This window comes from Neofelis nebulosa, chromosome 3 (genome assembly GCF_028018385.1).
Source record: "Neofelis nebulosa isolate mNeoNeb1 chromosome 3, mNeoNeb1.pri, whole genome shotgun sequence".
Lineage (NCBI taxonomy): Eukaryota > Metazoa > Chordata > Mammalia > Carnivora > Felidae > Neofelis > Neofelis nebulosa.
Window position 1 is genome coordinate 49,811,742 of NC_080784.1, and position 65,073 is coordinate 49,876,814.

At 43.3% G+C, this 65,073-nt stretch overlaps 1 protein-coding gene across 4 annotated transcripts; it reads right to left on the reverse strand.

The window, feature by feature from the left end:
- Positions 1–35,250: 35,250 nt before the first annotated feature.
- On the reverse strand, positions 35,251–57,792 carry STMN4 (stathmin 4). 4 transcript variants are annotated; one of them, XM_058720733.1, is made up of 8 exons: positions 57,661–57,792; positions 43,154–43,245; positions 41,524–41,619; positions 40,777–40,857; positions 40,155–40,363; positions 38,856–39,047; positions 38,116–38,169; positions 35,251–35,853 (listed from the first exon to the last, which is right to left on the reverse strand). In XM_058720733.1, the coding sequence occupies exons 2-7, from the start codon at positions 43,164–43,166 to the stop codon at positions 38,149–38,151; spliced, it is 612 nt and encodes a 203-aa protein (XP_058576716.1). In that variant the 5' UTR covers positions 43,167–43,245; positions 57,661–57,792; the 3' UTR covers positions 35,251–35,853; positions 38,116–38,148. The 4 variants fall into 4 exon arrangements, with proteins under 4 accessions (XP_058576716.1, XP_058576718.1, XP_058576715.1 ...); XM_058720735.1 differs by lacking the exon at positions 40,777–40,857; XM_058720732.1 differs by lacking the exon at positions 38,116–38,169.
- Positions 57,793–65,073: the final 7,281 nt, after the last annotated feature.

Here is a 65,073-nt window from a genome sequence, read left to right on the forward strand (position 1 = left end):
ACTTAACTGACTTAGCCGCCCAGGTGCCCCTGTTTTGTATTTAATTTAGAGAAGAGTAAAGAGAAGGGAAAAAAAAAAAAAAACCAGTCTTTATGTAATCTCCAAAGTGTTAGAGCTTAGAGGGTTTTTCTAGTTTTATGAGAATTTGTAGTACTGATTTTCATATATCCCTGTTTTATTATTTTTCTTAATTTTCTTTTAAGTTTATTAATTTATTTTTGAGGGAGAGAACAAGTGGAGGAGGGGCAGGGAGAGAGGGGAACAGAGGATCTGAAGTGGGCTCTCAGCAGAGATCCTGATGTGGAGCTCAAACTCACAAGGTGTGAGACCACGACCTGAGCCAAAGTCAGATGCTTAACCAACTGAGCTACCCAGGTGCCCCATATATACCCCTGTTTTAGAGATGAACAGATCTCTGGGGACACTGGTGCATTACAATGATGTTTCACTGTGACCCCTTTCATGTTCAAATCTGTTCTCTAAGCCAAGTGACAGTTTGTCGCTTTGGTTTGCTGTCCTGCAAAAAGTCAGCTCCAGTTTCCCATAAGTTGTGTGTTCATGATGAATCACTGCTTTTCCTCAGTGCAAAAGTTGTCAGCCCTCTTGATTTGGTTATACATGCTTAATGCAAAGTATCTAAATCTGTAGTCTAATCTGTACATGCTCTCCTGTTCATTGTTATTGACTGTTTTGATTATCTTGCTTGAAGAATGTTTCCTACTTTTTAAATTGATAGAAATGAAAGGTTTTTTCCCTGCCTTAAAAAAAAAAAGAAGAAGAAGGTGGCTGAGTGGCTGATATTCTCTAAGACACAAAGAGAATCTATGATGACTTTAAATGTACGATACAGGGGTGTGTGTGTGGCTCAGTCTGTTGAGCATCTGACTCTTGATTTTGGCTCAGGTCATAATCCCAGGGTCATGAGATCGAGCCCCACATCAGGGGGCTTAAGATTCTCTCTCTTAAGATTCTCTCTCTCCCTCTCCCCTGCTCATGCCCTCCCTCTCCCTCCTTCTCCCTCCCCCAAATAAAAAAGATAAATTGAAAAAATGAATTAAACAAATAAAGGCATGATGCTATATGAGAGGGGCCACTACACCCAAAACCAAAAGAAGGAAACAACAGGTTTACTTCAGCTGACAGAAACTGATCTGGAAGCACAGTGGATGTCAAGGTGGGCATTAGTAAAAATCCCAATAAATCCAAAATGCAATAGCGTGTCTATACTCAGCATCCTCTCCACTTTCTTCAATGTTCTTCAGTATTGACCAAACCTCTATTGAATAACTTTATTCAGATTTTTATGTCTGCGAAAAAACAGAGAGGCTATAAAAAGTCCCATGAGGAAGAAACTGGCGTATCTTAAATCTGCATGGGTAAAGACATAGGGGCAAGCAACTTAATGGTGGTCTTCAAAATTATGTTGTAAGCATGAATCTCCATGACAAACTCAGTCACTCCGGAAATATATTATTTTCTTCCCTTCAAATTGCCTTCGACCCTGAGCCACCAACTTTCTCCTCATCTTTCCGTACACACCGTGCTTGTCTTCCTCCCCGAATTATTCGGGAGTCTTAGAGTCTTATGCAGATCAACCCTCTAACCCCATCCTCTGTACACCCAATGAAACCACTGATTCGTCTGTTTTCTGGGTTCTGAGACTCCATATCTATCATTCCCGGTGCCCAGTTTGCAGTCTGAGAGGTCTGCTGAGGCGTTAAGGGCCCAACCCACACAGCTTCCTCCACTGACACCATCTCAGGCTAAGGTGCCAGCCCCCATTAACCTCAGGACCTGCCACCATTTTCCTTTTCAGGTTGAAGAATTACAGCGTGAACCACCTGTATTCCACAATCAACATTTTGTTATATTTGTTTTTATCCTGTATCTATCCATTTATCCACAATCCATGTATTGTTTTCAATGCATTTGAAAGCAAACTTCAGATTCCAGTACACTTCTTATATTACACTTGACAGTTAGCTTCTCTGTTTCCAACTGAATGGAGAATGACCAGAAATCTGCCTTGAATATGATGAGATGCACTTTTTGATAACTTGCAGATAAATTTTGAAGGGAAGCTCTGACTTCAGGGTGGTTTTAGAAGCGACTCAGGTCATTTTATATTTAAAATGGGGTGAGTAAAGAATTTTTCACTGCCCCTGGTAACTTTTAACCCTGCTCAACGTTATGCTGGTGTCGAGGAAAAAAGAAGGGGCAAGGAAGGGGAGAAATACATCCAGAGTGTAGGATATCCTCCTCTTACTGCTCATACTAACATTTCTTGCACAATTACCCCCGGAATATTCTCATTTTGGACTTTTTCCACACCCTAAATTTAGCAAGCTAGAATTATCTTTTAAGTACTACTTTAAGCAACCTTTTTGAAAAGAAAAATGCCAAAGAGGGGGAAATCTGCATTTCTTTGTGCTTAGAATTAGAATATAATGTCCTCAAACTATTCTGCAAAGCAGCAGATTATTCCTTTATTACATGCTGAAGAGAGAGTAAAGACAGTAACCCCAGCAAATTCATTACAGGTCTGTAAGAGCAGAATCTTCTACATTCAGACTCAGAACAAGGCAATGCATGACAGGCATCTTGTATGTTCTGGTGAGGATGCCCACAGGATTGAATAGTTGCCTTGAATGTGTCAAGCCTATTTCATTACTTAAGGGAATTCTACCTTTGAGTCTACCGAGGACTAAAAAAAGCCTTTAAAAAGATGTTTAAGGACTTTTTCACTTTTTAATTCCTGGAATTTGAAACACTAAAATCTTCATGTAAAATCAGGTTTTCTTAAAGCAAGGGCTACCCATAGAATGCAACAGAATTTCCTTAAGTCTGGTTTGCAAAGAGAAATGCATGAAGTCAGCACAAATGAAGAGAGCAAAGTTTTGAATGAATGCTTTTTGTTCATTATAGTGTTACAGTGGGGGAAGGGCTCAGTATTGGAGAAGCAAAAGGTTTACAGCAATGAACTGTGGTTTTTTAGGAGATCAGGAGCACCTTCTGTGCAGCTCCTCATTAGGAGGCTACTTACATTGTGTAGTGGAACAAAAAATGGGTTTTAAACCCAGCTCTGTCTCTAATTAGCTGGGAGACCTGGCTAATCTAAGTAATCTAAGCGTTACTTTTCTCCTCTGTAAGATGGAGATAATCATACCGCCTCCAGACTGTGGTTAAGAAGAATACATAAAAGAATGTATAACACAGGCTCAAAGTCAGATTCAAATATAAGCTATTTTTGTTTCTAAAGTAATAGGGATTTAGACCCCCAAGTAAGGGGACTAAATGAAAAGTCTGCAAGAAATAAGAAAGCTTGTGTATTTCCTCTAACAGTCCAGTAGTCCTTCATCAAGCGTTTACGATGTCACAGGTGCCACACCCAGGATTTGCTTTACTTGACTGGGCATAGCTGATAGACAATGAATCTGCTGTTTGTAGAGAAGTCTGATATGGGTCCTTGTACTTAGAGCCAAATATTGAGGAATATGTATTCCAAACTCTTAAATTTATTCATCGGCCAACATATATTAACTGATAAACAAAAACCAAATGGCCCCTACTCCCAAGATGTTTATGGTCTTATGGGAGAGACAGATACTAAATAAATATAATGTATACATGTGCCAAACGTGATAAAGTATGCAGCGCCCACATAAATTAAACGTAGGGTGGGTGTTAGCGCAGGCAGGAAAGACCTCTCAGAGCAAGAGGTATTTAAGCAGAAACAGGAAGAATGACAAGAACTGAGGAAAGACCAGACAGGAGAGCATACATGAGAACGTGGCGGCAAGACAGGTTCCGGATGACTGGGGAATGAATCCAGTGTGGTTGGAGCTCAGCAAGAGAAGAAGAGAGGTACAAGATGAGATTGAAGGGACACTGGGGCACACCATGTAGGTCCAAGCAGCGACAGTAAGGGGTTTTAAGTTATGATAACAGGGTTTAAAGAGAAGTGACATTATTTGAGTTGAGTTTTTAAAGGAGATGGGATGGTGGACAAGAATGGAAGCAAGAGGCCAACTGGAAGGCTACCAAAACGGATCAGGTGAGGTAAACCTGGACTGAGATGGGGCTAGCAGCAGCAAAGAAAAATTGATGAATTCAACGTACATTTTTGGAGAGAAAATCAACAGAATTGCCAACAGATTGCGTGTGGGGAGGGAGGGAATAGGAAGGGTGACAGGTTTCTGGCTAAACGACTTGGTGAATGGAAGGGTCATTCAGTCAGAATGAGAATATAGAAAGAAAAGTTTTCGAGGGGAAGATTCTAATTTCGGTTTAGAAATATTAAATTTACTCATGAGACATACCAATGGAAATGCTAGATAGGAATCTGAATGCATGATTTTGTTTGTTTGTTTATGTCTTTTTTAAAGTTTATTTTTTGGAGAGAGAGAGTGATCAGGGGCAGAGAGACAAAGAGACACAGAATCTCAAGCAGGCTCCAGGCTCTGAGCTATCAGCACAGAGCCCAACACAGAGCCCGACACGGGGCTTGAACTCACAAACTGAGATCATGACCTGAGTTGAAGTCGGAAGCTTAACTGACTGAGCCACTGAGGAGCTCCTGTTTGTTTGTTTTTTAAAGTTTATTTATTTATTTTGAGAGAGGGAGAGAGAGAGAGAGAGACAGAGAGATAGAGAGAGAGAGAGGGAGAGAAGCCCAAGCAGGCCCCACTCGGGACTTGATCTCACAACTGTGAGATCATGACCTGAACCGAAATCAATCGGACACTTAACTGACTGAGCCCCCCAGGTGTCCCCTGAATGCACAATTCTGAAGCTCAGTGGCAAGAGTGGGCTACATGTCCACAGTGGGGATTGAACTTACAGGTGGGACTGAAGGCTGCAGGAAGCATGGGCTCACCTCAGGAGAGAAGGCTGGCAATGAGGAAGGGGTCTGTGACAAGCCCTGAGGCACTACAGCCTTTCAAGACCAGGAAGAGGCAGAGGATCCAGGAAAGGAGGAGTGACAGAAGGGGAAGGAGAACCAGGAGAGGTGAGCTCTGCACAAGCTGGAGAAGAGAAGGCTTTAAAGAGAGAAAGATCAAGAGTCAAATGTTCCTTAGCCATCAAACAAGAGATGTATGAAAGCGGCCGCTGGCTTTGGCAACGAGGGGACCATCGGTGGCCCGAGAGCAGTTTTGCTAGATTCGGGGTGGGTGGGTAGTGAAGGTGGAGTTGAGGGTGTCGAAAAGTCAATGAGGAGAAAGAAGCCATTCCTACAAAACTGAAAAGAAACAAAAGTAAGTGAATCGAGTACATGTATACCAGGTTGGTCCCAGAGCCATAAAGACAGGAAAAACATTTTTCAGGTGGCTTGACACACATTTGATTGTGATTATTCACTGGCATATCCTAAACACAAAAAAGAACAGCAAAGAAATCTTAAATCATGTTCAATAACCTTATGTTTAGTGATAACACTTTTTAAATATCTTTATGTGTATATTTAGGGTAAAGCAAATAATTGTTAATGTTTTTAGAAAATAAGATTTTCAGTGAAAGAGAAATATGTCTTATACTTCAAAAGCATAAACCTAATACCTTATTTTGAATTGGGAATATCAATATGAATTCGTGATTTATTTTCTTTTTCTGAGAAGAAATATTTCAGACGTGCTGAAATATTTCCTAGATGTGTCTGCTGAGGCTGGAAACCTAAAGTCAATGTTTATTTCTTTATTTTGAGAAAGAGAGAGAGAGAGTGAGCAGGGGAGGGAAAGAGAGACAGGGAGAGAGAATCCCAAGCAGGCTCTGCACTGTTGGCACAGAGCCTGACGTGGGGTTGGAACTCACTAACCGTGAGATCATAACCTGAGTTGAAATAAGTGTCAGACACTTAGCTGACTGAGCCACCCAGGCATCCCCTGGAAACCTAAAATCAATAAAAACTCAGGAGGAATGGTATCCCACTGTTTGGATTATAGCCTTTATTTATTTTAAAGCTTATTTATTTTGAGGGAGAAAGAGAGTGTGCAAGCGGGAGAGGGGCAGAGAGAGAGGGGGAGAGAGAGAATCCCAAGCAGGTTCCGTGCTGTCAGCACAGAGCCTGATGCAGGGCTCGATCTCACAAACCGGGAGATATGACCTGAGCTGAAATCAAGAGTCAGACACTCAACTGACTAAGCCATGCAGGAGACCCTGGATTATAGCCTTTAAATAACATTTCCTTTTAGAAGGAGCCCAGGCTCCCGAATGGTTAATTCAATCTTACTATTCTAGAAAGCAAGGAAGAAATCCAAGATTTCTGGTCATGTCAAAAAGACACAGGAGCCAACATGAAAAGACTCCCATTGGCCTCAAAAGTGTGTGTGTGTGTGTGTGTGTGTGTGTGTGTGTGTGTGTGTATGTGTGTGAGTGGGGGTGGGGTGGGGGAGTATACAGGAAATCTGTACATTTCCCTCCGTTTTGGTGTGAATCTAAAACTGCTCGAAAAATTACTGTATTTTTAAAGATATTTTCAAGACTCCCTTTGGCAAGAGATAGGATAATGTGAGTATGAAAAGAATAATGACAATGGAATAAAACTCATCAAATATATAAAATTCCTTGAGATCATATGAAACTAACAACAGCAAAATATCAGGTATTCACTGAAGGCTGGTAGGACGCTGGACTCATCCTTAAACTTGGTAAGTAAAGGAGAAGAACCAAGCATTTGCCATGCTTTTCCTGTACAAACTGTATTGAAATATCAAGGGAAAGGTTGATGGGGAACTTTATACCAGATAGATCTCTCATCAATGTAAAGGGGAAGTCACGTGCCTCCAGTGATACAATCAGAAGTACACAACCCTGCCCCTGAGGCTGACCCTGCATTTAATTGTGCCTCTAGATCTAACAATCACTCTATAGGAAATGGGGGAGATAAAGGGGAAAAGTCAATGACACCAAGAAGCAGCAATCTGCTAAATCCAGAGTTTCAGTCCTTTTCCAAGACAAATAGCCTTGTTTCTTCAATGGCATTTTTTTAAAAATTTATTTATTTTGAGAGAGAGAGAAAGCACTCTTTCAGAGAGAAGGGCAGAGAGGAGAGACAGATTCCCAAGCAGGCTGGACACCATCAGCACAGAGCCCGATTTGGGGCTCGAACTCCTGTACTGCGAGATCATGACCTGAGCTAGGACCAAGAGTCTGACACTAACCCAACGGTGCCACCCAGGCGCCCCTTCGATGGCACTTTTTAAAAAATAGGGAAGCTATTATACAGATTTCAAAACTCAAGAGAGATAACCAGGAGGAAAATTTCCATGATAAAAAAAATTCTAGGGGCGCCTGGGTAGCTCAGTCAGTTGGTCATCTGACTCTTGGTTTCAGCTCAGGTTTGTGGGTTCAAGCCCCACATCAGGCTCTGCGCTGACAATGTGGGGCCTGCTTGGGATTCTCTCTCCCTCTCTCTCTGCCCCTCCCCTGCTCTGGCTCTAAACCTCTCCCTCTCTCTTTCTCTCTCTCAGAATAAATAAACATTCGAAAAAAAATTTTCTAAGCTAATGATAGAGATGGGGAGTGGGTTTGCTATTTTGTTTTCTGGTTTGAGACATTTTGCTGAGCAGACAAATAGGGTGGTGGCCGCAGAGGGGCTTGGCATCAGGAAGGACATTTGAACGGTGGAATGGAGGGAGCCCTTTGGGGCACTAAGGGGAATGATTAGAACACAGGAAGGGAATGCCGTTGGAATGAAGTCCTCAAGGAAACACAAGTGAGCAGGATCCTAGCCCCCATAGAAGGAGCAGCCCCTGGGTAAGGTGTTCTTAGAGCCTACGCTACCTTAATAAGAAACGCATATAGAAATATTAAGCTGACGGCACAGATCTGAAAAAGGAGCTAAGCAAACCTAGCGTTTAGGAGGGAGAAAGGCATATTGGAGATGCAGTGGATTTATAGCATAGCGAAAGCGGGCTCATGTAGTCAGATTTTCAACACAGGTATGGCTTTTGTTATTCTGGTGGATATTCGGTGTTTACGGGATTCTTTTGTTTTATAGCTCTCTTGACACTGTTTCAAAGAATTCTGGCTCATTAAAAGCCATTTGGTGCTTACCCTGCAAATCTTATGCACGTGTGAACCTTCCAAATAATTCGTATACTCTTTACGCCCAAACCAGCCTTCATTAGGTTAAAAATTTTGTAGCCTCATACGCAAAACGATATAGTGGCCGCCTCGCTCTCCACAGGCATTCAAGGGCTGTAAATTGTCCTCTCCTTTTCCCATTTGGCCAGCAATCAGAAAAGTGGCTCTGCCACGAGCAGTAATGACCTTCAGTGTGTTCCAAACCCTATTATTAACCACGCTGAGACCGCGGGAACCCTGAGAGGCATAGCTGCAATGCTGTCACGCTCTGAACACATCAGCTTTTTACTCTTCGTAGCATGCAGGGGAGCGGACCCTTGTCTGTTTGACTTTCTCATTTTTGTTTCTCCTTAGGAAAAAGTCTTCTCCTCAAATCGTTAATTATATGGCCTTGGAGAAACCGAGAGGCACTGCTAAATGTTCAGCCACCAAATCTCTGGAATTTATTGCATTCTTCCATGTCTCCTTAAAGGAAATATTTAACAATTTAATCCCTTTACATATAACCACATCCATACGTAATTTTCCGGAAGTCACCTATATGCTTTGTGAAGCGGTGTGGCCAGTCTTTCCATGTTTTTGGCATGCTGTTGTTCTAGCAGCTTCCTCTCTTCCTCCTTTGCCCTACCAGAACGTCCAAGGCCATCTGTGCCAAGAACCTGGGATGTATCCTTCCGTGTTTTCTCACCCAGGTATTCTTCGACCTTGACACATATTCATGTATCTTACTTATAGAAGCATGCATTGTTTTTTAGGTTATACTGAGTTTTATTGTTTTATTTTTTATTTTTTTTAATATATGAAATTTATTGTCAAATCAGTTTCCATACAACACCCAGTGTTCATCCCAAAAGATGCCCTCTTCAATACCCATCACCTCCCCTCCCCTCCCTCCCACCCCCCCATCAACCCTCAGTTTGTTCTCAGTTTTTAAGAGTCTCTTATGCTTTGGCTGTCTCCCACTCTAACCTCTTTTTTTTTTCCTTCCCCTCCCCCATGGTTTCTGTTAAGTTTCTCAGGATCCACATAAAAGTGAAAACATAGTATCTGTCTTTCTCTGTATGGCTTATTTCACTTAGCATCACACTCTCCGGTTCCATCCACATTGCTGCAAAAGGCCAGATTTCATTCTTTCTCATTGCCACGTAGTACTCCATTGTGTATATAAACCACAATTTCTTTGTCCATTCATCAGTTGATGGACATTTAGGCTCTTTCCGTAATTTGGCTACTGTTGAGAGTGCTGCTATAAACATTGGGGTACAAGTGCCCCTATGCATCAGCACTCCTGTATCCCTTGGGTAAATTCCTAGCAGTGCTACTGCTGGGTCATAGGGTAGATCTATTTTTAATTTTTTGAGGAACCTCCACACTGTTTTCCAGAGTGGCTGCACCAGTTTGCATTCCCACCAACAGTGCGAGAGGGCTCCCATTTCTCCACATCCTCTCCTGATTTGTTCATTTTGGCCACTCTGACTGGCGTAAGGTGATATCTGAGTGTGGTTTTTTATTTCCCTGATGAGGAGCGATGTTGAGCATCTTTTCATGTGCCTGTTGGCCATCTGGATGTCTTCTTTAGAGAAGTGTCTATTCATGTTTTCAGCCCATTTCTTCACTGGATTATTTGTTTTTTGGGTGTGGAGTTTGGTGAGCTCTTTATAGATTTTGGATACTAGCCCTTTGTCCGATATGTCATTTGCAAATATCTTTTCCCATTCCGTTGGTTGCCTTTTAGTTTTGTTGGTTGTTTCCTTTGCTGGGCAGAAGCTTTTTATCTTCATGAGGTCCCAATAGTTCATTTTTGCTTTTAATTCCCTTGCCTTTGGGGATGTGTCAAGTAAGAAATTGCTGCGGCTGAGGTCAGAGAGGTCTTTTCCTGCAGAAGCATGCATTTTTAAAAGCATTGTTTTATAAAACGGTGGTCATAGCGTCTCTCTTGCATCCTGTGATCACCACTGCACAACACCTTATGGAGAACCCTCCCAGTATTCTGGTTGAGCTCCACTTCATTCTTTTAGTAAATGGTGGAAGAATTCCCCAGTGCGGAGGTGCCACTGATGAGCCTTCACTTTGTGTTCAGCTTTTTGCCCTGTGAAGTCACACAATGAACCTACTTGTTTACCCTTGTGGTCTTAAACCCATATCCTTACATATGGATGTCTGTACCTGACAGGGTCTCAGGAGTCCAGCTACCAGTGAATTCATTCATTCTTTTTTTTTAATTTCTTTTAATGTTTATTTATTTTTGAGAGAGACAGAGAGAGAGAAAACATAAGCAAAGGAGGGGCAGAGAGAGAGGGGGACACAGAATCTGAAGCAGGCTCCAGGCTCCAAGCTGTCAGCACAGAGCCCGACGTGGGGCTCGAACCCACAAAATGTGAGATCATGACCTAAGCCAAAGTCGGTTGCTTAATTGAGCCACCCAGGTTCCCCTACTCATTCATTCTTTTAAGAGGTGTTGCCAGATTTCTTTCCAAAAAAGTGGAAGAGGAAGGAAGCATCAAGGAGAGGACAGCAAGTGTGGACAAGATGCTTGCCCTGTGAATTTAAATTGTGTGGATTGTTGGGACCTCATCAAAACAAAAAGCTTCTGCACAGTGAAGGAAACAATCAGCAAAACTAAAAGGCAACTGATGGAATGGGAGAAGATATTTGCAAACGACATATCCGATAAAGGGCTAGCATCCAAAATCTATAAAGAACTTATCAAACTCAACACCCAAAAAACCAAATAATCCAGTGAGGAAATGGGCAAACGACATGAATAGACACTTCTCCAAAGAAGATATCCAGATGGCCAACCGACACATGAAAAAAAATGCTCAACATCACTCATCATCAGGGAAATACAAACAAGACCACAATAAGATATCACGTCACACCTGTCAGAATGGCTAATATTAACAAGCAACAACTGATGTTGGTGAGGATGCAGAGAAAGAGGATCTCTTTTGCATTGCTGGTGGGAATGCAAACTGGTGCAGCCACTCTGGAAAACAGTATGGAGGTTCCTCAAAAAACTAAAAATAGAACTACCCTACGACCCAGCAATTACACTACTAGGCATTTACCCAGGGGATACAGGTGTGCTGTTTCAAAGGGACTCATGCACCCCCATGTTTATAGCAGCACTATCAACAATAGCTAAAGTATGGAAAGAGCCCAAATGTCCATCGATGGATGAATGGATAAAGAAGATGTAGTATACACACAGTAGAGTATTACTCGGCAATCAAAAAGAATGAAATCTTGCCATTGGCAACTACATGGATGGAACTAGAGGGTATTATGCTAAGTGAAATTAGTCAGAGACAGACAAATATCATATGACTTCACTCATATGAGGACTTTAAGACACAGAACAGATGAACACAAGGGAAGGGAAGCAAAAATAATATAAAAACAGGGAGGGGGACAAAACATTGGAGACTTTTAAATATGGAGAACAAACAGAGGGTTACTGGAGGGGTTGTGGGAGGGGGGATGGGCTAAATAGGGAAGGGGCATTAAGGAATCTACCCCTGAAATTGTTGTTGCACTATCTGCTAACTAACTTGGATGTAAAATAAAATAAAATAAAATAAAATAAAATAAATTGTGTGGATTGAATGAGGGCACAGATACAGGGTAATGACCAACCCAGTTTATATTATTATTACTTCTTCTAAAGACTGGAGGCACCCCAGGTGACCGTCTGGGCCTCTGCGGAGGGACTCTATTCACAAGGTGTGCAAAGTAATCCTCCATGATTGTGCACCTGGGGGTTTAGAAAGGAAGGTCAGAGCCGTGAAGAGTACAGACTTGGGGGTCAAACCGACCTCACCTCAAGTCCCCACTTTACCCCTTCCACTGTGGGATCTTGGGCAAGTTACCCGACTTCTCAGCTTTAGTTCCCTCATCTGCAGAATGGAGATAATGGTGTCAGCCTCGGAGGGTGGCTGTGAGGAGGAAACATCTAGAAGGCCCTGAGCAGAGTGCCTGATGCTCGGTATAGGTGACACTCTTTCTCAAATGCCTTCCCCACAGCCTCCTCTCCATGTGTGCCCCTGCGGATGAAAGCCTGCTGAAGCAAGGATTGTATCGGACTCACCTTTGCATCTTTACGTGTCTAACCCCTAACTTGGTTTTCCTTCCTACCAATGACCACAAGGCCTTTTGCACAGTTAAACCAGCACTGATGAAAAGTAAGAGCAATGACAATTTGTTACTATGGAGAATTACGGGCTCACACCAAAGTAGAAAGACTAACAGAACGAATACCCGTGGTCCACCACCAAAATTCAACGTTGTCACCACGGCCAAGATAACCTTTGGCCGTCCATCTCTCAATCACTCATTCTCTCCACCCCCTCCAGGGAGTGAATGTTAAAGTGAATCCCAGATATCGTATCATGTCAACTGTGAATATTTGTGTATGCTCCAGATAGCAGTTCTCCAAGTGTGATCTGGAGACCCCTGAGGGTTTTCTTATCAGGAGGGTTTTCTTACCAGGTCAAAACTATTATTACAATAATATTAATACACTGTTCGTCTTTTCACTCTCATTTCCTCACGAAGGTACATTGGAGTTTTCTGACACGGACTGAACGCAGTGGCAGATCTGACAAGCCAGCTGTCTTGAACTAAACCCACATGAAAGAGAGTTGCAAATTTTGATGAATCTGTTCATAAAAATATAAGACAATGCCACTCTACTTTTTTTGTCTTCGAATATATACTTCTTTTCTATAAAAATAAGTTTGGAAACATATTTATTTAAACATGTATGCTTATGTTGTTGCTTTCTTAAAAGAATCAAATGGATATTTTAAAAATTTGTCAGTTTTGGGGCACCTGGGTGGCTCAGTTAATTAAGTGTCTGACTTTGGCTCAGGTCATGATCTCACGGTTCGTGAGTTTGAGCCGCACGTTGGGCTCTCTGCTGTCAGTGCGGAGCCTGTTTTGGATCCTCTAACCTCTCTCTGCCTCTCCCTGCTCATGTGCGCTCGTTCTCTCTCTCTCTCTCTCTCTCTCTCTCTCTCTCAAAAATAAGTAAACATAAAAAAGTGATTTAAAAATATTTTCAGTTTTAATTTCTACTATAGAGAAACATCTATTTCACATAAAGAAAAGCTCTGGGGGGGTCCTCAATACTTTTTTAATGTTTTAATTGAGATTTAATCCACATACCAAAAGATTCACCTTTTTAAAGTATATAATTCAGTAGGTTTTAGTATATTTATGAGGTTAGGCAATGGTCACCAACCAGTAGCTAATTCTAGAACATTCTTACCATGCTATAAAGAAACTCCATTAACTGTTACCAGTGAGCCTCCATTCTCCCCTCTCCCCATCATCCCCTTTCTGACTCCAACTTGTTTCTTCTAGACATTTGATATAAATGAAATCTTTTGTGTCTGGCTAATTTCACTTAGCATGTCTTCAAGGTTCATCCATATTGTAGCGTGGGTGCGAACCTCATTCCTTTTTATACCTGAATAATATTCCACTGCACGTATATACCACATTTTGTTCATTTATTTATCAGTTTATGGACTTTGGGGTTGTTTCCTCTTCTGGCTATCGGGAATAATAATGCCACCGTGAACATCTGTGTCCAAGTTCTTGTAAGAATGCTTGTTGTTAGTTCTCCGGGCTCTACACCCAGGAACAGGATTGCTGAGTCATGTGTTGAACTCTGTGTTAACTCTACACTTAACTTTCTGAAAAACTGTCAAACTGCTTTCCACAGCAGCTGCATCATTTTACGTTTCAACCACCAATGTATAGGCATTCCAATTCTCCACAGGTTTCCCCAAATTTGTTATTTCCAGCGTTCTTGATTCTAGACATCTTTGTGAGTATGACTCTCATTTTTAGAAGTGTAAAGAGTCCTGAGACTGAAATTTTTTTTTTAATTTTTTAATGTTTTTTATTTATTTTTGAGACAGAGAGAGAAAGAGCATAAGCTGGGGTGGGACAGAGAGAGAGAGCAAGACACAGAATCCAAAGCAGGCTCCAGGCTCCAAGCCATCAGCACAGAGCCCAATGCGGGGCTCAAACCCACAAACTGAGATCTTGACCTGAGCCAAAGTCAGACGCTTAACCGACTGAGCCACCCAGGTGCCCCAAGACTGAAAGTTTAAAGAATTGCTTTTCTAGCTTGGAATGCAAGCTGGTACAGCCACTCTGGAAAACAGTATGGAGGTTCCTCAAAAAACTAAAAATAGAACTACCCTGCAACCCAGCAATTGCACTACTAGACATTTATCCAAGGGATACAGGTGTGCTGTTTCGAAGGGACACATGCACCCCCATGTTTATAGCAGCAGCACTATCCACAATAGCCAAAGTATGGAAAGAGCCCAAATGTCCATCGATGGATGAATGGATAAAGAAGATGTGCTATATAACACACACACACACACACACACACACACACACACACTGGAGTATTACTCGGCTGTCAAAAAGAATGAAATTTTGCAATTTGCAACTACATGGATGGAACTGGAGGGTATTATGCTAAGTGAAAAATCATATGACTTCACTCATATGAGGACTTTAAGAGACAAAACAGATGAGCATAAGGGAAGGGAAGCAAAAAATATATAAAAACGGGGAGGGGGACAAAACAGAAGAGACTCATAAATATGGAGAACAAACTGAGGGTTACTGGAGGGGTTGTGGGAGGGGGGATGGGCTAAAGGGGTAAGGGGCACTAAGGAATCTACTCCTGACATCATTGTTGCACTATATGCTAATTAATTTGGATGTAAATTTTTAAAAATAAAAAATAAAACAAGTTAAAAAAAAGAATTGCTTTTCTAGCACAGAGCTTAAAAAAATAAATAGAATAACATGGTCAGCCTAAAAATTACCAACAATTCCATACAAATGAGTAATACCAGGGCAACCAAGTCTGCCGGACAGACCCAGTTTATACCTTCGGACCCTTTCATTTTCAACATTCCCTGTTCATATGACAACTTATATGAACACCCTAATAACGAGTCTGTGTTCAAATTTCCCCAATTTCATATTATATACAATATTTAATATTATATACAATATTTCATATTATACATGATATTTCATATTATATACAATATTTCACATTATAGACAATATTTCATATTGTATATAATATTTCATATTCAAAAATGAAGGCTGTCTTTTGGCTCACTGGAAGCTTGGTAGGATTATAATTTTTAGGGTAATGTTTTCTAATTGTAGATGATTTAAATGTCAATCTTATAAATTGCTTTCTTTTGATTCTATTTATAAGTGTGCTCTTGTTTTAATGTTTTTGTTATTGTTAACAAACCCATTTGAATAATCCAGAATGACCAAAGAATTTTTTTTTTGTCTTTCTTCTTGGACTTGGTACAGTAATTTTGATTTCTTTTTCCCTTTTAGTTTTATTGCTATTTTCTTTTTTTTTATATAATTTTTTTTTTAACGTTTATTTATTTTTGAGACAGAGAGAGACAGAGCATGAACGGGGGAGGAGCAGAGAGAGAGGGAGACACAGAATCGGAAGCAGGCTCCAGGCTCTGGGCCATCAGCCCAGAGCCCGACGCGGGGCTGGAACTCATGGACCGTGAGATCGTGACCTGAGCTGAAGTCGGACCCTTAACCGACTGAGCCACCCAAGCGCCCCTTATTGCTATTTTCAAAGTGACTCTACAATAGCTCTAATGGTAGTCTGAAAGAATTCTAAATCTTAGGATAGTGTTTTATAAATGTACATTTACATAAATGTGAATCCTGCTACTAAATTATATCCTCCTAATTTGATTTCTAGGGAGTCTAGACGTGTCATTGCTACTTCACAAATCTCTTCTGTTGTTCCAGAAACACTGCCAATTTTTTGTTTCTCCTCTAAAGTAATTTTGAATTGTCTTTCATTTGGTTTCACTGCTACAGTCAAGTGATCATACTCAGATGGAAATTGGATAGAATTATAATTCTTAAGATAGTGTTTTAGAAGTGTAATTTATTTGATAGTAAATTTCATGAGTAAACGGTTTCCTTTTCTTTACTTTCTAGGTAGTATAAGACTTGTATTTCATTTGTTGCCATGGAAAAACACCCGTAACGTGAATTTGAGTAAGGGTTTTACTATGAAGTCCCACAATTGGAGATAATTGGAACTCAACATTTATCTCTGATACCAAGGGTTGAATTTACTCTGTGTATAAGACCAATATGTTTGACTAAATAAATCTTGATTAAAAAATACTAAGCTAACCCCACATGCAGACACTTTTGGAGGGGAAAAAAAGAAAGCAGACCTATCTAGGTGGTCAATTTGCAGGGTTAGCCTCTATCCAAGAAAAAGGATGAAGATTGTAAAACCCGCTGCCAACAGAGAGAGGTTTGAGTGTAAAGGGCAGGAAACAGATATAGAATAATTCCCAAACAGAGCAGAGCGGATGCTTTAGAAATATCTCATGGGGACCAGCAAGGGCTAGGAAGGGTCAGAAGAGGGGTCCTGTGAGGTTACTCCCTAACATAGGTAAGCCATTTAGGACTGGCCCAGCCCTTTCTTATTGCTAAGGACATCCATGGAATAGTTTAAATGTTAACTGGCATTTGAAAACATGGCTTCAAACACCCCACTCTCTGTTCCTCTTGTTTTGCTTTGCTTGGTATTAAATAATTCAGTTTCTGAATTCTTAACTATGTGACTTCAATTTTAATACTTAGCTTTGATGTCACTGAACTTGGTACATTTGACTCTCCTACATCCTCTTCTGCTCTCTGTGATGTTAAGCTAAACATACTGTTTTGGGGGCACCTGGGTGTTTCTGTTGGTTGAGCATCCGACTTCAAGTCAGGTCAAGATCTCATGGTTTGGTTCGGGAGTTCAAGCCCTGCATCACGATCTCTATCAGCACAGAGACTGCTTCAGATCCACTGTCCCCCTCTCTCTCTCTGCCCCTCCCCTGCTCTCTCTCTCTCTGTCTCAAACATAAATAAATATCAAAAAATTTTAAACATACTGTTTTTGACTCCAACAAGACAAATCTTTGTTAGGTTCTTCCTGGGGAAGCCTACTTTTTTCTGACTGCCCACTTCCTTACTCAATACCCTTAATCCAGACTAAACACTCATTATGTCCTTTATTCTTTTCAGGTTAGGAGAGCTCCTCATGAAATAAAACATCCTATTATGACTACTGCTTGTATCATTTTCATGCACGGTTAATTCTTAGGATTTCATGATGACAAAGATTGTAGGACTACCATCAATGTAATATATTTTTTTTCATGGTAGAAAAAAACACTACTTCATATTACACATAATATTTCATATCATATATAATATTACACATCATATATAATATTTCATATCATCTGTAATATTTCACTATATGTAATATTAATATTATCTATAACATTTCATATTACCTGTAATATTTCATATTACCTGTAATATTTCATATTATACATAATATATCATGTTATATGTAATATTTCATATTATATGTAATATTTCATATGATATATAATATTTCATGATACATAATATTTCATATCCTGGCATTGGTTCAGGACCTCTGGCATCAGGAGTACATGCAGGTCATAGGATACAGAGAAGGGCGTTGAAAACTCTCCATGAAGCTTTGGGCTTTAATCTCGTTGTCTCTTTCTGTGAGAGCTACAGAGAAATCAGGAGGAAAGCAAAGGGCCACCGGTCTTGGGCACTGGTTTGAGGATATGTCTAGGATGCGGTGTCCAGTAGGATCTAAGTAAGAGTGACAGTGTCCATCTAGAGTCTGTAGCTCAGGGGAGTTAGAAGGACCCGATATAGAAAATTCAGAAGACATGCAACTAAATACGGTTTTTAAACTGTGGGATTAGATGAAAACAGGACACAGAGTAGGTAAAGAGAGGAAGAAAAATGCGTGAAAATCTAGCTTTGGGCAAAACACCCTGTCTGAGAAAACATACATCTACATTGTCTCCTCTTATTTTGTGGTCGCTGTTGTTTGTATACTTAAGGACGTATACAACTGAAATATAACTGAATAACTTATGTGTTACATCTTCATATATAATATTTCATATCATCTGTAATATTTCGTATTATATGTAATATCTCACATCATCTACAATATTTCATATAATCTGCAATATTTCATATCATCTATATTGTTTCATGTCATCTCTAATATTTCACATCATCTATATTTCATAACCTCTGTAATATTTTCTATCACCTATAATATTTCATATGATATATAATATTTTTCATAGTATATATATGATTTCCTTTCCTGTCATTGGTTCAGGACCTCTGGCATCGGGAGCACATGCAGGTCATAGGATATAGAGAAGGGCGTAGAAGGCTTTCCATGAAGATTTGGGCTTTAATCTCATTGTTATCTCTTTCTGTGAGAGCTACAGAGATATCAGGAGGAAAGAAAAGGGCCACCAGCCTTGGGGATTGGTGTGAGGATATGTCTAGGATGCACTGTCCAGTAAGATCTAAGTAAGAGTGACAGTGTCCGTCTAGAGTCTGTAGCTCAGGGGAGTTAGAAGGACCCGATATAGAAAATTCAGAAGACATGCAACTAAACGGTGGGATTGAAAACAGAACACAGGGTAGGTAAAGAGAGGAAGAGAAAATGCGTGAGAATCTAACTTTGGGCAAACCACTCTGTCTGTGAAAACATGCATCTACATTGTCTCCCCGTATTTTGTGGTCACTGTTGTTTGTATACCTAAGGATAGGTATACAACAGAAATACAACTGAATAACTTACGTGTTATGTCTTCATATATAATATTTCATATAATGTGTAATATTTCATATAATGTGTAATATTTCATATCTTATATAATATTTCATATCATCTGTAATATTTCATATCATCTATAATATTTCATATCTGCTGTAATATTTCATATCATATGTACTATTTAATATCATATGTCATATTTTATACGATTTGTAATATTTCGTATTTTATATAATGTTTCATATCATGTGTAATATTTCATATCCTGGCATTGGTTCAGGACCTCTGGCATCGGGAGCACACGCAGATCATAAGACACAGAGAAGGGCGTTGAAGGCTTTCCGTGAAGACTTGGGCTTTAATCTCATTGTGTCTTTCTGTGAGAGCTACAGAGAAATCAGGAGGAAAGCAAAGGGCCACCGGCCTTGGGGACTGGTTTGAGGATACGTCTAGGTTGCAGTGTCCAGTAAGATCTAAGTAAGAGTGACAGTGTCCATCTAGAGTCTGTAGCTCAGGGGAGTTAGAAAGACCCGATATAGATGATTCAGAAGACATCCAACTAAACACGGTTTTTAAACCATGGGATTGGATGAAATCAGAACACAGGGTAGGTCAAGAGAGGAAGAGAAAATGCGTGAGAATCTAGCTTTGGGCAAACCACTCTGTGAAAACATGCATCTACATTGTGTCCTCTTATTGTGTGGTCGCTGTTGGGTGTATACCTAAGGAGGTATACAACTGAAATATAACTGAATAACTTAGATCTTATGTGTTCATGTATATAATATTTCATATTATACATAATATTTCATTTTTGTAATATTTCATATTATTCATACATTTCATATTACACATATTTCATATTCATATTTCATGTTATACATAATATATCTTATCTACAATATTTCATGTTATATATATTTCATGTTATATATAATATTTGTTATATGTAATATTTCATGTTATATATAATATTTCATATATATATTTCATGTTATATATAATATTTCATATTATATACTCATGTTATATATAATATTTCATAGTATACATAATATTTCATGTTATATATAATATTTCATATTATACATAATATTCATATACATATTTCATATTATACATATATCTTATACATAATTCATTTTATACATAACAGTTCATATTATACATAATATATCTTATACATAATTCATATTATACATAATATATCTTCTACATAATATTTCATATTATACATATTTCTTATATATAATATTTCATATTATACATATTATTTCTCATACATATTTCATATTATACGTAATATGTCATCTTATAGATAATATTTCACATTATACATAATATATCATATTCATAATATTTCATATTATATGTAATATTTCATATAGATAATATTTCATATACATATTTCATATTATATGTAAGATTTCTTATAAATAAGATTTCATATTATACATATTTTTATACATAATTCATATTATACATATTTCTTTTACAAAATATTTCATATTCATATTTCATATTATACACAATATTTCATGTTTATAATATTTCATATTATACATAATATTTCATATAATATTTCATATTATACATAATGTTTCATATACATAATATTTCATGTTCATAATATTTCATATGGGTAGATCCATCCATATTGTGTAAATGGCAAGATCTCATTCTTTTTTATGCCTGAGTAGTATTACTCATAATACATTATATATGTATATATGTGTGTGTGTGTGTGTGTGTGTGTGTGCACCACATCTTCTTCATCCATTCATCTATCGATGAACACTTGGGCTGCTTCCATAATTTGGCTATTGTAATTAATGCTGCTATAAACTTACGGGTGCATATATCTTTTCAAATTAGTATTTTTTTATTCTTTGGGTAAATATCCAGTAGTGTGATTACTGGATCATAAGGTAGTTCGGGGCGCCTGGGTTGCTTAGTCGGTTAAGTGTCCGTCTCTTGATTTTGGCTCAGGTCATGACCTCATGGTTTGTGAGATTGAGTCCCAAGTCGGGCTCTGTGATAAGCATGGAACCCGCTTCAGATTCTCTTTCTCTCCCTCTGCCCCTCCCTGGCTCGAACTCTGTCTCTCTAAAAAGAAAAAAAAAGAAAAAAAATATATAAAATCATTTAAACACACCAGTTCAAAGGTAAAAATAGTTTGAGTAGAAAAACAGAACTCAGTTATATGCTGCCTATGAGAAAGCCAGACCAACTTTGTTTGGATTAGCGTTAGCATGTCTGTTTTTATTGTTTTTACTTTAAACTTCTTTATCTCTTTATATTTAAAAATGTCTTGCTTCTAGGAGCACCTAGGTGGCTCAGTCGGTTGAGTGTCTGACTTTGGCTCAGGTCATGATCTCGCGGTTTGTGGGTTCGAGCCCCGTGTCGGGGTCTGTGTTGCCAGCTCAGAGCCTGGAGCCTGCTTCAGATTCTGTGTCTCCTCCTCTCTCTGCCCTTTCCTTGCTCACGCTCTCTCTCTGTCTCTCAATAATAAATAAGCATTAAGAAAAAACAAGTAAAGTGTCTGGCTTCTAGGCAGCATACACGATTAAGAAATAATAATTGAAACTTTTCCAAAACTAATCAAGAAAAGTCAGGTAATCCCAGGTGTGAGGAAGCACAGGCATGTAAAGGAAGTTAATGATAAGATCTAACGTTTTATTAAGTGTTTATTATATTTCCTGTACCACAGTAAAGCCTCAGACACTGCATCTGTGACTTGTCACAACTATATTACCGCCATCCCACAGATGAGCTATAGGCATCGCGATCACTGTCAGTCCTTCAGGGAAGCAGAGAGCTGCATGTCCTGGTATTTCTGAGACCAACAGAGTGCACCAGGTCTCTGGGCCAGACAACAGCAGAAAGCCAGCATCAAGAATCCTGAGGATCTGAAAGATGAGCATCAGAGGACAGCGGTGGGCAATGTGCGAGCAAACAGAAGATTCTCAGGAAGTAGAGTGAGAAACACCAGGAAAAAAAAAAGGTGGAGAACAGAGCTGGGTCCCCGGGAGGTTTTGAGAGTGAAACTGTACTTCCATTACCCGCCAGGCAGCGGAAAGGAGGGTTCCCCCAGGGGTGTGCCACCTGTCAGTTCTCCACCAGCATTTCCTAAGCAGCCCATTGAGTGCTGGCTAGGTTCTCAAATAATTTAATCAGAGGCAAATAAATAGATGAAGGAGAAGCGCGAGGGAAGGAAGGAGGGAGGCAGGAGGGAAGGCACAGAGTTGGAAATACACATTTCATGATGGGCACGATGCCCGGAGGCCAGAGGGCTTTGCAAAAAAGAAACATTAAAAGCTAGGATTGGAAAGAGAAATGCCAGAATGTGTGAACTCTTGACGTCTGGTCTTTAGGGCAATACAAGGTGCTTGTATGTCTTCGACCATTTCCTGTCTCTGCATCAGGGTCCCACAGTCTGAAGACAGAGCTTTCGACCCATAAGACCATATTTCTACTTCCACATGTATGGCAATTCCATGAAATCACCATGGAGGAAAGGAAGTAAGAAAACTAAATGCACATTACCATGAGTGTTCGAATACCTCTCTTGAATTTTAGAAGTTAAAATAGATTAATATCCTGTTTGATTTTTGAGACATTCAAGACTTCCAAAGCAAACTGACTAAAAACAGCACATAACAAGGCATCCCTGTGTTCTTGAAGCTTCCCATATGAATCAAGAGCCTTACAGTCCTCACCTTTCAAAGAAGCATATGGTTTATATGTGAAGAGATTAGGTGATTTAAGGTGGCTTAGGATTGTTCAGCTATCTCCCCTGTTTCGCTGAGGCCAGAGCATTACAAGTGGCTTTAGAAGCCTTTTCTGCATAGATTCAAGGGACCCAAATAAAACTGCCAACAAGAAAAAATGGATGAGTGCTCTATTTCCTTCCCATGAGAAAATTAACCTGGAATCACTAGTGTGCCTCATTTCAAGGTACCCAGAGGTATCTCCTTTGGGAATTCAGAGCACAACTTAGTTCACCTCATTACAGCTGTATGACAAAGCCCTAATTCTCTCAGCCTGTGAAAGGCAGAGCCAGAATGTTCTTTGTGTTTCAAAAGAACATAGGTTCTACAGTCAAGCTGATTAGATTTCAAATCCTGTGGGGTTGGGGTGGGGGGGGTGCCTGGGTGGCTCAGTGGATTAAGCATCCAACTCTTGGTTTCAGCTCAGGTCATGATCTCACAGTTGTGAGGTCAACCCCACCCTGGGTCGTGAGGTCAAACCCCATCCTGTCGGGTTCCATGCTAAGCAAGGAACCTCCTTAAGATTCTCTCTCTCCCTCTCTCTGCCCCTCCCCCCTCCTCCTCTCTCTCCCTGTCTCTCTGTCAAAAAAAAAAAAAAAGAATTCAAATCCTGGTTCTTCCACTTAGAAAGAACCTGGGCACTATCCTCAATCTCTGAGACCATCGGCAACCTCTGTGAAATGGGTGCAATAATGTCTACCTCATAGGGTTATGGCGATGAGTAAACCAAATGAAGTGAGATGGTCTAAGGGCCATAGTGCATACAGGAGACATCTCATGTCTGTTTTCTTCTCTGGTTCCCAGTGCAGAATTTAATTTTAAAATTATAAAATTTCCCTTGGGTATTTATAAAAAATAAACCTGGAATTAAATAAATACCACATATAACATTTCTAGAAACCAAACTAAACAGACATTTAACCTCTATTACCATTCACCTGCAAAGAAGCCACAAAAATAGACCAAGGAAGAAAGTGTGAAGATCTCATTACAAATAAATTTAGACACAGTTTTCTCCTTCCCTAAGGCAAAAATCTCCCATGATCTTAATTAAACTTTTCAAAATTCGTCTTGATCCTTCCTTCCATTCCTTGGAAATCTTTTCTTATTCAGGCTTCAGGCTTTCTTCTCTCCCTTATCTACCATCTGGAGCATCTATTAAATATGTCCAACGTACACATTCTGTGTGTGTGTGTGTGTGTGTGTGTGTCCCTCCCTCCCTCCTTTCCTTCTCCGAACTCCCACTTCTTGCCCAAAAAATTATTTGAGTTTCTGAAAAGAAATCGTAATTATATTGTATTTCTATAGGAAGTCCCTCCGCTACTTTGCTGCCAACAGATTAATGTTCTGAAAATGGAATTGTGTGATCATTGCCCTGGCAGGCTGGGACTAGACTTCTTATCTTTGCAGATTATTAGATGGCTCTTAACTACCTGTAGATTAGGTGTGAATTACTTAGTTTGACATTGGGGCCCTTCCCTGGCTCATCTTCTGCTAGTCCCATTGCAAATGTCATTCTGTCCATTCTGGATAACACACTGTTCCCTAAACACACTAGTCTTCCAGAGAACATTCCTAGAAGTTGCACATAGCCATTGCCTTTATCCATGCTGTATGATCCTCGAAATGTCCTCTCCCCACACTCCTTCCATACCTTGTGACTTCCTCCTTACCCCGAGGATTCAGCTTAAATGTCATTCTCACTCAGCCTGAGCTAATGACCCCCTCTTCTGTGCCTCCAGCAAATAACAGCAACGGAACTGATCACCGGTGGCTGTGTGGTTGGTGGTGGGTGATTCTTCCCCAAGAGAACGCAAGTTTTATAGTCCTTTTATTCATGTCCATGACCCCAGTGCTCCCACAGCATTATTACAATGTCAGGGCACTGGGAAGACAACAATTTTATATTAATGTTACTAATGAAAACAGAAATTAAATTCAATATGATTAGATCCAATTGTTACACACACACACACACACACACACACACTCACAAAAGGGTTTATTTCTCTTTCAAATGTCTGAAGTATGTTTGGTGCCTGTGCTGTTAGGGATCCAGGCTTCTGCCCCCATGTATACTTCTTTTCCTATTTTCACCTCAGGATCAGGATCAAGATCGTTGACCCAGCTCCAGCCATCCCACCAATGGTCAATCCAGCAGGAGATAGGAAATGGAAGAAAAAGGGCACACTTCTCCAATTAAAAACATTTCCGGGAGGGGTACCTGGGTGGCTCAGTCAGTGAAGTGGCCGACTCTTGATTTCAGCTCAGGTCATGATCTCATGGTTCCTGAGTTTGAGCCCCGCATCGGTCTCTGCCCTCACAGTGTGGAGTCTGCTTCAGATCTTCTGTCTCCCTCTCTCTGCCCCTCCCCCCTGCCAAATAAATAAATGTGAAAAAAAATTAATTAAAAAAAACCCCTACTTCCTGAAAATTGTATTGTCCTAATTCCATTTCCTGGTCAAAAATTAGTAAACTGACACCTAGCAGTAAGGGACTTTGGGAAGTGCGGAGTCTTTATCCAAAGTTTCGGGATGCAAACTAAACACATACTTATGAAACAGACTCCCTGCGGCTGCAATGACTTATGATAATTTGAAGTTATGCTCAAGGCAAGTTAAAATGTGCACCACACTTAGCATTAATTAGTTACTCTACATTCAAGCATATATTTTCTCATGTATTTATAGCTAGGGCTGAAACTTCACTCAACCATGTGAATATTGGGATATTACTGCAGTTCCTGCTTCTGAGATTGCTTATGTCTACTTGTTCCCCAGCTTTGGTTGTTAAGCACAGCACCCCACTACTCCCTAATGGTGTTACTGAGAAACGGCTCATCAGCAAATTATGTAACTTAATTGTAATCGAGAAATCAGCTTAATTATATTACTTAAAGAAATCACATCTCAAATTTCTCACACCCCAAACTGAATCTTTCTTCACGGAACCTTCCCCTCCTCCCATACTCTCATCTTGATGATGGCAGAACCATCTGCCCATCTGCTCAAGCCAGAAACTTGGAAATCTCTCTATTCAGTCACCAAGTTCTGTCGATTCCTCCTGTTTCAATCCCTCCCTCCACTCCCTCACCATCACGTTATTTTTGTTTATTTTGAGAGAGAGAGAGTGCAAGCAGGGGAGGCACAGAGAGAGGGACGCAGAATCCCGAGCAGGCTTGGCACTGGTGGCATGGAGCCCGACGTGGGGCTCGAACTGATGAATTGTGAGATCATGATCTGAGTCAAAATCCAGAGTGGGACGCTTAACTGACTGAGCCACCCAGTGTCCCTTCTCACCATCACATTCTTAGTGCAGGCTCCTACCCTGCCTGGTCTTCTGTATCCTCCCCACCAGACTCCTGCTTCTGGTCACAGCCCTTTCCTCGCTGCTAATGGCCTTCCAAATTACAAGTGTGTTGTTCTCTTGCCTTAAACGCCCCATAAGACTCACAGGACCACGCCCACACTGGTTAGTTCCCACCCCTCCAGGCCATGTGAAGAATCCTGCCAGTCCTTCCAGCTCCAGCTCTTGGCAATTCCACATATTAACATAAATCCTTGCTTTGGGGAGCCACTTGTCACTTCCAGAATGCCATGTGACATTCTCACCTTTGCACCTGCTCTTCTCTTGGTCTGGAAGGCTCTCCACTTCTGTCCCCCATTCTTTTCTTTCCATCCTCTGCTGGCCTTACCTTTTCCCAGTTATCCTCCAAAAGTTAGCTTAGACATGATTCCTCTGTGTACCCTTCTTGCCCCCGCCTCCTCCCCCTCCCCTGAAGAGTAAGGCCTGCCCTCTGCTCATGAAGCGTATACTTACATTATAAGACTTATTACAATATTTTAAAACTCTGTCTTAGCTAGATTGCAAGACATTTCAAAATAGGAATTTTAATCGTGTTTATATGTGTGTCCTCAGAACCTTGCACAAGACCTAACCCATAATAGGATCTTAGTAAAATGAAAGACTTAATGCATAAATTAGCATGTCACTGTGTTTATGCCCATATAATTTTGTATGGTTGAGAATTATCTTGCTTTTTCTACTTAATATTATATAATTTTTTTTATTTCATAGGGACTGCTGAATCACACTCCCTATAACATTAAAATTTTTAATAAATATTTATTATATAACTGTTCCCTACTTGTTTTGAGAGAGAGAGAGAGAGCAAGTGTGAGCAGAAGAGAGGGGCGGGTGGGTGGGAGGAGACAGAGAGAGAGAGAGAATCTCAAGCAGGCTCTACACTCAGCACAGAGCCTGATATGGGGACAGATCCCACTATCCTGGTATCATGACCTGAGCCGAAAAAGAGACGCTCAACCAACTGAGCCACCCAGGTGCCCCTTTTTTTCTACTTTTTAAATTATTTCCCTATTGCTAAACATTTACATTATTTGCATGTTTATATTTAACACTTTGATGAACATTAGTGTTGATGCAGCTTTGTATTTCAGAATATTTCTTTAGATTAGATTTTTAGAAGGAATATACCTAATAATATTTATTATAATACCTAATAATAATTATTATTATTTATAAATAATAATAATTTATTTATTATTTATAAATAATAAATAAATGGGTATGGGCATTTTTAAGTGTCATGTTAAATATTGCCAAATGGCTTGCTAAAATGGCCCAACCTATTAGGGTTTAGAAAAGCAGTACATGAGGGTGAGCATCACATTTTAAGAGATACAGGCCAACTAGAAAGCACCTATAGCAGAATGAAACAAATTTGAGGGATTTGTAAACATCACATGCAAGTAATTATTGGAGATACATGGGATAGAAGTAAGGGTGGAAATGATATTTTCAAATCATGAAGACAACATTATGATAACACTATCATTAGGAAGAGGAAACAGACTTTGGTGTCATTTATAGAAAACAACAATAGAATAGCACTAGCTACTATTTATTGAACATTAGTCGTGTGCCAGGCACTGTGTTAAGCATTGTAGCCATAGTAGTTACTGAATCTTCGTTTTACAGAGAGATAAAAAAGGCTTCCAAAGTTTAGTCACTTACTAAGTTTCACAGAGGTAATTAATAAGAGATCGGTATGCATAAATCCAGGTTGCACTCGTTGTAAAGACCGTGTTTTTAACCACTACCCTGGGACTACCCAAACTTTTCTACCAAGTAAGCCTAATGGTAGAGAAGAGTGAAAATTGATCCTTAGGGTTTGTGGAATATAGTAGACAAAGCTAACCTTCTGTAATGTTCATATGCTCCCATCATCGTTATTCACATTAGCCAAAAAGAGGATGTCTACCAATGGATAAATGGATAAACAAAATGTGATGTATTCATACAACGGAATTCATACAATTCTTGAAAAGAAAGGAAATCATGTCCCATGTTACAGTATGGCTGAACCTTAACGACTTGATGTTAACTGAAATAAGCCAGTCACAAAAATATAAATATTGTCTGCTTCCACTTATATGTGGTATCTAAAGCAATTAAACTCATAGCCACAGAAAGTAGAGTGGGGGTTACCAGAGGCTGAGGGGAGGGAGAAGGGGAGGGGAGTGGTTTAATGAGTGCAGAGTTTCAGTTTTGCAGGATGAAAAATTTCTGGAAATATGTTTCACAGCAATGTGAATATGTTTAACACTTACTAAACTGTACACTTAAAAATAGTTAAAATGGTAGCTTTTACATGATGTGCTTTTACTGCAATTTAAAAATCTAGGTACATTTTTGTATTGTATTTGATTTTCATATTTACCATAACAAGATTTTCTCCCAACTTTCCAATAAAAATAATCCTCTAAGAAGATGTGAAATTTTTATCTTGTAGCTTTGCATATCCCCACGTGTCATGTGCCCAGTTTGAGACACATTACTCTGCATCACACTTGCAAGGAAACCAAACTCAACATTATCCATGGGGTACTGTCATTTCTATATCTTCATCCAGAGAAATAATTGGCTATTATCTCTCTGGTTTTTTAAAATGTTTATTTATTTATTTATATATATATGTATATATATGTACATATATATATATATATATATATATATATATATGTAGAGAGAGAGAGAGAGAGAGAGAGTAGGGGAGGGGCAGAGAGAGGGGGACAGAGAGAACCCCAAGCAAGCTCCATGCTGTCAGCACAGAGCCTGACGCAGGCTCGATCCCAAGAACCACGAGATCACAACCTGAGCCAAAACCAAGAGTTGGATGCCTAACTGACTGAGCCAATTTGGGTGCCTTGTTCTTATCTTTATGCGTTCCTTTCAGTTACTTTGGGGTTAATTTGTTCTTCCCTTTCTAAATTCTTAAGATGGACTTCAGATCTTCTTTTTCTAACATAGGCATTTAAAGATACAAATTTCTCCTTAAGCATTTCTATAGCTGCATCCTATAATTTTTCATATGTTTTTGTTTTCATTCAGTTCAAAATATTTCTAATTTTTCTTGTGATTTATGCTTTCACCCATGGATTAAAGTATGTTGTTTAATTCTTAGATATTTGGGGATTTCCACATATCTCTCTTGCTGATTTCTACTTCAGTTCCATCATGGTCAAAAAACTTATTTTGTATCATTTCCATCCTCCTAAATGTTTTGGAACTTGTTTTATGGCCCTGAATATAGTCCTTCTTGATGAATTCCATGTGAATTTGAAAAAGAACGTACATTCCGTTATTGTTGGATATAATGTTTTAGTTGGTCAAGTTGGTCAACTGATTTTCTTTTCAGTTCTATCAGGTTTTGTGTATTTTGAAGTTCTTGTTATTAGATGCCCATGTATCCATAATTATTATTTTCTTTTGATAAATCGACTCCTTTGTTGTTATATATTTTCTCCCTTTGTGCCTGACAATAATCCCTGTTCTGAAATCTAATTTGTCTGATATGAATGTGGCCATTCCAGCTCAGTTTTCATTGCTACTTGCATGATAGATCTTAATTTATCCTTTTACTTTTAACCTACCTTTGTATTTATATTTAAAGTGTGTTATCTGTATCTAACAAATAGCTGCATCTTGCTTTTTTGTCCAACGTGACAGTCTGTACATTTTAATTGGAGTGTTTAGACCCTTTAAATTTAATGGAATTATCAATATGGTATATGTGAAAGTTGTTAAGAGAGTAAATTCTGAGTTCTCATCACAGGAAAAATCCATTTTTTTCTTTTCTTTTTTTTTGTATCTATATGAGATAATGGATGCTAATGTATTGTAATCATTTCACAATATACATAAGTCAAGTCATTATCTTGTACACATTAAACTTTTACAGTGCTGTATGTCAATTATATCTCAATAAAACTCAAGGAAATAAATGAAAATATTATTAGTGTGGTTAGATGTAAATAAATCATCTTGCTATTTGCTTTACATTTGTCCCACTTGGCCTTTGTTTCTTTTCTCTTGTCTTCTTTTGGATTGGATTTTTTTTTAATATTCTATTTTATCCCCAGTCTCGGCTTATTAGCTACACCTCTCTGTTTTTCTGGTTCTCATCTTTCTTGCTGGCGTTGTTGTTTTTTCATTGTTACTCTAAGGCTTATAACATACATCCTCAACTTACTTCAGTCTCTTGTTAAACATCATAACCCCTCTCCTATAGTATAAAAACCTTATAAATACCTCCATTTCAGACCTCCAATCTTTTGTTCCTTCTTGTAATACATTTCATTTTTATGTGTTAAAAAGCCCTCACTACACTATCATTAATTTTGCTTTAAACATTTTTAAATAAGAAAACAAATGTGTTTATATCACCCACATATTTATGATTCCTGATACTATTTTACATAAATCTGATAGCATTTTCCTTCTCCTTGAGGAAAGTTTGTTATCATTTCTTTTAGTTCAGATCTGCTGGCAATGAATTCTCTCAGATATCGGTGATCTGAATCACCTTCATTCTCGAAGGATATTTTTGTTGCAGTTATAATTTTTAGTTGCTAGTTCTTTTTCCTTTCAGAACTTTAAAGATTTTGCTTCATTATTTTATTAGTTTGTTAGGGCTGCCATACAAACTACTGCAGACTAGGTGGCTTACCCAACAGACATTTATTTGCTCACAGTTCTGGAGGCTGGAAAGTCCAAGATCAAGGTCTCTGCAGGGTTGATTTCTTCGGAGGCTTCTCTCCTTGACTTGCAGATGGCCGTCTTCCTGCTGTGTCTTTCCTTTGTCACATGGTCTTTCCTCTGTACACGTCCTTACCTCCTCCTCTTATGAAAACACCAGTCAGGGGTGCCTGGGTGGCTCAGTCAGCTGAGCATCTGACTTCAGCTCAGGTCATGATCTCACGGTCCGTGAGTTCAAACCCTGTGTCAGGCTCTGTGCTGACAGCCCAGAGCCTGGAGCCTGCTTCGGATTCTGTGTCTCCCTCTCTTTCTGCCCCTCCCTCGCTCATTCTCTCTCTCTCTCTCTCTTGAAAATAAATAAACATTAAAAGAAAAAGAACAGCAGTCCAATTGGATTAGGGACCACCATACAATCTCATTTTAACTGAATTACTTCTTTAAAGACTTATCTCCAAACACAATCACATTCTGAAGTACTGGGCGTTAGGGCTTCAACATAGGAATTTGGGGAGTTCATGTTCAGCCCATAACAATTGTTTTCTGACAAGAGTGAGCTATCACTCTTTGCTTTGATCCTCTGTATGTAAGGTATTTCTTCCGTAAGCTGTTTTCAAGCTTTTTCTCTTTATCATTTTTTTTTCAGCATTTTGGTTGGGGTGCGTCTTGGTATGATTTTTCTCTGTTTATCCTCCTTGGAGCTTGTTGGGATTTTTAAATCTGATGCTTATACTTGTTATGAAATCTCAAAGCTGTCAGCCATTATTTCTTCCTATGTTTTTCTGTTCCCTCGCCACCTGCAACGTTCTCCTCTCCTTCTGAGACTCTAATTACACATAAGATAAAGCATTTTATCTTGTTCCACAGGTCACTGCTGTCCTCTTCATTTCTTTAGTCCTTTTCATTCCTTGCTTATTTTTAGATAGTTTTTATTTCTTTGTCTTTAACTTTAAGTTTCCCTTTGCTGTAACTAACCAGCCATTAATATCACCCCCTGTATTTTTTTCCAATATTGTATTTTTCATTCTAGAAAATGCATTTGGGTCTTTTTTTTTTAATATCTTCTATTTCTTCTATCTATACTTTCCACTAGTTTCTTGAACATATGGAGCACATTTGTAGAAATCTTAAAATCTTGCTTAATTCCATCACAGCCACCATTTCTAGATTTGCATCCATAGATTTTTCTCCTGACTAAATGTTATAGTGTCTTACTTCTTTGTATGCCTGATGAAGTTTTTTTGAATGCCAGACATTTTGAATTCTACATTATTGGTCCTGGGTTTTGTTGGATTCCTTTAAATCAACTGGGACTTTTTTCTGGCATGCCTTTAATTTACTTGAAAGCAGTATGACTTGCTTTTAAGTGTTCTCAGAGTGGGTTCAAATTAGCCTTTGTCTTTAAGAAGGTGCTGAGTGAGAGAAGAATTGAGTCCAAGGACAGAGTGAATGGACAGGAATAGGACTCAGGAGGCAGAAAAGAGTGGGAGGAATGAGATCAGGGGGCAAATATCAGAGACCAGCAGACCTGAGAAGCTGTATTCCTGCAAAAGTCAGTGAATATTTAAATTGGGGTGGGGGTGGGAGAAGTTGTGTTTATATGTAAAACTGAGCTAGGCTCTGGGCTTCGATAATCATAAAAGGGTTTCTTATTTACATTCAGAAGTTGAATGCTATAGGTATGAGACATTCCCTTGGTTGCAGTCAGGCAGGCTTGGTCTCCATCCATTCAAAGGAAGTGCTCTAAGCCTGTCTTGTTTACCAAATCGCTGCTGCACATTTCCAAAATGCCCTCCAGGGGGCATTCCTGCCCCATTGAAAACCACTGATTTGGGATCTCAGGATTTAAAATACGCCTTTTATTCTGCTCTTCCTTAGCCCCCGTTCCTCATGTTGCACAACATCAGGGGCATCCCAAGGGCCCTTTTCTTTACTCTTCCTGGGTGATGAATTCGTTCACTTCGGCAGCAGCTGCTTCCCAATGTTCATGATTACCAACTCACATATCCGGCTCACCCTTCCTAGGTCTGCCTCTTCCTCTCTGTTCAAAGTTTGCTCATCCTTAAAGTCTCAGCTCAAGTGCCGCCCACTTCATGAAGACTTCTCCCTTCCTCTTGCCTTTGGAAATACTACCTAAGGCTTAGCTCTTAGCTGTCCAGAATTCCTCACACTGTAGTCATGATTGGCACCTAAAAACCTGGAAAGTGGCTTTTCAAAATGTAGGTTCCCAGGCAACATCTTCAAAAAGGTAACATTTCAATAAGCTTGGTAAATTATTTTCACTTACAAACACCCAATGTTTGTAATGTACGTTGTAATATACATTTTAATAAGCTCTCAGAGGCATTTTGATATAAACTAAAAATTTAAGACCCACTGCCTTAGACATTTCATTTGCATCCCAACTGATGCGTAAACCCTTCCAATGTAGGAATCCTTCTTAATGCTTAGAAGCTAGTCCCATGCCGAGCACATAGTTGGAGTTTCCAGCTTTCGATGTCAGGCCCTGAGAATTGGTGGGACCCATCTGTCTTGTTGACAGATTTTACAGTCTTCTACATCATCTGGATCAGCCATATTCTTTGATATGTGCAATTGATAGTATCTTCTGGGTCTTATATACAGTGCTTTAGTAAAATGCTATACAAATGAAGCTTTGGGACAAGTACCCTGGTGTTTCTTTCATCCAGATTGCTGCCCATAATCCCATCCTATGCAGAAATTCTGGAGCGGCCACTGCCTGGGACACAAAGAGTAATAAAACTGGTTCCTGTTTCCAAACAATTTCAAATCTAATAGTTGAGAGACAGAGGTAAACAAATAATTACATAATAAACACAGCCTATAAGAGGTATAGAAATATTGGTGGAGGCAGGGAACTTAATATCTGAGCTGAGTTTTAAAGAATGAGCAAGAATTCATATTCAGCTAGGCAGGGAAGAGCAACCCCAGCAAGAAAACAGCCTTTGCAAAGGATGGAGGGGTGGTTATTGGGTTTATCAGGGCATGAATGATAAGCGCAAGAGAGTTGGGGGAAAGACAATAGTGGGAATGAAGCTTCCTCTTGGCCTTGGGTTTTCCAGTGGGAGGATGGAGACGCTGATGGTGTAGATTTGTGAGAATAGACCCTTGAGGCCACTCTTGGTTCCTTCCACTTGGAAGCAGACAGTTCTACATGGCATAGCCCCAGCTTCTCACTTTCTCAAGCTCAGCAGCTTTGGAGGCCCCTGGGGCTAACCTCTAGTCTCCACATTCACTGGAGAGCAGTGGCTTTCAAAGAGTTTAATTGCAATCCCCAGAAGAAGTGCATGTTATGCTAGAACACACATCAGCAAACATACAATTGAAACAATTTCCACCAGTGTCCATTGTTTCCTGTGATCACTTTGATGCTTTGTTTCCTAGTCTATTCCATTAAAAAAAATTAAGGTTGGGTGGCACCCACTAAGTTGATTTCACAATCCAATAAGACACAACCCGACTTTGAGAAACCCTATTCTAGAACTCACATGTGAGTTTGGAAGTGTTGAGAAACAGCACAGTACAGTGGCTGAGAACTTATACTCTGGGAGCAAATGGCCAGAATTCAGTTCCCCCACTTATTACCTGTGTGGCTTGGGCAGGTTACTTAACCTTTCTGTACCTCAGTTTCCTTGTCTGCAAAATAGGATAACGTAGGTATAGATAGATACAGATATAGGTAAATATAGATATAGGTCTCCAGAAAATTGCCAGGCATCTAGTAAGTGCTGGTTAAGTGTTAACTGCCATTACCTTCCTCCTCTCCCTGCTCTTCATCATCATCAGTGATCCCTCCTGCTATCCCAACCTAAAATGGAGAAGCCAAATACAGTACCACTGGTGGGTGGGGGGCGGGGGCAATACCAAAAGATTTATTTACAAGGCTGTACAAAACTACACAGTGTGCAGGACAGGGTGGGGGCCCTGCTCTGCAGGCTGTGCCCTTATTTGCAGGGAAGAAGGGGAGGGAGACCCCTTTCTTGCTCATGGTTTAGTGTTCTGGATAAGGTGAATGCTGGCTCTGAAATGATCCCTCTGCTTTCCACTAACAGACATTTAATTTTCTTGCTCACTTTTTGTGACCACCTAGAATCCCACACCCCCAAAGTGAGGAGAACTTCTTTCTTAGGATGATGTCAGGGACCATTCAAATGTCAACCCATAGCAGGCAAGATGGAATTTCTTTCCTCATCAATTCAGTGAATTCAATCCAAAAATGGACAATCCACAAAGGTGGAAGAAGAAGAAGAAGAAGAAGAAGAAGAAGAAGAAGAAGAAGAAGAAGGAAGAGGAGGAGAAGGAGGAGGAGAAGAGGAGGAAGAAGTGGAGGAGGTGGTAGGAGAGGGGAGGGGAGGGAGAGGGGAGGGAGAGGGAGGGAGGAGGGGAGGGGAGGGGGAGGAGAAAAGCAAAAAATGAACTCTTTAATTATGCCAAAGTCTGGCATGTTTAACCCACCTCCCCCAGCACCTCTCAGATGCTCTGATGGTCAAACTCAGGAACAAAAGAGGCAGCTGCCCCCTGATGGGTGGAAACCAAATTCAAGAATATTTTGTCAGTCACTGAAAGGACAAATTCAGGAAATAAAGAACAGGAGACCTGGAGTAAATATTTCGTTGGTCATGATGATCAAAAGATGATGGTTAATACACACACACTCGGACCTCATCCCACCTGTTGCAGGGCGGAAGCAACACGTCCGGGGGCCCCCCACCCTCTCCCTGGGCTTCCCCCGCAGGGGCCTGCAGCCGCTGCCCCACCCCGGACTCTGCCCCGTTTGCAGCCTCCCTCAACATGGTGCCTGGACATTCACCGCGAAGAAAAGCCAAGGACTTGACCTGAGTCTGCGGTGGGCAGGGTTGCAATGTCCGTGAGTCCTTCTCCATCTTCTTTCCCAAGGTCTCTCCTTCTCTCCCCTCTCCCACCCCATCATTGTTCCCCGGAAACAAATAGGATGGCTTCACTGGTCAATTCTTTACATGTACAAACACCAAAAGCAGAGGAAACACCCCTGGCCACCCCCCTCCCCCCCAAACCCCAGTGCTGGGAGAGCAGCCCGCGGCGGACGAGGCTGCCTCGGGAACTGCGGAGCTGCTGGAGCTGTCCGGCTGTTCTGGAAACTTCTTTGGCCTCTGGGCTTTACCTGGAGGCCTCTTCCTTCAGCTCCTTGTTTTTCCGCACCTCTTCCGCGTGCTTGTCCTGAGAAGGAAGGGAGCGAAAAGGGCAGGTCACACAGGCTTCCCCGGGGATAAGGGGATAAAGGGAAGCCAGGGGAAAGAGAACACAAAGTAAAGAATTGCGGCCACAGGAAGTGAAGAGCAAAGTCTGCAAAGACGTCCTGAGAAGGGGCAGAAGGTGGCAGGTGAGACCGGCAGGAGGCAGGTGGAGCAAGCCCACTGGTTCGGCCCCGGGGAGCTCGTTGACTGGGGCCAACCTCCCACGGGGAACCCACGTCCCAGCAACCCCAGAGCCCACCCACCTCTCCCTCCTTCACCTGGCCGTCCTGAGCTCGCACTCAGTGCATTGCTTGACTCAGTGTGAGAAGCAGCTCAGTGTCACTATGCAAGAGGAGCATGTGGCATTATGGCCAGGCCTCATGACAAGTGCCCCCCCGCCCAACACTTGCAACGTGACCACTGCCTTCACTTCTGTCCTTCCCCTCCCTCCATGCAAGTTGTTTTCTTAAGCCCTTTGGTGAAAGATGAGGGCTCTTAAAGTATGAATTGACGGAAGAATTTTTGGAAATGTCACCCAACTCCAGAAAGTGGACTCTCTCACAAGTGGGGTATGAGAACCCTCTTTGCCTCACAGCATAATAGCCAAAAGATGAGATCTGACTTCAAAGACCCATCAGCTATGTGACCTTGACCAATCACGTCACCGATCAGGCCTCGGCAACCTGGTTTTTAAAGAGAGGGCCATGAACGGAAAGCTCCTTTTACCTCTAGAATTCTGTGACTTTAGTGTTCACCTCCAGGGCATCTTGTGGCCTGCCTTCTGTCACTGATCATTGTACATATGCCTGGGTCCCCTATTGAACGGTATCTTTCTTGTAGGCAAGGAGCACACCTTTTTCTTCTTTGTATTTCCCCATTCTTCCTAGAGCACCTCGTACATGGCAGGTGTTCAGTAAATATTGTCTCTACCAGACCTTGGCAATCATCCAGATATCATCATATCCACATATCAAAAATCAGCCTGGAGTAGGCCCGTTAAGTCGGTCCAGGAGTTCAGGATATATCTTAAACTATGAATCCATCCCTGAAGAGGCCCTAGAAATTTCCGTGGCCCTAGGAAAAGTGTGGGTAGTGGTGTGTCTAGGACAGTGGTTCTAAACCTCACCCAATAATCAGCATGACCTAAGGAGTTTGTGACACCGCCGGGTCCTCGGGCACCATTCCTAGAGAGCCAGTGTCCGTAGGTCTGAGGTAGAGCCCAAGGATCTGTAGCTTTAAACTTAACACCAGGTGAATCTGTTGCAGATGGTCAGTGATCCACACAGAAACTGACACAAAGCATTGGCTTGGGGCAGGGCAGAAGTCATACATCTATCTCTCATTCCCCCTCCTGCCTCCATCAGTGACCAAGAGTGAATGGGGTCACAATCCCAAAAGAGTGATGCCCACTCAGATTCTTACTCTGACATTTTGCTTCTTGAAGTCTTACCTCACCTCCGTAGCTATTACACCAGAGTGGGGACCTTCTCAATCTCTTCCCCTCAGAATCTACCTCCACTCAGGTGAGCTCTCTGGGGAGAACCCTAGATTTCTGGGCTCCTTTTCTTTGGCTTCCAATGGTCCCCTCTCTGGCCAAAGGGAAAACAGGATGATTGTGGACTGATCCCCCCGAAATAGGGGTTGAAAGAGTCCCCTAGGTTTATGGTACCCAGAGAACCGGGTTCTGGTCCCAGCTGCACTGCTTAGTGTCTGTGTGACCCTGGCCAAGTTATTTGACCTTCTCCGACATGGTTTGCCCATCAGTTAAATAAGGATAACACTGTTGTGCTTACCTCATGGATTTGTTGTGGGGATAGGGGTATGAAAAGTAAATGTGTTTTTGCCATCGTTTAAATACCATATCGTGGCTCTAGCTTCAATGATTTCTTTTGGGTTTGGCCTGACAGCCCACGCCCCATTTTATCGCAATCTCAGGTTTTTGTTTTGTTTTGTTTTGTTTTGTTTTGTTTTCCTGCAAGAGTTTGTTCCTAGCCAGCCCTCAGTAACTGGGGAAGCCTGAAATCAGACCCAGATCACTTCCCTCCCATCCGATACTTGGTGGAGGCCTTACTTCTCCTAGGAGGGTGGAGCGTGAGAGTGGAAGGGTTGCCACATGCTGGCCAGAGGCAGGGCCTACGCAACATTCAGATCCCCTGTGAAGAAACCGATCTTTCTAGTAGCTGTTGCCAAGGGCCTGAGACTCTAGGTGGATGGGCAGGAAAAGAGTGGGGACCACGCTGCTCACCATGGGACGAGGCCACCGATCGGGTCCCGGGAGTCACCGCGCAGCAGGCGGCTCCTGGAAATAAAACACAGAGCTGGAGCTCTCCCAGGAGCTGCAGGAGAAACTGGGGCAGCCTGGAGACTCAGGAAATGAGGCCAACATGTTCTCAGCAGAAGGGGCTGTTACTCTGCTGACACGTGGGACCAATCCCAGTCTCTCACGTTTCTCCTATGTAGGTGACACCATTTGGTGTATTGACAAAAGGCAGAATATTGGAAAGACCCGTGACTCACTCAGTCCATATCAAGAGGTTTGGAGAGAATCAGGTTTCCTGCTCAATGGTCAACCCAGCTTATCATGCCCTTGGCTTAGAGCCAAGAGCCCAAATCATCATCTTGCATTAAATCGAATCAGTCCATTGAAAGATGAAGCCGGGAATGTACAACTGCTTATTTGTCCTTACTCCCTTGCATCACACAGGGTTCCTCTAGAAGATCAGAGGTCTCATCTCCCTAAGACAATGAGAAACTTCAATTGTGTAGCTGTGCATCATAGCCCCCACAGAATTCCAAAGCTTGGCTCATGTTTCTTGCCTACGACTCCCCAGAACATTCCTTGGAACTCTCTAAGGATCCAACCTAACAGAAACACCCTTTCCTACCTGAGGCTGTTTGCTGCCTAAAATAATATGTAGGCCCTTTATACTTGCCATGGAAGGAAGAGAGTTTCCAGGAATCTCTTCTCTCTCCAAGACCACTTACCTTCTCTTGCAGCCGTTCCAACATGGCGGCAAGATGGGCCTCCCGGTTTTCCTTATTGGATTCCATCTTCTGGGCCAGTTTTTCCTTAGCCATCTTGATGAAATTGTTGTTTTCCTCAATGGCTTTTTGGATCACCTCCCGCTCGTGTTCTCGTTTCTCTGCTAGGTGTTTCAGGAGCTCAGCTTCCTGGTACTAAGGAAGCACAAAAGGAAGAGAGAGGCCCTTGAAAGTGAGCATACCGGGGTGAATTTTCACCACCATCACTTAAGATTTGCACACCCAGAACAGACGCCTCCCTGAGCCTGGCACATTGGCAAGAAGCTGAGACACTCTGGATTCTCCCACCATACCCTCAGTTCTTTTTCTCATTGCCCTCTTGCCTTCTTTCTTTCCTTTGTTCCCTCCTTCCTTCCCTCCCTCCCTCCTTCCTTCACTCCTTCCTTACCTCCCTCCTTCCTTCACAAATATTAAATGATGATATACCAAGTGCCAAACACTATCCTAACAACTTGGGGAAGAAAAAAGTCTACTAGAGATAAGACATATACATAAGTCTAACCCAGACTAGCATGTGACATATGCCCTAAGAGGTAGAGAGGAAATGCTATAGGAATTCAAGGGAGAAGATTATTTTCTCCTTCAAAGATGAAAAGCTTATGGGGCACTTGGGTGGCTCAGTAGTTTGAGTGTCTGACTTCAGCTCAGGTCACGATTTCACGGTTCGTGAGTTTGTGCCTCACGTCAGGTTCTGTGCTGACAGCACAGAGCCCACTTCAGATCCTCTGTCCCCCTCGCTCTCCGCCCCTCCCCTGCTTGTACTCTCTCTCTCTCAAAAATAATAAATAAACATTTACAAAAAAAAAAAGATGAAGAGCTTCCATAAAGATGGGTCAGAGGAATCAATAGGAAACATGGAAAGCACACAAGGGGGTGAAAGTATACCACACCATGACCTTCTTACCCTTTCCCCAGTTAAGGATCCTTTTCCTTGTTTAGCCTTTCCCTAAATTGTTAGTGTTTGCCGATGTCTTCCTCTTGTCAGTGTGCATATAAGGCCATCTCTTGGGCATATGTAATTCAGTGCCTTATCCCTCTAACCAAACTGTAAGCTCCTAGAGACCAGGTACCTCACTTCTTTGTTTCCCTCAATGGTTGTTCCATTCTCTGCCCTATCCATGGGAGGCACTGCCGAAATATTTGTACGTTGGTGGTGACCTGACCTCAGCTCAGGGCCACCACCTGTCTTCTCTAAGTCCCTCCCCTCATGCTGAGATAGAGGAAAGAAAGGACAGCACTTGCCTTTCTTCGCTCCTCAGCTGCTTCTAGTTTCTTCTGGATCTCTTCCAGTGATGGGTCTCGCCGCCTGGGTAGGGAGGCATTGAACTCGGGGACCCCATCGAAGGAAGGTGGCTTCAGGATGACTTCAAAGGACTGGCCCGAGGTACATTTGTTCAGCTCGATGACTTCCATGTCGGAAATTACACACCAGTTCAGGTCCACTGTGTCTGCTAAAGAAAGCAATAAAAGGGGCTGCTCACCCCCTGTAAACTAGATTGGTGCCCCAAAAGCATGCACACATGCACACGTATATGGGAGCTCTAGGGTCCCCAAGGCAATCAGTTCTGGGTTGGTCCTGAACTAGGCACCTAAGGTGAATGGGGCTGAAGGGGCTGGTAGCCATGGCAAGGGCTCAGGCTCCAAGAGTAGAGGTCCCAGGCATCGCGGTTTCTAATAATGGCCGTAGCAACTGCTTTCACTTTTGTTTCTGCCACAGGCTCCTACCGTCGTTGAGCTCTTGCTCAAATTGTCCTCAGCGGCAGCCAGTGGCTCATTTGCCCACCACCCACCACCCGTCCACTCCTCGTCCCACTACCAATCTGATGGCTCAGCCTATTGCCACCTCTCCCCTGCTCCCTCCTACCCTGCTCTCTTCTTTCTCTCCAGTCAGCACTGTCTTTCCGCTGGCTTTGATCTTTCCTCCTACACTGTCTCCCACACCAGCCTAGACAGAAAAAACAATCTCAGGTAACCCAAGCAACTCCCATCTCTCGTTTCCAAAACAAACCTGTCCCTTCCTTTTAATCCCATGGAAATTAAGAGGTGACCTGCTCCCCACCCCTCCCTGAGCAGAATGTGGCCACTCAGTGCCCCTGCCAGTGTCCTGGGACCCTGTCACAGGTCCCAGGCAACATGGCTACCACACAACCTCCTTGGCTGGCTGCAGGGGGAAGTCCTCTCGTTCACCCCGGCTCTGGACTCCGTCAGAGCATCTCCACCATTCACTAAGGAGACCTATCAACTGTGGAATCCAGTGATTTGCACTCATCTTCTATTCTAGGTGTTCCCCAAGGGCAGAATCTCTGACTGCCTCACCTCGGCATCTTCCACAGCGTCCGTTTGTTAAATGAATGAAGAAAAGATAAGATCAGGAGGCAGAGGGCCTGATTCACCTTCAGCTGCTACCTAGTCCCCCGGGCTGCAGCCCCACACCAGCCTTTGCCTGATGCTTAGACCCTCAGAATCAGCTGCAGTGGTTTTACTGGCTCTGGGAAAGAAAACTTGATATGGGGAGGAGAGTTTCATAAAATTGGGACAGGAGCGTGCTACTCGTGGATATGAGCCCAGGAATCCTCCACAAGCTACACCCTCAACTGTGGCCCTCACTTACCTTCGTATTTATAGGATGATTTATTCAGAGGATCAGCCAGAAAACAGGAGCAGAACAAGGACACCAGTGGGAGCTCCTTCATCTTCTCTTTGTAGGCTGCAGAAACACCGGCAGAAGGTGGTGACTCCCTCCTAGTCTCCAGAGTCAGCTCCGTGTGAGTCTGGGTGCCTGAGCAGCCAGGGGTCACCAGGCTCCACAGCGGCACCTAAACCACCCAAATCTACCCCTTGCCTGGGGATTCAGCCCCCTTTGCCCTGAGCGGCCCATTTTAGGATTCCTGTGTGTGATTCAGATCCACTTCTGTCCACCTTATTAGAACCTGACCCTTCCAGAGCACCCAGATGACCCCATCTTCTCCTGAGTACATTGTTTCCCTTCTTAGTACCGAATGCAGAATGCCCTCAGGTAAAGACCACAAACCCCAACCTGGCGCGCTGGACCTAGTTCTCTGTCTCCTCACACTTGCCCAGAATATTCCATTTACTTTGCTCCGAGATGCAGGAAATCCACGCTCCATTTTAGTCCAAGTACTCAGCAGTGCTTCTCTGAATGGTAAAGATGCACACCACCATCCCTCCGGTCTTGCCTCTCCCTGGGTGGCAAGGTCAGGCTGTGAGCCTTCTCTGACCTTCCCAGCACAGGTGCCGGTGCCCATAAAGGCACCCCCACCGTCTAGTCTCTTTGTGTCAGGAGAGGATTTGAAAGCCAAGAGGTCACAAGTTAGAGCTGATATGGTCAAGTCCAGCCCACTATTGCCCTGGCCCTGGCCTGTGATCCTGCCTGTCCCCCCACCACTCTGGGGCCAGTGCACCTTGTTTTAAGCTCCACATGCTCAGGCCCTCTCAGTTCTCAGCTAAACCCAGTGTGGTGCCCAGGCACTCTCCTTCTTCTTTCCTTTTACTTGTTGAAAACATAATCCAGTGTGAAATAATACGTGTGCATTGTAAAAAGTTTTTAAAACACACACAGATGAGTAAAAGAAAAGCTCTGGGGCGCCTGGATGGCTCAGTCGGTTAAGTGTCCAACTTCAGCTCAGGTCATGATCTCGCGGTCTGTGAGTTCGAGCCCCATGTCGGGCTCTGTGCTGACCGCTCAGAGCCTGGAGCCCGTTTCAGATTCTGTGTCTCCCTCTCTCTCCGCCCCTCCCCCATTCATGCTCTGTCTCTCTCTGTCTCAAAAATAACTAAACGTTAAAAAAAAAAAATTTAAGGGGCGCCTGGGTGGCTCAGTCGGTTGAGTGGCCGACTTCGGCTCAGGTCATGATCTCGCGGTCCATGAGTTCGAGCCCCGCATCGGGCTCTGTGCTGACAGCTCAGAGCCTGGAGCCTGTTTCAGATTCTGTGTCTCCCTCTCGCTGACCCTCCCCTGTTCATGCTCTGTCTCTCTCTGTCTCAAAAATAAATTTAAAAAATGTTAAAAAAAATTTAAATTTAAAAAAAAATTAAAAAAAAAAAAGAAAGAAAAGCTCAGCTGTGATCCCACCCACCATCTAGAGATAACGCCTTTTAATCCTGGGGTATACTTTCTGTCAGTCTTTTACCCTTCTCTGTGTCTATGTAAGCACATATATGTGTGTACAGAAACACCCTGCCCTACGGTGCCCCGCTGCATAGACAGTTTTTGTACCTACCAGCGAGAGTCATGTTTTCAGGAATGTGAGGGCTGAATCTGGCTGAAAGTCACAGAGTAGGTCTGTCACCAGCTCAGGACGCTGTCACAAATCTGAGAAAGAGAGCATGTTACCAGTGACAGGTTATTCGCATAAGAAAGGTCTTTGCACAACTGAGGAGGGATTCCCAGGACGCACCTGGTCTGCCCCCACCTCCAGGACCTCTACACACCCACTCTCCCTTTCCCAAACACAGACCCCCCTCTTCCATATTACCGCAAGCAAGTTTAGTTTCCGGGCACTAAGGATAGCTTCATAATTGGCTTTCTAGTCTCAAGCCCCCCTGAGCATCAGACATGGATTTCCCAAAACTGTACATGTCAAGAGCTGTTCATTTGTCTCTGTGCGGCTCAGTGGCTGGGCCAAAGCAAAGGCTAAGGTGAGAGACAAATCTTAAGTCAGAATCGCTTGGGAGGTTTTCAGAAAATAACTCTGTGTCCTGAATTTCTCCCTATTCCCCCTCCCAGCCCATTCTGATAGGGGGTGAGAGGGCATTGCACAGAGGCTGTCAAAATCCTAGTTCACATGGCCTCTCACTCACTACCCACCAAACACTCCCTGACCCCGTTTAAGACCAACTATGAGAAGAGACAAATATTATTAAGGAATAATGTCATCACAATGCGGTTGGTACAGAGATGGAAATCTGCACGCAGGATTATTGTGGCAGCACAGAGATGGGGCTTCATGCTCAGCACGAGGCCTGGGGAGCCAGCAAGGGACCCCGGGTATTAGCAGCACCTGCATTGAGTCTTAACTGACGAGTCGGAATTAAGCCTGGAGGGCACTGTGCTAAGGGAGCCATAAGCTGGAGGTGGGGGAGTGTGGTGAGAAATCTCTACGTCTATGATTGACCAGAGAGTGCAAAAGAGGAGGGGGAGGTGAAACAAGAGAAGCAGGGAGGGAGAAGTTCAGGGACAGTAGGGGACAGACGTCTACTGAAGGCTGCTATGCAAGGGAATGAGGAGTAGCCAGCAGTAAGTAGCAATCATGGGGAACACTTGATCCTTGGCCGCTGTGGTGGTTAATTTTTGTGTCCACGTGACTGGACTAAGGGATGCCCAGATAGCTGGTGAGCATTATTTCTGGATGTCTCAGGGACACCCCCCTCAGGGACAGGTTAGTATTTGAGTGGATAGGCTGAGTAAAGATGACCCTCCCCAGTGTGGGTGGGCCTTACTCAATCTGTTGAGGGCCTGAACAGAACAGAAGGCGGAGAAAGAGTGAATTCGCTCTCTCTGCTTAAGCTGGACATCCTTCTCCTGCCCTCAGACGCGAGAGCTCCGGTTCTCTGGCCTTCAGACTTGGGCTGGAGTTCTGCCCCCAGCTTTCCTGGGTCCCCAACTTGTCGGCAGCTGATCGTGGGGTTTCTCAGCCTCCATAACCGCGTGAGCAATCCGTCACAATAAATCTCTTTCTGTATGCATCCTATTGGTTCTGTTTCTCTGGAGAATGCCGACTAACACAGCCACCCTCAGTGGGCACTGTGCCAGGGTGGCATGAGCCAACAGCTTCCCTGCCTGCATCCTCACAAGGCAAAGGACTCTGAGATTGACTCAGAGTCACTCTCCTTGCTTAATGAGGCATATTCCCAATGGGGACCGGGGTCTGTACTGGCTGGGGTGGGCAGGGGCACCAACAGGAGCAGCGGGCTCAGCTTTAGGCCAGACCCATGTGGACTCCAACACAGACGTGACCTCAAATTGCACACATTAAATGAGAAATGCATATATCCAGCATCCAGCAAAAAGGAGGTACTTGGGGCGCCTGGGTGGCGCAGTCGGTTAAGCGTCCGACTTCAGCCAAGTCACGATCTCACGGTCTGTGAGTTCGAGCCCCGCGTCAGGCTCTGGGCTGATGGCTCGGAGCCTGGAGCCTGTTTCCAATTCTGTGTCTCCCTCTCTCTCTGCCCCTCCCCCGTTCATGCTCTGTCTCTCTCTGTCCCAAAAATAAATAAAAAACGTTGAAAAAAAAAATTTAAAAAAAAAAAAGGAGGTACTTAATAAACGTGTTTCCTTTTGTCCACCTTTTCCATCAGGGTGGCCACCAGCCCCCACACACCTGCTTTGGAGTCACTACCTCTCTGGTCCTCACCATCCTTGCAGTTAAGGACTGTCATTGCCATTTGAAGATGAGGAAACAGAGGTTCAGAGGGTTTATGTGGATTGCTCGGGGTCATGCGGTTAGAGAGTTAAAAACACAGCAACTGGAAGCCAGGTCAACCGGCTCTGGTCAAAACTCTGAAACGAGGTCAAAAGCACTAAGCTCCCTCCAGCAACTTCATGTTCTTTGGAGCCAGGGGCCCTGCCATGCACCGCCCCCTTCGCTGTGCAGCACAATAGGCCTCTTCACTCAGAGTCAAGCTGATCCTGACAGTACCAGTGGGTCCCTGAACAGGGCCTGGAGGGGACATCCCTGGTCATGAGGCTCCATTCCACACAATCTCAGCCCACGACTGGGCTGATTGATGAGGTGACTGGGAGGGTGAGAGGGTCCTTGCCAGGAGAGGGAGCCTCATCAGATTTTAACCTAGGTAATGAATCTGACGTAGGGGTCCAAATAAGTGAAGTGAGGCAGAGAAGGGACTCTGAGAAAGAAGGGGGACTGAACTGGGCTTTTTCTCTAGAGGTGGGTACCTGGAACCAGGGACTGCGCCCCTCAGCCTAAGCTGGGAATGATGATCAAGGCCCTCCACTCTTGGAGCACAGATGACAACTGCTGTCACCCACGTTATCCCAATTAGTGTTCACTTGAGGCTGAGTTAACAAGACAGGAATCATCAGCTTCACTTTCAGATGAAGAACCTGAGGCTTAGAGAAACTGAGACTCTTGGCTAAGGTCACACAGCTACTTGGTGGTAGAACTGGCTCTGGGACCCAGCTCTTCTGACTTGTAAGCTCTTCCCTTTTGGCCAGAGGAGGGACTGGATGCTAGCGGCCAGGTCCTCCATGGTCCTGGAGACTCAGGGAAAGCCGATCTGGCCTGAAGGTACGGTTTAATTACAAATATGAGTGAGTGCTTTCCACACTTCTTGGGAAGATATTGTGCTGGGAGTTATAGAAGCATGAAGAACCAGGTAGAGAACAAAGATCAGAGAGGCCAAGAAGGAAGACCAGGGGAGGGAACAGGAGACACTCCAAAGATGGGCAGAGGCATGCATAGCCAAGGGAGCTGTAACTGGAAGCTCTCTGTTTCACAGGACTGGGGCCCACATAATCAAAAATGTGTATTTATAGAGCATCTACCATGTGGCAAATGCTTTCATTTTAATTTTCATAAGAGCCTTATGATGTAAAGATTATCGTCCCTGTTTTATAGGTGTGGAAATTGAGGCTCAGAAAGGGTAAGTGACATTTCCAAGGCTACTCAGTGGGGTGGGTTGAATGGTGTCTCCCAATAAGATACGTCTTCGTCCTAACCCCTGCAACTCGGGAACGTGGATTTATTTGGAAAGGGTCTCTGCGGATTTAATTAAGTGAAGGGCTTCGAGGTCAGATCATCCTGTATTATCCAGGTGGCATCAAATGTAATAACAAGAGTCCTTATAAGGGACACACAGAGGGGAGAGGCCATTCGAAGAGGGAGGCAGAGATTGGATTGATGCATACACAAGCCACCAGAAGCTGGAAGAGACACAAAAGTTCCCTCCCCTAAGGTCTTATGGGAGAATGACACCTTGATCTTGGACTTCTGCACACCAGAAGGGTGAAAGAATTAATTTGTGTCGTTTCAAGTCATAAGTTTGTGGCAATTTGTTACGGCAACTGCAGGAAACTAATACATGCAGTAAGTGGCAGAACCAGGGCTCAAACCCATGATTCTTCCACCTTATCTCAACTACCAGTGTTTATACACAGTCAATTTGTTCCTTAAGATAATTTGTATATTTGCACCTACAGGTACACGGGGCCCTTAGAAATCCTCATGCCATAGTCGTGACATTTCTATTGCATTCAAGACCCAAAAGATGTTGCTCCCCATGGGACATTCTGAGAAAGGATAGAAGGTGGCAGAGGGGAGGGCCTAGACTCTCTAGAGAAGCCAGCGGTGAAAAGAGGTCCCAAGCCATTGGGTGGTGGCAGCCACAGCAGGGAGCCCGACTTTGCCCCTAATTAACAGGGAGCATCAGAGTCGAATGGGGTGGGTCATACCTGCCTCCCCAGCACTTAGCCCAGCTACATGAGGTCTCCAAGTTGGCTGGTGGGTTAGACCCAGATTGGATGCACACCACTTGGAAGATCTGGTTATGCTAACCCGTAGCCTGGAGGCCCTTCAGAATGGCCCTTTAGCCTCTGTTCTCCCATCTTAGACACCAACATCTCAGGCCATTCTCCTGGATACATCCAATCAACCTGAGGGCCCACAAACCAGCCTTGGCCTGGTCCCTACAAGCTTCTCACAATGCTGGGAATCTGTTAAACGGCATGGTGGCTTGGGTTATGTTGTCAGGCCACAGCAAAACACCTGCACTGCAATGGGGCCACCAGGCCTGTCCTAGAACTGCCAGAGAAGGGCGTTAAGAGATGTTATTGCTCAAGTTCACAGAGGACAAAATGCCAGGAATTCAGGGAGGCAAGAAGAAAACTAAGACAATAGGGGCCAGGGGCACCTGGGTGGCTCAGTCAGTTGAGGGTCCGACTTCGGCTCAGGTCATAATCTCAAAGTATATGAGTTCTAGCCCCACATTAGGCTCTCTGCTGTCAGCACAGAGCCCGCTTTAGATCCTCTGTCTCCCTCTCTCTCTGCAACCCCCCAACTCACTCTCTGTCTCTCAAAAATAAATAACATTTAAAAGAGAGACAACAGAGGCCAGAGTAGACATGAGTCAGTCCCATGGGGAGAAATCCTATCTGAAACATCACACATCAGAGCATCGTAAGGCAAAAAAAAATCTCTGCACTGAGGCAAACCTCTAGCCCTCTCAGAGGCTCTTTGTGTGTTTTCTGTTATGGCGGAGGCCAGTCCCAGGCCTCCCCAGTCCTAGGAAAGACCAGGACAATGACTGTATCCAGCCATAGCAAAGATCAAAGCGGTCCCCAACCGAAGGTAGATGACTCACACTCACTCAGCCAATAGCACAAAACCAAAGCCCACAACAGTGGCCTCCTGACTCTTGCCCCGTGCTCACTCCCAAGCATTCTTGATGGGTGCAGATTGCTGGTCAAGAGGCAGGGCCTCCCTGGGCAGCCCCACCCTGGGGCTGTCAGTTATTGATCCAGCAAAGCCGGTAGTGAGGGGACTCCAGCTTCCAATGGCAAAAGTGAGAGTGTGCTGGGTTATGCTGCAATTCAGATTCTGCAGGTGCTTCTCTCACTGCCATGGCTTCAGAACTTGACAGTGTGTGGGCGTGCAGACTGGATTTTGGGGGGAACACAGAAGACCTGCTGGGCTGCATGCAAGACTCATTGGGACCAGGAATAGCAGTGGGAAGATCAGCGACCTCCAGGCTAGACGAAGCATTTGTACTTTATATTCTATTCAGTAGGAAGGCACTGCCCTCATCGTTTGGATAAGAAGAGAGAGAGGAAATGGTAATGCTGATGATAATAGCAATAATAATAGCTACCCCATCTTGAACACCTGCTTGTACCAGAAAATTCACAAGCGTTATCTCAAGTTATTCCCTGAGGTTATTTGTAAGGAGGCACTTGAAGCTCGGCAGAGTCAGGTTAATGACACCAAGTCCTACAGGTAGTTAAGGGCAGAGCTGGGATTGTCATCCTAAAGCCCATCTCTGCCATTAGCTGCTACTCATGCAAAAATAGATTCTTCTGGCAACATCAGCTTGAGGGAAAGATTAGGAGAAGAAGTTTGGAAGCCAGGACTAGGCACAAAATGGTGAGGAACTGCCTAGAACCAGTAACACCTTGGACTGTTTGCATTCCACCCAGCACTGTTTTCTCATTTGCAAACTGACCTGTACATTTACTCCAGTGCCAGCATCTAAGCGTCTATGTATGAAGAAGTGATCACACATTTTTGTTGATGGACTGAACCATTAACGTAACTGGTAGATAATTTGTCAGCGGTAACCCCATGGAGCAGAGACCCAGGCCATGAAGAGGTAAGACGCAGAATGAGTACATTTTGACTGGCAGTGAGGGTGGCTGAGAGAGAAGGTCTAGAAATTAAGGCTGTTGACTGAAGGGGATCTCATGTGGCACAGTGGGGGGCAAGGTGTCCAAAGTGAAGAGATCAGAACCCCCAGTTTTTTCCTAGAATATCAGAATGTCAGCGATGGAGGGGACTGAACTGGTGAGGGCAGCCCACTCCCAGGAATATTTGTGGGACTTTTTGGTGGTCACTAGACTAGAGGTGTTCTTGGCTGTTAGTGGGCAGAGGCCACATAAACCAACACCCTGAACTGCACATAAGATTCCCACACAACCAACAACTGTCCCTTCCAAAGTGCCCAGATGCTCCTCCCAGAGATCAGAGATTCTGAGGTCACACTGAGTTGATGGCCAAGATGGGACCAGGGTCCAAGTGTTTGCCCTCACCATTCATACTGATCCTTTCCCTCCTCCCAACCACAAGGATGTGAGGGAAAAGCTCACTTGGGGGCCACCAGAACAGCAGGGATAGGGAAGAGAAAGGGATGCAGAAGAACTTTTCTACATGACCAAAAATGGTGACCCCTGCTCCCAGGGTTTCTATAATGCAGTTGGTGACCAGGAGCTGATAGACAAGAACACCAAAGTCTCTAATGCCACATGGCTATTTATTGGGCACATGCCGGAACTCCCAAGGCAACTCTGACTGTCCACTGCCCAAGTGAGCCAGCATTTTGTTTGTCACTGCAAGGAATGCCCAGATAAGGCCTTCAGGATGTGTCAAATCTTATGAGGACTATTTTTGAAGCATAGGAAGCTAACACATCCAAGTGGTTTGAATAGAGTGGTCCGGGGCAGGGGTGTTCAGAGACAATAGAGGGACTGTGGAGTGGATGCAGTGAGCTCTGATCCAGGTCTTCTAACACAGGCAGGACAGGGAGGTGGCTCTTTAGATCTGTCCCAATCACTAGTCTTACCGAAGTTATGCGTGTGCTGGAAATAAGCTGCACAAACTACCTCAATGTCACAAAATCATATCATCTCTGCACAGTGCCCCTGGTTATTTTGTGCTGATCAGAAGACTCTGATGGAAAGCCATATCTGGGTTAACAAAGAGAGAGAGAGAGAAATTATTTTTTTCATGAATGTGGTTCATTCTTTCCACATTATTTATTGACTATTTAATTCTGTGCAAAACACTCAGCCGGGTTCTAAAGTAACCACGGGGGTTTTTGGTGATGAAAATGTGAAACAGGTCCCCTGGGTTGAGAATTCGGGGCCTCTGGAAGTTCTGCAGATGCTCCGTGGGTCTTCAGCAATTCTCCAGCAGTTATAAAGGCAGAAGGAGCGGATATTAGAGCACAGGTCAAGACTGGGCCAGTGAGATCCACAGGACACTGGACAGGCACAACAGTGTGTGATTAGCTGGCATTGGGGAGTTGGCGCTTACCTGAACACCACCTTCACTTGGGTTGCTTCTAAGGGGTTCAAGAATAGGAGAGGTGGGAACCATGCTCAGGAGCAACTTCCAGACAGTACCTAACGGACTCAGAAATGTAGCTTCGGTTGCACTTCTAGGAAATAAGGAGGAGTCACCTGTTGACAAGTGCACACCTCTGGAGGCCTAAGTCTGAGGAACCCCTCCTAGTTGTAATAGCTACATTGGGAGGCAAGCCAGAGAAGGAAAATTAAGTCTGGGGAAATGAGTCCCAAATAATCTACAGTGATAGCACTTTCTGGGCTGCTTTTATTTTCCATTCAACATCTACAGAAGAATCAACATACTAGAAGCAAAGTTCCAATGGAAAGAGTCTAAGTGTCCATCAACTGATAAATGGATAAAGAAGATGTGGTTTCTATGTACAATGGAATACTACTTGGCAAGGAGAAAGAATAAAATCCTGCCATTTGCAGCAACTTGGAACTAGAGGAACTAGATGGAATTCACTTGTGCTGAGATAAGTCAGTCAGAGAAAGACAGATACCATGTTTTCACTCATATGTAGAACCTGAGAAACTTAACAAAAGACCATGGGGGAAGGGAAGGGGAAAAAATAGTTTCAAACAGAGAGGGAGGGAGGCAAACCATAATACACTCTTAAATACAGAGAACAAACTGAGGGTTGATGGCAGGGGAGAGGGGAAAATGGGTGATGGGCATTGAGGAGGGCACTTGTTGGGATGAGCACTGGATGTTGTATGTTGGCGATGAATCAAGGGAAACTACCCCCAAAACGAAGAGCACACTGTATACACTGTATGTTAGCCAACTTGACAATAAATTATATTAAAAAGAAAAAAAAGGAAAGACAAAAAACAGAAGCAAAGTTCCAGGGCATGGACTTCCATTCAGGGTCTCTGGGTGGAGTGCAGAGCATTGCGACCCAGGTACAATGAGAGACCCTGGACTCAGATTACTTGGAAGCATCAGCATATGGAAGAAACTCTTGTAATTTGAGTCCTAGTGACACCAATAGCAATATTTTGGAGTACTTGACAGTTTATCAGACATTTTCAATTGCGTATATGTGTATATGTACATTTTATATGTAATGTTTTAATTATAAGCATATTAATATCCTAGTTTGAAACATCTGTGTGACAGAGAAACGAAAAGAAATCCCTGCCAGGTTGCTACTTTTTCCTGTTGGCACTTCCTTCTAGTTTTTTTCTTTTTTCCTAATGTCCATTATTTTTACATGGTTGCAATCTGGACATATATATTTTATCATTGCATTCTCTCCAAATCCTATAAAATAGGTACTACTATACCCATTTCACTGATGATCAATTCAGGTGAATTACTTGATTTGCCTAAAGTCATACAAGCAGAAAATGATAAAGACGGGATTTGAACTAGTGTCTTCTTACATCAAAGCTCCATGGTACTTCCTCATATCCAAGGCCAAGAGAAAATGTAAGACAGATGATTGCCTAGGGCATGTGGATGAAGGGCACACAAAGGCTCCTGGGCCCCACATCTGCCTTCCCACCATGGGCAGCCCCAAGGCTTAAAATTCTCACTACTAAGTTCTCTCTTGCATCAGGCAATGTCTTCGAAAATCCTGTTAAATAGGGGATGAATCAACTGGAATCTACCCCTGAAATCATTATTACATTATATGCTAACTAACTTGGAAATAAATAAATAAATAAATAAAACTTTTAAGAAATGTTCAAGCTAGAAAATGAAGGAATAAAAAGCCTTTTATGAGAAAAAAAAAAGTCCTCTTAAAATGCATACACATGACCTACCAAGTGTAATAAATTAAATCATTTTCACATCAGCAGAGAACAAGCAATAGATTTGTAGACATTCCCAGGGGGCAAGCTCTCTGCCCTTAGATGGGAGGAGCCCTGGAGATCTCTAGCATTGCCCACCCTTTTCAGATGAAGAGACAGAAGCCCCAAGAGGTTCGGTGCCTTTCCCAAGATTAAGTAGGAGGAACAGAGTGAGGTTCCCAACCTACATTTAACCTATAATCAAGGGACAGTCTCACCTTTGCCAATATTATTCTTGTTTTCATTATTCTTTCATTCTTCCCCAATGCTTTGTATGTTTCACATCTTGTGTTTGATCTTTAAGTTAAAATCATTTCTATCTATATTTTATTACTTTAAGGAGAAAACAGTATCTAATGTTTTTCTTCGTGAGAGATGAGAGTTTTGCATACTTTAATTTCCTTCCCTACAAAATTTCTGATTTTGTCACAGTGACTGTGTTTTCAGTTCTGGATTATTATTAATGATTCCTTCTTAAATTATTCATTTAACAAACATTCATTGAGAACCTACTATATGCACTATGGGAGATGCTAAGACAATATACATGTATATATAATGATAAATTTAATAGACACATTCCTTGGCCTTAAGATATTCGACATTTGCATTCAGCTTTGTAAATGCGTTGATTATATTTAGACAGACTCTAAATTCTAGTGCTTTCTTTCTTGGTAACCATTAGCAATGTCATATCTTTTTTGTATTTGAATTCTTTAATTTGATAAAAAAAAATTTTTTGGCTACCTAGACTACTTCCAGGGTAATATATTTTTCAAGAAGGGTTTGTGGAATACCTACTGAGTCCTTACATATCTGTTTGATGGCAGATGCAGAAGACAAACCTATCCCGGGATCAATAGTCAAGTTGTGTTAGTGCTTCCACATTCTGTGTTTCAACCTTGCTTTCTACCTGGTTCGCATTTCAGGGCACTGACACCCAAATGATCCACTGGAACTCTGCATCTGTCCCACCCCCTTGCCCGCTGGGTCTTTCACCCTGTCGCCTGCACTCAGCTCCTTTCTCTGGATTCACAGTCTCTGGTTTGTTCTCTGAACTCCCGGTTGCCTGTGCCTTGCCATAAATTAGGTCAACCGCCCCAGACCCCTGTTCCTTTCAATCTGTTCTGTCCTCTTGCTTCCTACCACCTACCTCTGACAGAGGACCCTAAGGGAATGGACGCACAGCGGCGATCAGTTTTAATGGATAGAAAAGACCAGTGAGCATGAGAGAAGGAAGGGGGAAAGGATAGATGTGTATGGGGAGGCAGGGATAATGTACCCATTATCTGTGTATTTTCCTGTCTTCCTAGTGGAACTAAAATGTAAAAACCTAGAAAATGTTTTTTAAAATATCAGAAGAGATTTTCTTTGTCCGTACTCTTCCTCAAAGAAAAACACACAAAGTAACATTTTTCCAGTCTATTACATCTCTAAATATAGCAAATTCTAACTTAATAAGCAAATTCAGTCATACATGATGAATGTTTATTAGCCAAGCCAAAAAAAAAAAAGTGGGGTAGAGTTTGTTTCTCTACAGAGCATTATAAAAATTACATTTTGCATGTTTTATCATTTTTCCCCAAATTCCCATCCCTCTCCCCAAATAAAGGTCTCAGCTCTACCTACCTGTCATTTCAAAATCTCTGGGAATTCTGTGTCTGCAAATGATAGTCTCCAGGTAAGTGGGAAATAAAGATATCAAGGGGTATGGAGAAAGGATCTTAAGGGTTCAGGAAAAATTAAGCTTTTCTTGGATTAGGATTTTGATTTTGAAAATATCCAATCATTTAAAATCAACAGCACAGGGACGCCTGGGTGGCTCAGTTGGTTGAGCATCCGATGCTTGGTTTCAGCTCAGATCATAATCTCACGGTTCGTGGGATCGAGCCTCATGTTAGAGCCTGCTTGGGATTCTCTCTGTCTCCCTCTCTCTGTGCCCCTTCCTCTCTCTCTCTCTCTCTCTCTCTCTCTCAAAATAAATATATAAACTTTAAAAAATAAAAGAAAATAAAATCAACAGCACAGATCTGAATTTTCCTGTTCTTTCTATGTGATTGGTTTAATATAAACACTAGGTCCTTCTCTCTTCTCCTCTCTCTTCCCTTACTTTTCTGCCTCCCTTTCTGTCACACCTTACTCTGGATCTCAGTTCATCAATCTTTATTGTCCTACTTTAAACCTCATCAGTCAGCCCACTCATGTCCCACAGGGCAAATGTGGTTTAAATGGCCTAGTCAGATGAGAGAAGCAGCAACTGTGCTTGGCCCTTGGATTTCTTTTACTGAGCCAAAAGGAAATCTAGATATTAAGCCAAAAAATGCAAGACACTCCCACCACCCCACCAGCCAATATTATGTCTGTTCAACACTCTGCTCAGGAAGGACAGATTTTTCCATTTTTGATGGGTCCTTTAGAACACAGGATCTCCCTAAAGAGATAGTTTTTCCACTTAAACACAGTACTTGGATTTTGGACACTTGTCATAGGGACATGTTTGAACAAGATAGTTCTCCTTTCAAGAAGGTCACAGTTCTTCGGCTCAGATCGTGATCTCACAGTTCGTGGGTTCAAGCCTCCCGTCAGGCTCTGTGCTGACAGCTCAGAGCCTGGAGCCTCCTTTGGATTCTGTGTCTCCCTCTCTCTCTCTGCCTCTGCCCTGTTCACACTCTACCGCTCTCTCTTTCTCTCTCTCAAAAATAAATAAACGTTAAAAAAAATTTTTTTTTTAAATCAAGAAGTTCACAGTCTACAATATGGGTGAATCTTGAGGACATTATGCTAAGTGAAAGAAGCCAGTCATAAAAAGACAAATGCTGTGTGATTCCACTTATATAAAGTACCTAGAATGGTCAACTTCACAGAGACAGGAAATAGAATGGGGGTTGCCAGGGGCTGGGGGGGAGGGGAGAATGAAGAGTTAGTGTTCAACGGGGACAGAGTTTCAATTTGGACAGATAAAAACAGTTTCAGGGATGGATGGTGGTGATGGCAGCACGACAATGGGAATATAGTCAACACGACTTAACTGTACACGTAAAAATGGCTAAAGTGGTAAATTTCATGTTATGTGTATTTTACCAAATTAAAAAAAAAATGTTCAAAAGAAGTTCATAGTCTAGTAAGAATTATCCATAGGCTTATAGTCTTAGAAAAGGTCATAAGGGTCCCTTAGCCAATGTTTTTTTTCTTACTGGGACCAACAATAAAGAACTTCATTTTATATCATGAGCCAGCATGTATATGTCCTAATACTGACACACACACACATAGTCATTGATACATCTACGTGGATACACATAAATATACACATAACTAAAATATAGGCATAAATATGGGTGTATTTATTTATAAATATGACATTTATTAAATATGTTTATAAACATAAACATAATTTATTTACAAATATTTATATAACTAAAAATACATAATTAAAAAATGGCATAGGAAATATTTACTCTACTATATGGAACGTGTTTTAACTTTTTTTCTACTCTAACTCCATTTTATTTGAAAAATATATATACCAGTTACAACCCCCAAATTTGATTTCACAGTCCACTAATGGATCCCAGTCGGCAGTTTGAAAAACACTAATCTAGCCCAGTCTCCAACACAATGCAGAAATCTCTATAACCGATCTCCTGGGTGATCATCCAACTTCTGTTTGAATGCCCTCAGTGATCGGGAGCTCACTCCCTACAATGCTCTGTGGTGGATCCATCTAGCAGTTAAAGATCCCCGTCCACTCCAAACTTGTTCCAGGAGTGGGCCAGGTGGAGCTGGGGATCGCAGAAGGTCTGGGACCTGCTGACAGGTGTTCTGGTGCTGGTGACAAGTGGGTTTCAAGGAGTTCCTAGCAGCAAGGTGGGGGCTTGGGGCATGCTTGAGAGGAGGGGGCTGGCTGGCCCTAGAGGACAGGGCAGAGCCTCTGGAGACTCTAGCTTTGCTCAGTGGAGCTGCTAATCAGACATTGGCCCTCTGCTTCCTCACCACTCTCTCCAGCACTATGATTATCTCCTCAACAGAAGGATGATCTCATTCCCCCTAGCACCCTGACTCCCTGCCTGTGGGAGAGATTTCCTCCCCCTAGAGAGGGGCTCAGCGTCAGGAGAGACAGATTCTCCCACATTCTCTCTCAGTCTGCCACCCACCCCGCAGGACTCCAGCGGGCCACCGCTGGCCATCCCCGCCCACTGTTCTCTTGGTCTTGAGACACGAGGGTCTTCCTGCCCAGCGTGTTTGGACTCAAGCTACCTCAATATTCTGAGCCCCTCAAGGGATTCCGGGCACCTGCCTTTTTTCAGGACAATGGGACCCCTCCACACCTGTGTCTTCCTGGGAGGAATGAAACAAAGCACCGCCACGTGGGGACAAGGCTGGCCACTGGACAGCGGATCCAGGTCCTGGTCCCCTGGATGAGAAGAGGGCAATGCCTAAACTCCAGGCGAGGGCGGTGGGCTGAGTGAGGAGTGGCCTGGCTCGGCCACCAGCAGGGACCAGGGCGTGGCACTTGTGGGTTCCCGCAGTTTGCAGCCCGACAGCCAGCCGGCCCTGCCCAGGTAGGATGGGTTGACCTCAGGGCGAGGCGGAGCCAGGAAGAGGTGGTGATCTCATTGCATCCTTAGAACCAAGAGCAAAAAGTAACCCAGTGCAGACAGAGGAGAAAGAAAAGGATGATACACAGGGGAAAGGGAGCCAAGAAAAACTGTGGCTGAGAAAGGAAATGTAAAACACAAAGCAGCTTCTAGCCTGAAACAAATCACGGGTCAGAGCCAGCTCCAAGGGAAGCCGGCCTCTGAACAAAACCTTTCTCCCAAAGCAACAAAACATTTTTATGCAGAAAGAACTCACCATGGACATCTGACCCAAAAGAAACCCTGGCAATTCGCACCTGTCCTCCGAGCTCTGGAACAGAAGGACTGCCTGTAGCCCACCCTTGCCCCTCGGGGTAGCCCCATTCTTTTTACCTCACCCCATTTCTGCCAGGATTTCACAAAGTTTCATTGATTGAATGAAACCAAAAGGCAACACAAAGGGCGCCAGGCCCCTCGCTCCTCCTCCCTGCGGCTGCTAATAATTTTTTCTTTTGTCTGAAAAGCCTCAAAGAATTTGTATTCCTTTCCCACTTACCTGCGGTCCTGTTCAGGCGAGGTGCTTCCTTCCTCACTCCCTCAATTAGTGGTACCCTGGGCTTCTCTCCACATCAGCACCACTGCTCGCTCTCGCCATGACATCACCTCTGAGCTCTGTGATTGGCTGACAGGGGGTTGCTTGGCAATTGGACAGTCTCGGCTGGTGGAGCAGGGATTGCCTGAGTGAGTAACTCTTAGCAGGCCAGGGAGTGGAAGATGATGTCAGACAAACAACCTGCTTTCCATGCTGCCTGTGGCGCTGGGGGCCAGAGGGTAAGGGTAGGGATGCAGAAAGAAGGAGGGAGGGAACGGTACGAGAAGGTGGGGGCGAAGGCACCGCCTGCAAGTTCAGCTGTCCGGCCAGAGAGAGAGCACCTGGAGAGGGGGAGCGATGAATGATTTCCAGAATCTTTAGCTCTTTCAGATCTGGGGGTGGGAAAATATGGCATCTAGAGGAGAAATCAAAAAGAACAGATGAACCCTAAAAATAGCTTCCGGAGGGCTTGGTGCCTGTTTCCAGCTCTGTCAGAAGGGCTGGTGGGTTTGAACAGTGAGTCAGAAGGCAAGGAGGGGCTGCAGACACCCCAGGCTTTGGGGCTCGTGAGGGCCTGGCACGTGGGTCCCAGGAGAGCAGGGCTCCCCTCTTGCCACCTGGCTGTGATGGTGGCCACGCCTCTTCTGTGGCAACCTGACTAGAGCTGGTGGGCCCTCACAGCCCACCCAACTCCCCTGGGCCTTCCAGAAGGAAGGAGACCATGACTGAAGCTGAGGACCATCACTACCCTGGTGATGCCTCAAACAGATGGAACCCTGACCGGAGGTGACGGGTCACCCATGGTGGTTCCCCTAGTTCCCTCAGGGAGCGGAGGCAGGGAGCCCTGAAGCCATCTTCTCAGCCTGCCAGTCAGCCAGAAGTGGCAGGGCCAGGCAGCCTGCCAGACTAGACCCCCTTCTCTAGAATTCTTCTCCCATCAAAGCCTTGCTGAGTGGGCTCTCCATCCCTGCACCCCCAAGGCAGCATCCCACCACCCCGCCTCACCTCACCTCCTTCTTTCCAGTGGGAGAGGGTGGATTTCTGCTGTGGCGATAAAATATACATAGCACGAAACTTACCACTTTAACCATCTCTCCGTATACACTTGGATGGCATTAAGCTCCTTCACAGTGCTGTCCAGTCATCACCACCACCCATCCCTCGAACCCTTTCATCTTCCCGCCTTGAAATTCTGTTCCCATTAAACACTAACTCCTCTTTCCCCTCCCCTTGGCTCCTGGTGACCTCTAATCTACTCTTCGTCCTGATGAATTTGCCTCTTCTAGCAAATTCATTACCTCATGTATTACCTCATGCAACTGGGATCATACGCTGTATTTGTCCTTTTGTGTCTGGCTGATTTCACTTAGCATCACGTCCTCCAGGTTCATCCACATGGTGGCCTGTGTCAGAATCTCATCACCTCACCCTTTTTTCGGAGGGTTTGTTCACCCATAGTCAATTTCACTGACTCTCACCCTCTACCACCACATCCCTGCTGACCGAGAACACACAAAAGTCACCTTCACTCAGCCCATGCTTTTAAATTGTTTTTAAATTGCGAGAGCACCGAAGAGCATTTGCACATCAGTTTGTGCAGGTGGAGGATGCCCTGTGTATCCACTCTGTAGGCGTGCTGGGGAGGAAGTAGGTTTTTAGGCCCTGGCATGGACTTCACAGCTGGGACCCAGGGTTGGCATCTCACTGTCCAGTGCCCTGTGCTGTCCTCCAGGGGCCCCGTGTGGACATATATCTCCAAACCAGCCACTTCGCATCAAGAGAAGAAAGCACCCATTAGACTGCCCCACTCTGGGCCACCATACTGAGTAGGGGTGAGGGAGTGACCAGAATAACGAATGACCCCTGACAGCCTTTGGAGTTCACAATGCTTGCTCACACAGGTCCTGTCCTGTAACCCCCAGCGGCCCTGCAAAGGCAGTCGGATGAAAACCCTTCTTTTGTTGGAACAACATGCTTATCACGCACGCCACACGCCATGAACCCAGACCCCCCTCCCCCAGGCCCGGGGCTGTCTCATTTCAAAAGGAATCAAGAGTGCCTATGGGTATCTAAATGGTTTCCTGGATGTGCAGAGATAATAGAGGCCACACTGCCTCCCAGGCTGGTATCAGGAATCCAAATAAACCAGAACTCCGTGGCCACCTTTGCAGGCAAGGCATCTTCTCTCCCCTCCCCCCTCCTCCCTTCCAGCGCTGAGAAGTCTGGAACTCCACAATCTGCTGCTCTGGAAAGGGGGGTGGGGTGCGGGGAGGAGACAGTGAGTTGCCATGGTGATGGCAGCCAATGAGAGATACTCTGCTACTAGGGGAGGGAAGTGCTCAGAGTCCCCCTTACTGACTGATAGGAGAAGGGGGCTGGGACCAGGCGGGGAGGACAGGACATCACAACCAGAGACCAAGGAGGGGGAGAAGGGAAATGCAGAAAGCTGCCTTGTTTCTAGAGTCACTTAGCTACCATTTGAGTACTACGTTGTGATGGACTATATATATATATATATATATATATATATATATATATGTTTGTGTGTGTGTGTGTGTGTATTTATATATATACACACCATGTTGTGATGGACCATATCTATATCTATATCTGTATTACCTTGTGATGGACCATATATATATATACATATATATATATGGACCATATACACCATACACACACACACACATAATGTATATATACTATGTTGTGATGGACTATATATATATATATATTTATATACCACCATGTTGTGATGGACCGTATCTATATCTGTATTACCTTGTGAAGGACCATATATATATATGGACTATACACACACACACACACACATATATATATATATACTACATTGTGGTGGACTATATATATATATATATATACACACAGTACGTTGTGATGGACCAAATATATCATATATATATATAATCAGTAAATCTCACTACAGCTGGTGAGAAAGGGATTCGCCACCCCATTTATACAAGAAACAGAGTCAAATGGTCAAGGTAACTCACACAGTCTCCCATAAAGTGGTGAGGCCTAGATTTGAATAGGGGGGCAGTAATATTGGAAGAGGGAGGGTGGGCAAGCCACATGGAGCCCCTCTACCAGCCTTACCAGATGGGAGAGTCCCAGAGCCTCCCCAAGATGGCATAAAGTACCCGGGTGGAAGAGAGAAAAAATCACAGTTATTGTAGAAAAGGTGACAAGCATCGAGTCCAAAGGATAAAAAGAGTGAGGAGAGAAATCAGCAAGGTCAAAGCTGGGAGGTTCACAGGGGTGGGGTTGTCATCAGGGAAGAGACGGCGGGGAAGGAGCTGGACGGCGTGCTCCTTACACCCCAATGTCCGAAGGTGTCACGAGCTCCACTGAGGAAGGTGGGTGAGCAGAGGCCATCCCTGGGCCTGCTGCATCGACTGCAGGTGAGCCAGCTGTCTGCGTTCAATCCATCTAAATGCAGCAGCTGGACATCAGTCAAAGGGACTAGGGGCCCATGAGGAGCGGATCAGCGACACTGCTCTGCTGTCACTTTTCACAGCTTGTGGTACACTGTGGCAATGACACTCAGATGGGCGCATGAGGCCATCCCCTGGACACACATGTGCGGCCTGGCTGCACTGTGGGACTCCATTCACCCGTCCCTTGCAAGGGTGGAAACGTGAGTGTCTAACGTGTGGGAAAGGGGGCTCCACATCTTCCGGTTGATGCTGAAGTGTGGAAAGAAGCAGCAGCAGAGATGACTGATTATCCAAAAGCCAGGCATATAAGGGCAGTCCCTGTTCAATGACCTGGCTCACCAGGTCACACTTAACACTTCCTGGGACCCAGAGGTCAGTGCCCAGGCCCCCAGGGGGCCCTGCCTGTCTCAGAGGTAGTTCTACTATGAGGCTAGCTGCACATTTGCCTGGGGGACCCTCAACAAACCTCTGGTCGCTTTCCAAACTTCAGGAAATATGGTCCTTGCCTCGTACAACAATTCAGACTATCTGATCACTGCACGTGCAGGCTGCTACACTCACACCGGTGCAATTTCTAAAAACTATACAACATAAAATGAATGAGCTTTTATTTTGTGCCCTTTTTTAGATGAAAGTTTGGGAGGTTTCTTCTATATAATTTATTGAATTGAACATTGTCAGCTATTTACCTAAAATGAATAAAAATGTGCATACTATATAATTTTTAAACAATGTCCGAGCAATGCTATTTCACTTGAGGAATGGCTATCATGACTCGTGCACTCTCATGACATCAGTGGCTTTGATTTTTCTTTTCTTTTTTCTTTCCTTTCCTTTCCTTTCCTTTCCTTCCTTCCTTTTTTTTTTTTTTTTTTTTTAAATTCTGCTCCACGCCCAATGTGGGGCTTGAACTCACAATCCCAAGATCAAGAGTAGCATGCTGTACAGACTGAGCCACCCAGGTGCGTCTTAGATTTTTCAGTCAACTGAAATACAAATAAAACTTAGCCAGCTCAAATTTAGGCAATCCTGGATTGCCAAAGCTGTTTATGCTGGTAAGTAGTTGTAAACTAATTGTAATGGTGGTTAATGTTTGGAACAACAACATATGGTGTTTATAAAAACAACATTTATCAAGGGGGCTAAACCCTATGAGTCAGAACACTACCTGAGGGGTGCCTGGATGGCTCAGTCATTAAGCACCTGACTTGAGCTCAGGTCTTGATCTCATGGTTTGTGAGTTTGAGTCCCACATTGGGCAAACACAAGCCCCACTTCAGGTGAGCCACGCTTCTCTCTCTCTCTCTCTCTCTCTCTGTCCCTTGCTCACTTGCACCCTCTCTCAAAAAAGAGCAAAGAAAAGAAAAACGCAAAGAACAGTGCCTGATGCAAAGTATGTGTTCAATAAATGTTAGCTATTATTATGGTTGAATTTAAAGTAGACTACCCACGAGTTTGCAAGTAACAGAAACCTGTTTCAAACTTAACAAAACAGGAGCATTTATATCAGAGCTTAACAGGGAGCGCACGCACACACACACACACACACACCCTTTAGAGAATGGGGAGGACATACATCTGACTCCCAGAGGAAGGTACTGTAGCTGGGACTATTTCAGGGACCTGAGCCAAACAGTCACCTTCAGAATATAGGCAAAGACCCAACAGACCTCTCCCTTGCAAATGGCACAGCCCTTCAGGAAGGCTTGATTAAAAGGAGCAAGGCAGGTAGAAACCTCCTGAAGAAACAGTCTGATGCCATAACTCCCTGATTTCGACAGACCCTCAAGAAGATAACAGAGACGAAAATGTGATGGGAGGAGCTGCCTCTCACTTGAGAAACAGCAGTGGCGTCAGAGCAAACGCATGGGCCAATGACCACTGGAGGACCTCTGGTTCCTGTCCGCTGGTCCCCGCCCCGCCCCCCCCCCCCCCCCCCCCCCCCCCCCCCCGCCATCCCCGTCCCGCACCATTGTCGGAGGCTGCTGTAGCCACGCCCGTGTGAGCATAGTACTTCTCTCTTCCAGCTTTACAAAAACCTTCACTTACTTTTTCCCTGGGTGAGAGATCTCTGCCCTGTCTGTCCTGGGAGCAGTTCTGCCAACTAAAATGTGACTATGGTATAAACATAGTATGATTTAGAAATGCGTTCTTCCGGGGCGCCTGGGTGGCGCAGTCGGTTAAGCATCCGACTTCAGCCAGGTCACGATCTCGCGGTCCGTGAGTTCGAGCCCCGCGTCAGGCTCTGGGCTGATGGCTCGGAGCCTGGAGCCTGTTTCCGATTCTGTGCCTCCCTCTCTCTCTGCCCCTCCCCCGTTCATGCTCTGTCTCTCTCTGTCCCAAAAATAAATAAAAAACGTTGAAAAAAAATTTAAAAAAAAAAAAAAAAAAAAGAAATGCGTTCTTCCTTTTTTTTTTTATTAGCTTATTGCTAAGAATAACAGTCATGCGCTTATGCTCAGATCTGCACATGGGATTGTCATCCAAAAAAAGCTTTCTTTGCAGACATGGAGGAAGCAGGTAGCCTCTCCCGCCCCACCCCCACTTCGTGTATCAGTGTTTTACAAATAAGTTTAATGAGATGAGTGTTGAATTTGGGGGTAGTAAGAAATATACGATTGCCAAGGGGAAAGAATGGGGCAAAAGATGTGAAGGGACATTTCATCAATGAGAATATACCAACAACAAATATACGCATGAAAACTAGCGATAAGAGAGATACAATTTAAGACCACAATGAGATTAGCACAAGTAAAATAAAAAAACGACAATATCAAATGCTGATAATGATGAGGAGAAACTGGAACTCTCATATAGATAGCTGGTGTGAATGTAAAATGGTGCAGCCACTCCAGAAAAGAGTCTATTAGTTCTTTGAAACAAAACAAAACAAAACAAAACACGAACTCACCATACAGCCCAGCAATTGCACTCCTGGGCATTATTCCCAGAGAAATGAAAACATGTTCACAAAAAAAGCGCAGTACACAAATGCTCACAGCAGCTTTATTTGTAATAACCCCAAACTGTAAAAAACCAGCGTGTCCCTTGAGAGGTGAATGGTTAAACAAATATGGTACCTCCGTACCACGGAACACTAGTCCGCGAGAACAGTGAATGGACAACTGAGACACATAACAAGTTGGATGCATCCCAAGGAATTATGCTAAGTAAAAAAAAGTCAGCCTCAAAAGGCCACAAACTATATGATTCCACTTGTAGCATATTCTCAAATTATGGAGGTGAAAAACAGATTGGTAGTTGCCAGGGATTAGGAACAGTGGGAGGAGGTGTGGCTACACAGAGATAACAAGAAGATGATTATGGGATGGATTAGTTCTGTATCTTGATTGCAAATCTACACATATGATAAAAGGGCACACATCAGGAGCGCCTGAGTGGCTCAGCCAGTTAAGCGTCCGACTTTGATTCAGGTCATGATCTCACAGCTTGTGGGTTCGAGCCCTGAATCGGGCTCTGTGCTGACAGCGCAGAGCCTGGAGCCTGCTTCGGATCCTGGGTCTCCGTTTCTCTCTGCCCCTCCCCTGCTTGCACTCTGTTTCTCTAAGAAATAAATAAACATTTAAATTTTTTTTATTAAAAAAAATGACACACGTTACACCAATGTCAATTTCCTGGTTTGATGTTGTACTATCATTATGTGAATTGCAACCATGGGGGAAACAGTGAGGGGTACATGGGACTTCTCTATACTATCTTTGCAACTTCCTCCAGATCTAGAATTATTTCAAAACTAAAAGGTGGATTTTGGGGTTGCTTTGTTTTGTTTTGTTTGTTTGTTTGTTTGTTTGAAGGTAAGAGGAGTATCCGGGATATTTCATGGAACCCAAAGCAAAGAGTACCACACCTTCTCCCCAAAAACAAGAACCAGGAAAGCAGTCATGAATCAGAATGTGTC

What these genes read in the sequence shown, in the direction of transcription:
- STMN4 (XM_058720732.1), bottom strand. An exon ending in GAGAGAAAGAAGAGAGCAGG is followed by an intron (nt 40,364 to 40,776) that starts GTAGGAGGGAGC and finishes TGCTTTCTTTAG; the next exon opens with CAGACACAGTGGACCTGAAC. An exon ending in CAGCTGAGGAGCGAAGAAAG is followed by an intron (nt 39,048 to 40,154) that starts GCAAGTGCTGTC and finishes GTGCTTCCTTAG; the next exon opens with TACCAGGAAGCTGAGCTCCT.